Raw genomic sequence first — 59,796 nt, 5'->3', positions numbered from 1 at the left:
TATGGTTAGCGTCTTCAAGAATTTTTGTATGGGCTAAGGCCATGGGCAGTATAGGCCACCTGACCTTGAATCCATGCATGCTATTGTGTTGATAATTGATAATAAATGACATCACAACAATAACAAGCTGCAAGTTTAAATTGGTTTCAAAGTAAAATGGATTCTGCTTATAAATAAAAATGATTCCACAACCTTATCCTCTCCAGTCTGTGATATGGATGGGGATTTGTCATCTATCAACCTCACCCAGTCTCTGGCCAATAATGAACATGCTTTGGAATCGGGGCAGAGAGATTTATTATCAGTTATTTTAATGTGGTTCATGATCAATCTTAATGAGGTTAAAGTTCAAGGACCTATATATTATGAGATGCCAGGGAATTTAAGGCCCAGGAAAAGAAGGGTATTTCCAGTTCATAACAATTTAGGATTTTCTTTTTAAACGTCATATGAAAGGGGTTTTAAAATGACTATATGCTATTATAATTTACAGTAAATCTAGGATGTTGAATCCACATTGAAACATCTGAACTTTTACTCATAGGTCACCAGTTAGAGTATATATATATATATATATATATATATATATATATATATATATATATATATATATATTTTTTAAATGTGACTGGTTGAACCAGTCATGGGAAACCTTCATCCCTCCAGCTGTTGCACAACTACAACGTTAGCTTTGGCAAGGGGTAGGCAGGGTAAGTGTCCACCTAGGGTGCTGGCATTTACCCAGTCCAGGGGGGCACACTTGCTTATAATCACTAGCATTGGGAATCCTAAGAACTTGCTCTTAAACCCCTGTGCTAGCAGGCGCTACTTGCAGGCCCATCGTCCTCTTGAGTGTTTACAGTTTTTTTTACTCTACAGCCATTGCCAAAAGTTTTGAGAATGACACAAATATTATATTTTCACATGATCTGCTGCCCTCTGGTTTTTATGTGTGTTTGTCAGATATTTTTATCATATACAGAAATATAATTGCAATCATATTATGAGTAATAAAAGCTTATATTGACAGTTAGAATTAGTTAATGCAGCAAGTCAATACTTGCAGTGTTGACCCTTCTTTTTCAGGATCTCTGCAATTCTCCCTGGCATACTCTCAATCAACTTCTGGACCAAATCCTGACTGTTAGCAGTCCATTCTTGCACAATCAATGCTTGCATTTTGTCAGAATTTGATGGTTTTTGTTTGTCCACCCGTCTCTTGATTATTGACCACAAGTTCTCAATGGGATTAAGATCTGGGGAGTTTCCAGGCCATGGACCCAAAATCTCTATGTTTTGTTCCCTGAGCCATTTAGTTATCACCTTTGCTTTATGGCAAGGTGCTCCATCATGCTGGAAAAGGCATTGTTGATCGCCAAACTGCTCTTGGACGGTTGGGAGAAGTTGCTTTTGAAGGACATTCGGGTACCAGTCTTTATTCATGGCTGTGTTTTTAGGCAAGACTGTGAGAGAGCCGATTCCCTTGGCTGAGAAGCAACCCCACACATGAATGGTTTCAGGATGCTTTACAGTTGGCATGAGACAAGACTGGTGGAAGAGCTCACCTCGTCTTCTCCGAATAAGCTGTTTTCCAGATGTCCCAAACAATCGGAAAGGGGATTCATCAGAGAAAATGACTTTCCTCCAGTCCTTAGCAGTCCACTCCCTGTACCTTTTGCAGAATATCAGTCTGTTCCTGATGTTTTTTCTGGAGAGAAGTGGCTTCTTTGCTGCCCTCCTTGAGACCAGGCCTTGCTCCAAGAGTCTCCGCCTCACAATGCGTGCAAATGCACTCACACCTGCCTGCTGCCATTCCTGAGCAAGCTCTGCACTGCTGGTAGCCCGATCCCGCAGCTGAAACACTTTTAAGAGACGGTCCTGGCGCTTGCTGGTCTTTCTTGGACACCCTGGAGCCTTTTTGGCAACAATGGAACCTCTCTCCTTGAAGTTCTTGATGATGCAATAGATTGTTGACTGTGGTGCAATCTTTCTAGCTGCGATACTCTTCCCTGTTACGCCATTTTTGTGCAGTGCAATGATGACTGCATGTGTTTCTTTAGAGATAACCATGGTTAACAGAAGAGAAACAATGATGCCAAGCACCAGCCTCATTTTAAAGTGTCCGGTGGTGTCATTCTTACTTAATCATGACAGATTGATCTCCAGCCCTGTCCTTATCAACACCCACACCTGTGTTAATGGAGCAATCACTGAAACGATGTTAGCTGGTCATTTTAGGGCAGGGCTGCAATGATGTTAAAATGTGTTTTGGGGGATAAAGTTCATTTTCTAGGCAAATATTGACTTTGCAAGTAATTGCTGTTAAACTGATCACTATTTATAACATTCTGGAGTATATGCAAATTGCCATTTTAAAAACTGAAGCAGTAGACTGTAAAAATTAATATTTGTATCATTCTCAAAACTTTTGGCCATGACTGTACAATTTACCTGGTGACAAAATGAAATATTCCTTTTTAGCTACTAAAAGACATTTTAAACTTGTTAAAGGGTAACTATCATTTAGAGACAGCGCATGGCCCCAAGTGCCGTGTACTTTCACTTCCACTCTGCTAAGCTAAAGCCAATGTTTTATGAAGTTGCCCATAGACTTGTATTGAAAAGCTGTGTAATGTTCTGAAATGATAGTTGCCCTTTAAAAAAATGTTACTAAATGTACCCATAGACGATGTGTTCTTACCATCATCTGACCCTTAGGGCATAGTTATGTCCTAATAAATCTAGAAAATAAAAAGTATCTCTGGATTGCCTTGGTAAATTCTGCTAAATGAAATGCTACCAATGTCAAGCTCTTCCCTAATACTTGGGATTCTAACCAAGACTTCTTCTGTGTAAATGGACCCCTTCACTATACCATCAATGGCCTAATCTGGTTGGATTGGAGGAGGACAGGATCAAGAGATTGAATGAGCCAAGGGACGAGCAGCAGTATGAGACAACCACTCACTATGTGAACTATAAGGGGGAAATGGCATAAACACGAGTTCCATGGACCCCTCATTGTGCAGTGGTTAAACCTTCAATAATAATCGATGATCTATAATAAGAACAGCCCACCAGAGTAAGTACCGTAATTCCATACTTCAGAATAAGACACTAAATTCTGTCATGCAGTTGTAAAAATCAAAGAATCCATATGTTTTACATGTGACCTGCTGTCCAATTTGGGATGGAGAATACATTGGGAAAAAAATATTTCAACTCCACTGCAAACATTTTAGTTTCTGGAATTTAATTTGTGCATGCTTGCAGAGAAAAAAAAATGCAAAAAAGACAATTTTAGCAGATTTGCCTAGGGATAGCTTTTATGGACTATTGAATTCTGTATCCAACCACAATAAGGTATAGTATTAGGTTACTGGGATGAAAAGACATCTTCTGTAAATGAGGGTGTGATGAGGCACAATCACAACCTGATACTTGTCCATCTTGGGTCAGTCCTTTAAATTATATCAATCAATAGGTACAATGTTATTATAGTGCTTGAAAAAGCACTATATTGTAATCCATATTCTTCTTCTTCTACCGCTTCTTCTTCCAGCTATTCTTCTGCGATTAATACAGCCCAAACCGCTTTGAAAACAGACTCCATTCAAATTGCGCTTCGAAACCCTCGGTGGCTGGTGTGCTAAGTATTTTTGGTTTAGATCAGATTTGTCATTTTTAAGCAATTCATGTTTAACCCCTTAAGGACCGAGCCAATTTCGTAATTGGAGAGCTTTTGCTTGTTGGTGGAGCAACCGGATGACATGAGGAAATATGAGGAAAGCATTTTCAGTGCACGTGAAAGGAGTGTTAGACTAATTTATTAGAAATCAATTTAATGCAGTAAGCAAATCAGGGACTTACCTGATATGCAAAGCTGTCCACCATCTAAATGGTTTAACCCCTTAAGGACCGGGCCAATTTCGTTTTTGCGTTTTCGTTTTGTCCTCCTTGTGTTTAAAAGGCCATAGCACTTGCAATTTTTCACCTACAAACCCACGTGAGCCCTTATTTTTTGCGCCACTAATTGTACTTTGCAATGACAGGCTGAATTTTTTTATAAAGTACACTGTAAAAGCAGGAAAAAATTCAATGTGTGGTGAAATTGAAAAATAAAATGCATTTTGTTTATTTGGGGGGTATTTGTTTTTACGCCATTCGCCCTGGGGTACAACTGACTTGTTATATATGTCCGTCAAGTTGTTACGATTACAACGATATGTAACATGTATAACTTGTGTTTTTTCTTGTATGTGATGGCTTGTAAAAAATTCAAACCATTGTTTACAAAAATATATTCCTTAACCCCTTCCCCCAATATGACGTCCAGGGACGTCATGAAAAGCAGTGGCAGAACGCATCATGACATCCCTGGACGTCATGGCTTCCCTGCCTGCCCCCGCTTACCCTATCTAAGATCGAGCAGCAAGAGGAGGCTGTGTGACAGAGCCTCCTCCTGCTGCCTCTGCCTGGAGGGGAGCCGCGCTCCCCCCGGGCAGTTAACCCCATAAACGCTGCGGTCAATGCGACCGCAGCGTCTATGGGGAGATTCCCTGTCCTCCCGCCGATCGTGTGGCGGGGGGAGGCTGCAGAACGTTGCCTCCCCCCACCGCCACTAACAGTGTGTCCCCCGGCCCCCTCCCCTTATCCTCCGATATCGGCGGATCGCCGCTATTACTGTTATAGCGGCGATCCGCCAGTACCGGGCATTACCGGCGCCGCCTTACATCTCCCCCCACCGTGAAAATGTATCCCCCAGACCCCAAATCAGTCCCCCCTAGTGGGCGATCACTATCCCTCCCCTCCCCGGGCGGCCATCACATCCAAGATGGCCGCCCCCATCCCTGCGAACAAACAATGTTTGTTCGCAGGGATGGAAATGAATAAATGATCAAAGCCCCATGCTCTCCGCCACCGGAGGTAGCGGAGAGCATGGGGCAGTGATCGGGGACCCCCCCGTGTGGTCCCGGAGCAGGCGATCAGCGGTATATACTATATACCGCTGATCACCTGTTCCCAGTGCAAAAAAGCACTTTTTATCCTCTGTCACCATAAATCATTGGTGACAGGGGATAAAAAATGATACAGTGTTGCCCCCCACCCCCCCTTCCCCATATACGTTACCTGATCCTGGAGCTCCGTCCTCCTCGGCGTCCAGGCTGATTCTGAAGTGCGCATGCGCTCCAGAATCAGTTATCTCGGAAAATTTTAAGTGACAGAGACCGATTTGGTCTCTGTCATTGAACTATGATTACTGTGATAGAAAATATCACAGTTATCATAGTAATATAGTGAAAATGAATGTATACACAAGTGAAAAACATACAAAAAAATAAAACACACACTTTTTACTATAGTAATAATTGCAGTTTACTCCCAAATTACCCCTAACCCCCCCACAGGTTGCCCGTAACCACCGCAGGTTGCCCGTATCTGCCCCAGGTTGCCCGTAATCACGCCAGATCGCACGTAATCACCGCACGCTGCCCATAACCACCGCACGCTGCCCATAACCACCGCACGCTGCCCATAACCACCGCACGCTGCCCATAACCACCGCACATTGCCTGTAACCACCGCACGTTACCTGTAACCACCACATGTTGACCGTAACCACCCCGAATTGCCAGTGACCCCCTCCAGATGGTCTGTAATCAGCCCCGATTGCCCGTAACCCCCCAGATTGCATGTGACCACCGCACGTTGCCTCTGACCACCGCACGTTGCCTCTAACCACCGCACGTTGCCTCTAACCACCGCACGTTGCCCGTAACCACACCAGATTGCCGTTACCACCCAAAATTACATGTACCCACCCCTGATTACCTATAAGCACTTCAGTTTATCCGTAACCACTGCAGATTGTCTGTAACCCCCCCCAGGTTGCCCCTAATCACACGTAATTCCCCCCAGATTGCCTCTGACCACCGCAGGTTGCCCCCGACCACCGCACGTTGCCTCCGACCACCCCAAATTGCCAGTGACCCTCTCCAGATTGCCCGTAACCATGCCAGATGGCCTGTAACCCCCCCCCAAATGACAGGTACCCATCCCAGATTACCTATAAGCACTTTAGTTTATCCGTAACCACCCCACGTGGCCCGTTACCACCCCACGTTGCCCGTAACCACCCCAGATGGTCTGTAACCACCCCAGGTTGCCCGTAACCACCCCAGGTTGCCCGTGACCACCCCACATTACCTGTAATCTCATTTTTTTATTGTATTTTAGTAACTGCGCTATTCTAATAACCATTACTAGCTGCGGTTTTGCTCCAGCAAATTGGCGCTCCCTTCCTTCTGAGCCCTGCTGTGTGCCCATACAGTGGTTTATGCCCACGTATGGGGTACCGTTTTACTCAGAAGAAGCTGCGTTACAGATTTTGGGGTACGTTTTTTCTCCCATTCCTCGTGAAATTGAGAAATTTTAAACTAAACGAACATATTCTGCTGACACTACAGGGGCGCTGCAAACGCACCTGGCGCTCAGAAACTTCTTCGGAAAAATCTGCACTAAAAATGCTAATTGGCGCTCCTTCCCTTCTGAGCCCGGATGTGTGCCCATACAGTGGTTTATGCCCACATATGGGGTACCGTTCTACTCAGGAGAACCTGCGTTACAGATTTTGGTATGCAGCTTCTCCCCTGTTCCTAGTGAAATTGAGAAATTTCAAACTAAACGAACATATTATTGGAAAAATTCGAGTTTTTCAATTTTACTGTCTTATTTTGAATACTTTCCTCTAATACCTGTTGGGTCAAAATGGTCACCACACTCCAAGATGAATTCTTTGAGGGGTGTACTTTCCAAAATGGGGTGACTTTAGGGGGGTTTCTATTCTGCGGACACTACAGGGGTTCTGCAAACGCACCTGGCGCTCAGAAACTACTTCAGCAAAATCTGAACTGAAAATGCTAATTAGCGCTCCCTTCCTTCTGAGCCCTACTGTGTGCCCATACAGTGGTTTATGCCCACATATGGGGTACCGTTGTACTTAGGAGAACCTGCGTTACAAATTTTGGGGTGCGGATTCTCTCATGTTCCTTGTGAAATTGAGAAATTTCAAACTAAACGAACATATTATTGGAAAAATTAGAGTTTTTCATTTTTACTGTCTTTTTACTGGGGGACTTCTAGTATAAGCACACTGATCTCTCATTGAGATCTAGTATAAGCACACTGATCTCTCATTGAGATCTATGCTGCATAGATATACAGCATAGATCAATGAGATAGGCACTCGATTCCAGCCGGAAGCAACCGAGTGCCAAACTGGGATCAGCGCTAATACGGCGCAGACCCCGGCTGGGTTTAGACACGGGGATCGCTCCTCCGGGACAACATCCCGGACCCCACGGCCCCGCTCTGAACTCCCTTAATGACCGCAGGGCGTAAATATACACCCGCGGTTGTTAAGGGGTTAAAGACCCCTAATTTCCTATAGGAAATAATGGCCACACAGTATTACTGTGTTCTTAATCTACTCCTGGTTTTGGTTGCAAAATACTGAGCAAAAATACTGTGTGAATATAGTCTTAAAAATGATACAATAAGGGCTCGTTCACACTGAGCCAAAGCAGCTGAATTTCTGCGCTGAATCAGCGCTGAAATTTCAGACGTTAAAATAGGTGCAAAGCTAATTTCCATTGTGTTGAATGGAAATTCTGCTCTGCAGTTCACACGGTGGAATTTCCGCACCGAACGTTCCGCGGCTAATCCGCTGTCCGCCAGAAGAATGAACATGTTCATTCTTCCGCTAGCGGAAGCCTATACAAACCAATGGGGCTCTGATTTTCAGTTTCAGCGCGGAATGCGTGCGTATTCAGTGCGGAATACAAGCGTAATACAAGCGGAAATTACGTGCTAAATCAGCGTGGAAATGGGGAAAAAAGGGGAGGGGAGGAGGATTCTAGTATACTGTATATTGGTATAGTCTAGTTTACTTGCCAAATACTCGCTGAATTTCAGAGCTGAATGCATGCGGATTCAGCGCGGATTCCTCGAGTATTCCGCGCTGAATTTGTCAAGAGCTGATTACGAGCTGAACACTTTCCTAGCAGAATATGCAGGGATTCTTCTTATATTCTGCTTATATTCTGCTCGGAATTCAGCGTCAGTTGATTTCAGGCGGAAATATTTCCTCGTGTAATCCGCCCCTTTTGCTCTGTGTGAACATAGCCTAATGAGAAAAAAAAAGCCATCTATTTTATTTCCATCAGAGGATTCGAACCAGAGAATGAACTTCTGGCAGGTCTCTAGACAGGTGAGTTATTAGGGATGGTCCGAACCTGCCGAGGTTCGGGTTCGTACGAACCTGCACTCTCGGCAATGATTCCCGGTGTCTGCCCGCTCCATGGAGAGGGTAGATACAGCCGGAGGACCGCCTGGAAAACTGGGATACAGCCATAACCATAGGCTGTATCCCAGTTTTCCAGGCAGTCCTCCGGCTGTATCCACTCTCTCCATGGAGGTGGAAGACAGCGGGAATCATTGCCGAGAGTTCAGGTTCGTACGAACCCGAACCTCTGCAGGTTTGGACCATCCCTATGAGTTACCCCTAGACCACAACTCCAACACCTTAGGGAGAAGAGATTCAATTATGCTGTGTTATGCTGTGTTTACATGGAACGATTATCGTTCAAATTTGCACAATAACGATCAAATTCGAACGATAATCGTACTTGTAAACGCAGCGAACAATCAAACGACGAGCGACAAATCGTTCATTTTAATCTTACAACATGTTCTTAAATCGTTCGTAAAAAATTTGCAGATCGTTCTGTGTAAACAGTCGTTCACCGATTTAACCTATGTGCGAGATAGGCTTAAGCGATTGCAAAATGATTGCAAAAATTTTTCCGTACAATATATCGTTCCGTCTAAATACTGATCGTTATATAAAAAAAAATTGTTACTTTGAAATCGTTCATTGTACGATCTAGCGAATTATCGCTACGTGTAAACCCAGTATTTCTTTCAGACATAAACTGCCTACAGAGGACTGATCTGCAATCTGACAGCTGAGTGAGCAGGAGGCCGGGCAGCATTGATTATTCATGAAGAGGGAGGAGGATGCATGACAAGTGTGGCACAAACAACTGCTCTGTGACTCTTTAGTGCAGTAGGAGACATAAGATTGTACATAATCCGCTGCACGGAAAATTACCAAAAAGGCACCATGCTTACTGGGGACTGCCAGCTACAGCACACTGTCAGCACCTTAGGTAGGGCCCAGGAGCTGACAGATCCCCTTTAAAAGGCAATCACAACGTGACCATTTCTACTGCTTTTTATGATCACAATACACACGCACAGCTATGTGCTATACAAACACAAATGCTTCACGAGGTATGAGGAAGGACATACTTAGCCCAGAGCTGGGTTGTGTTTTCACTTGACACTAACATACCACAATGCTCCATAGTTACACACAGACATACAGAAGAAAGTGTATATCTATCCCATTGTTCTAAACCAGGACAATCATGTTTCTCATGAGTCTAAATGGAAACTGATCTTCATCAGGAATCCCTGGAAGAAGGACACTCAGTTTCACCCTACTGGTTATTGGCGAAAGTACAATTGGGTTTGTCCCGCTAGTAACTGGTGGCCCAGTAGATGGACCAGACAGTCATCCCAGATACCAGCATGTAATTACAAGAGATGTGTCTCCAAAGAGTGGCATCAAAAGTGATAGGCTGAAGAGTATTCCCCATACACTTTATCCTTTTTACGGTATAATACATATGGGGCTGTCCCAACCATCCAACGACAGATGATGTCACTGGAGTTAGGGGTCGTGCGTAATGGAAAATAACTGTCTGACCCCTTTGTTTTGGGAAAGATACCCCCCCCCCCCCTCCTATAGATTACACAGGAACGCTCGGCCATGCTGAAAATTCAAGTGTATTGGGAGGACGGGGGCCAGGCGGGAGAGATACCTGATGGCTGAGCGATCGTTTGGCCATCAGTTAGAGCCCCATTATACAGAGACTGATTATTATCGCTCAACTGTTTTCATGTTGGAACCTTTTTGGCTGTTGACCAGTATTATCGCTGCGCATTGCTGGGTGTAATAGCAATGCGCAACTGACAGCTGATGAATGTGTAAAGAAAATAATAAAGTTTATACATACCCGTTCATGTTCCCCGCCGCTTCTAAGCGCTCCACAGTGTCTTCCTGGCTTCTGCCCACTGCTCACTGGAACTTCAGAGCCGGCCCCAATCACTGGCGGAGACAGCAGAGCGTTGCGGCCAGTGATTGGCTGACCGGCCTGTCACTTCAGAGACCGGCTCTGATGCTCTCACGGCGGCTGCGGGCAGCTAGCAGAAGTCAGGAAGACCCCAGGGTACTGGGCAGAAGCATCAGGTAGCTTGGAGAGGTATGTATAAACGTTACTATTTTACGCTAAAGCAAGGTCTGCACGGAGATCGCTAACAATATACATATACAGCATGAAGTTAGCTCAAAGGATGCGATTAATGACATACAAATTATTTTACGTTTGTCGTTTGATCGTTGCCGCATTAACAAAAGAAGATTATTGATTAAATTTGAATGATTTCATGATTTTTTTGCACAATATTTGGCCTGTGTAAAGGGGTATTCCAGGAAATATTGACTTTTCCCCTATCCACAGGATAAGACAAAAGTACAAGATCACGGGGGAAGGGGGTTCGACTCAGCTCTTTCCGTCACTCCATAGGAATGAATAGAGTTGCGGGTCACATGTTGTACCCACAGCTCTATTCATAACAGAGCCAGCAGGGCCCAATACGGAGATCTTCAGGGGGTACAGAGGTGGATAGGGGAAAAGTCAGTTTTTCCTGGAATACCCCTTTATGGTCAGGACTGGCAGAGTCAACCAACGTGGGATCAACTGGAATCAAACCAAGTAGCAAAAACAAGCAAGTTTACAGAAACGTAAAAAACTCAAGAAACTTGTTCTATAGGCAATAAAGAGGTATCTAAGAAAGGTTAGAATAATGATCATTTATGTACAATATGTCATGCTCCACCATGATATGGTTATATACAGTAAATCATATACCACTATGATATGGTTATATACAGTAAATCATGCTCCACTATGATATGGTTATATACAATATGTCATGCTCCACCATGATATGGTTATATACAGTAAGTCATGCTCCACTATGATATGGTTATATACAGTAAATCATGCTCCATTGTGATATGGTTATATACAGTAAATCATGCTCCACTATGATATGGTTATATACAATATGACATACTCCACTATGATATGGTTATATACAGTAAATCATGTACCACTATGATATGGTTATATACAGTAAATAATGTACTTCTATTATATGGTTATATACAGTAGATCATGTACCACTATCATATGGTTATATACAGTAAATAATGTACTACTATTATATGGCTATATACAGTAGATCATGTACCACTATGATATGGTTATATAAATTGATAATGTACTGCTATTATATGGTTATATACAGTAGATCATGTACCACTATCATATGGTTATATACAGTAGATCATGTACCACTATCATATGGTTATATACAGTAGATCATGTACCACTATCATATGGTTATATACAGTAGATCACGTACCACTATCATATGGTTATATACAGTAGATCACGTACCACTATCATATGGTTATATACAGTAGATCATGTACCACTATCATATGGTTATATACAGTAAATCATGTACCACTATCATATGGTTATATACAGTAAATAATGTACTGCTATCATATGGTTATATACAGTAAATAATGTACTGCTATCATATGGTTATATACAGTAAATAATGTACTGCTATTATATGGCTATATACAGTAGATCATGTACCACTATCATATGGTTATATACAGTAAATCATGTACTGCTATTATATGGTTATATACAGTAAATAATGTACTGCTATTATATGGCTATATACAGTAGATCATGTGCCACTATGATATGGTTATATACAGTAAATAATGTACTGCTATTATATGGTTATATACAGTAGATCATGTGCCATTGGCGTGAGAATGCTGGTAAGGGGAGCAGCCAATGTTCCTTTATAGTCACAGTCACGTTCAATCCAAATCTTATCTCTGTGATTGTTCTTGGTCAAGGTTCACTACATTCTTAGGGAAACAAAATCTGAATTCCTGCCTCATAACGTGACTGGATAAGTATTGCCAGGAGGAACTATTTCAGCTATCATTTATAAGCAGAGACGTGTAGATGCTGGAAAACGAAAGCAAAACTGCATTGATGGCTATTTACTCAGGTGTGATGACAGATAAAGCCGCTCGTGTGGTTACCGGCCTATCACAAATAAAAAAAAAATATTGTGTAAACTCATGTGATAAATAATAATAATAAAATAATATTTATTTGTATAGCGCCAACAGATTCCGCAGCGCTTTTTTTTTTTCTTTAAACTAAGTAAAGAGGTTACAATTACATATTATAAAATTAAATTAGAATAAATAAAATACAGTGATGCCTTGGATTACGAGCATAATTGGTTCCGGGATCGCGCTTGTAATCTAAATCCACTCTTAAACCAAAGCAAATTTTCCCATAAGAAATCATAGAAATGCAGACAATTGGTTCCACACCCCAAATATAATGATTTATTATTCTAAATAACATATAAAACAGATGAAACAAACATTCAAAAACAGCAGAATATGTGATATTATAAGTTACTGTACAGTAATGGAGAGGATGGGAAACACAAGGGCGGACAGAGAATGCAGGGAGCAGGAAGGAATGAGCAGGACAGATCCAGCACTCTCTGTCCGAGGAGAAAGGGGTTACAGCTATGGAGAGATTACCCCCACCACAGTCCTGTCCTCGGATGCAAGCCCCAGCCTGAAGTGGATCTGCTATGATTTGGAAGGAGAGGCAGACTTCCTGGGTCAGAGTACAGGGGTGTAGACCCCACTATGCAGACCATGCCCCTCCTCCACTCACCCTCCCACCCAGTACAGGGAACTCTTAAACCAAAGAAATGCTCTTAAACCATTTTACAATTTTGAAAAACTGTGAGCTCTTAAACCAAAACACTCTCAATCCAAGTTATTCTTAAACCAAGGTACCACTGTACATCATAAATACGAGACCTGCTCGCGAGCGTGTACAGACTACAAACTGGGGGTGACACGAGGCACAAGTGCTTTATTTATAAGTGCCCTAAGCCCTATTACACGGGGCGAATATCGTGCGAAAATTCGAATTTAAACGATAATCGTTCGGAGTAATTGCAGGCAACGATCGAAAAATCGCTTGTATGTCGTTAATCGTTCATTTAGATCTAAACCTAAAATTATCGTTAATCGTTCGCTAATTGCTCACTGTAATTCCTAATTCGTTCGCTGAAGTTTGTCTATTATTTTTTTGCTGGGATCAGAAGGAACAAATGATCATAGTAAGGATCGCAATAACAATCGTATTAACAATTGTAATGCTGCGTTTACATGGAGCGATAATTTTCCGGATCGTACGAGTAACGATTTCGAAGTAACAATTTTTTTTATAACAATCAGCGTTTAGATGGAACGATATATCGTACGGAAAAATCATTTTGCGATCGCTTAAGCCTATCTCGCACATAGGTTAAATCGGTGAACAACTGTTTACACGGAACGATCTGCAAATTTTGTGCGAACGACCAACGACGATTTGAGAACATGTTCAAAGATCACACTGCCTTTATCACAGGCTGGAAGCTCACAGCTGCAGCCCCGCAGTCCTTCCCTCCCGCTCGGCAGCAACGCACGTCATCACGCCGAACAGGAGAGAAGCTCGTGCACTGCGGGGCTGCAGCAGTGAGCTTCCGGCCTGTGATAAAGGCAGTGCCCGCCAGAAGCTCACCGGACCCAAAGCTGCATTGGGGGCGGACCTGCCCGGCCTAGCTCACCTGTCTCTGATCCCCGGCCGCTTCCTCTTCCCCCAGCCTCTACTCCTGCACCCCCCCAGCCTCTTCCCCCCCATTGGAAGAACACTTTTTTTTAATGTAATTTTGAGTCATTTCTAACAGGTTTCACTGTAGTTCATTATTATAGGAAAAAAATAGATTTTTATCCCTTATCCCCAGAAAGAAATGCATAATTACACTTTATAAGAGAAAGACACCTACGATGGATGTTTTGACATTTCACAGAGATATATTAAATCACATTGTCTGTCATTTAGAGTAACTGAAATGTCTTTAGTGGTTCTGGAGAAGTTTGACAGCTTTAAGAAGAAGAAACTTGAAGCTCCATGTTCCAGCCCATGCGCCATTTATATTAATGGTGTATTCTTATGTGACCCAATAGTGCTTGGGCTCACTATGGTCCTGGGTGCAGCTGCCCCCCATGTCCAAGCATGTGTGTCATGTCAGAAGATCTATTTCTGATTAATATCCCCTTTATATTTCTATTTAAAATACAGCTTAGAGCAGCCGCACATAATATAATATTTCAGTAAGAGATAGAGCAGGTTGACCAGGATATCATGTATCCGAAGCCAACTTACTTAAACCAAAGCCTCTTTTACAAAGCTTATAATGGACGCTTTGAATGTAAGGCTTTCAGCTTGAATCAGCAGGTACTCTGTTCAGTGTCTTAAAATGGATACTCTGCTACTACCAATGGCTGTGTCGGAAACTGCAGGGCTGCTCAAGCCCTGTTCCTGGCACAGTTACATGTTACATAATGCTAATGCTGTTGCAAGCAGAGTTAATGATACTGAGCTTCCCCATATGTCTATTCTAATGCATGTTAGTATAAGAAAAGAAATTAAAGTTGGGGAAGCAGCCTTTGTCACTGGCACAACAGATGTGGAAGCTGTGATTGACCGTTAACCAAACCAGGTCTACTACACTGTTTCACAGCTGCAGCACTAGTGACACACAACTTCACTAATTGTAATGTCTTTACTAATGCCAACATGTACTAGAATACACAGTGGGGAGACCCAGCATGCAGCACTAGCAATGTGTAACTGTGGCGGGACCAGGGCTTGAGCAACCCTGCAGTTACCGACAGAGCCATTGGTGGCAGCATAGGGGCTGGGTCATTCCTCACTGCTGCCACTCAATATAAATATGTATTAAAAAAAAAAAAAAAAAAAAAATTAAATGGTTACATAGGTGGTGATAAAAAACGACATGGGCTGGACTTGCCTGGACTTTACCATTCTGGGAAATGCCCCCTTGGCAATAGAGCCTGATTTACATACAAACAAAAAGGCTATCTCTATGGAACAAAAAATTATCTCTATGGAAATAAAAAAGGGGAAGGAGTATATATCCAAAATTGTCATGAGAATCCCTATCTAGCAATGGGCTTATTACTGACACTTCTGTTTTCCTGCTGAAAGGTCCAGTTCAAGTTCAGTTGAAGATATGCTGTGTTTATACATGGTCGATCTACCACATGCCACACCCCGATTGGGTTCACTTGGAAGCCCTTACAATGGCCTGTTTTTTGGGCATTATTATTTTTATTTTTATTGCTGCACTTATATTATTGCTAAGCTAATGTCTCAATATGCCCATATTAACCCCTGATGAACCGCGTTGAGTTGCGTAGAAACACGTTGGGTGTTTTTTGTTTTCTCTGAGTAATTTGAGCAGTATTCTAAAATACAGTGTTATCTGTCTGTAACCTATAAATGGTTGAATAACATTGGTGATTTTTTAAAAATAAAACTATTATCTATTACAATGTTTAGCCCTTGCACTTTGTCTAATGACTGGACTGCACTCTATTCCACTTACACCCAGTCAGGTATATGTAGAGACTGTAATTATATTTGTTTTATCAATAAGGATAATTATAGGTTAAAGAGTAGGCTTATGTTGTCATAAACTAGTGACAGAGAAGCTGAACAGAATGATGTATCACTTACATTGTTCTGTGCAGCTGATCTGGAGATCTCCTCCTGAATAACATGGACAATAAATAGTTCTTCTTATTACGTGCATGAGCCCAGTGGTCCCCAATATTCATGAGAAGCAGAAAACTCCGCCCACCAGTTGCTGATTGGCAGTTATCTATCCATGCTGTGTATAGGCAGTCACCTGTCAATCAGCAGCTGGAGGGCGGGGGAGGGGTACGGCATGAATCCTATTCCCCTACTTATTAGGAGAGCGGCTGAACAGAATGATGTAAGTAATACACAATTATTCTCTCTCAAGTATTCTTATCTCTCTACCTCATCCTCCAACATACCGGCAGAGCACATTACTCTTACGACATCCTCCTCTCTGCTCCTCTCATTCTTCTACGTAGTCTCAACACGCCACCAAGTCAGCATGACTGCACTCTTCACTATACTCCTATTACAGATCTGAATCCTGGCCTCCATGACTGGGGTTGGTTGCTAGGGCCCTGAGGGACAGCTCAGGGGGGTAGGGGTTAATGGCTAGACGGGGGTGGGGAGTAAAGTGGGGAGACCAGGTCAGGAGTTAATTGATTGGTGGGGGTGGGGGGTGGGATAGGCAAGGGGGGTTGGGGTATATAACCTGAGGGAGAGGGGGGCTGGTACCTTTTGCCTGTCTGACAGCAGAGGAATATACCGCCCACCCGCCCTTGTTTTTTTTTTTGTTGTTCGTCTGGGGAGGCGTGGGCTGGGGGTGGGGCATGTTTTCGTCATGGCAGCTTGGCAGTGGAGGGTCCTCGGAGTCGGGTGGCAGTTACAGTTTTTTCCAGAGGAAGGGGGGGAATCAAATCTGGACCCCCTTGGTTAATGGTGGATTAAGGATGGATCAAGGTTCAGTGGACTGGCATTACAGAAACATATACCCTCGCGGAAGGATAAGGGACGGAGTAGTGGTGAAATAGCGAGGGGAGGTTGCACACACCTATTTAATGTTTGGTGCCCGTGAGCCAAGTGGTAGTCGGCTGGGGGTTAAACGGGTGTGTGATAACAGGGATCGCCAGTATTAAAACATTTCAGGCTTCGAGGACCTTTCCACCTGGGGATGTTGAAGTTGTGTTTTATTTACACTGATATGTTAAAGTTAATAAAAGGCTGCTGTGGCCATTTCATCCGAATAATGGTGTTGTGTCTTCATTGGGATGGAGGGAAAGAAAACTGGGGGGGGTGTGGTCATAGTAAGCCCAAGGTCAATAATACACCCAGTCAAGTACTTTCAGCGTAAACAAGAGATTGTTTATGGTAAAAAGACTCTGTGATTCATCGCCCCACAACAACACAGTGTAGACACCCTCCTTGGGACATTTCCCCTTTCTGTGGGTGGCAGTGCCAACAGTCCAGGAGGGTCTTACACCACTCCGGCCCACCGTGATGACAGCCCACGGGACCGCTCAGCAACCCGGCAGGTCACTGTCCACAGGGAAACAAGGTGTATCCGACCCTCCAAAACAAAAGCAGGTGTGCCACCATACCTGTGTGCCCAATCGGCACTGGCATCATGACACAACACCAAAGGGTCCGGCTACATCTCGGTCAACCACCACTGGAGTGGCGTCACACTCCACCATCTGGCAAGTGACCGGCCGTACCTCCGCCATAGCACCGCGGACATTCTTCTCTAGTGAGTAGTATATAGCAGGCATCACCTGCAAAACTATCTGTAATTGTATGTAAAATAGCACGTTGGGGTTTCCATCCTTTTGTTCAATTTTTTTTAACCAAAAATCGCTAAATTCTTGCAGAAACGGTTCTGACCAAAATCTCAAAACATCTCCCCAAAACATCCTAGCCTCATTCCCCTGATGACCCCCATCACAACTAAACATGTCTGAGAAAATAATTTATAATTATAATTTATTTAATTTATTTAGTATGGCGGTCAATAATGTGCTGTGCAATCTGATTTAGACAGACTGCTGCTAATGATAAGGATCATTTATTACCAGTACAGTTCAACAGGTTGATCAGTTAGTAACTAAGGGCACATTGCCTATGTACAATACACATGTAATAGCACACTATGATATTAGGTTTCTAACTTGTATAAAGTTTATGCTCCATAGTATTATTATTATTATTATTATTATTATTATTATTATTAATAATAATAATAATAATAATAATTTCCAGTAATTATCAGCTGCTGGATGTCCTGCAAGAAGTGGTGTATTCTTCCCAGTCTGACACAGTGCTCTCTGCTGCCACCTCTGTCCTTGTCAGCAACTGTCCAGAGCAGGAGAGGTTTTCTATGGGGATTTGCTACCACTCTGGACAGTTCCGGACATGGACAGAGGTGGCAGCAGAGAGCACTGTGTTAGACTGGAAAGAATACACCACTTCCTGCAGGACATACAGCAGCTGATAAGTACTGGAATACCTAAGATTTTTTTTTTAATAGAAGTAATTTACAAGTCTGTAGTGTTAATATAAATGAGGTTTACAGAATAAAAGAAAACTGCAATGTGCAATGTGATTGTGTTAATTGTAGACTATATTGTTCTATGGCATACAATGTGGTATGTGAATCAGAAATGTGATTATGTTCCATATCTTGAGTAATTCATTGATATTAATACATAATCAGAGTCACCCACATGTTCTTTGAAGCTCAGGCATACACTGGAGCCAAAACAATAACCCAGAGAAGTCAGGCGGTCTACGAGAACTCAGTTTGCCGTTAGATATCAGGAGTTCAGTCTATGACTATGAGATTATTTGCAGTATATCATTTACTTTCTCTTGGCCACTTTCACACGGTAGTACTGGGTCAGTATTTTATATCAGTACTTGTTAGCTTAAAGGGTTTTTTTGTAATGTAAACTTCAGAACCAGATAAATAAACACCTATCTCCTAACAGATCAAAAGCTCAAAAAGAAACTGTGCCGCATTTCACACAGACATGTCTTTTTACAGCATAATGAGGCTTCAAACACATTTGCCGAAAACAAAAGAAAAATTCTTTCAGTTCAACAAGTGTCAGAAAGTTATATAGATTTGTAATTAAATTATATTTTAAAATCTCAAGTTTTTTAGTACTTATCAGCTGCTGTATGTCCTGCAGGAAGTGGTGTATTCTTTCCAGTCTGAAACAGTGATCTCTGCTGCCACCTCTGTTTATGTCAGGAACTGTCCAGAGTGGTAGCAAATCTCCATATAAAACATCACCTGCTTTGGAAAGTTCCAGACATAGACAGAGGTGGCAGCAAAGAGCACTGTGTCAGACTGGAAAGAATACACCACTTCCTGCAGAACATACAGCAGCTGACAAGTACTGGAAGACAAATTTACAAAACTTTTTGATGGGTTTCTCTGTTGCATCCCAGCAAGTATGTACAAGGTCCTGGGCTAGTTACCATGTATGAGGGATGTTTTTTCTTTGCTATATATGGCGGATTTGGTAAAAATATTTATCAGCAGGTAACAACAATAAGACAATGCCTTATATATTTTTTTTCTCAAAAACAGGCATTATGGAGGAGATTTATCACACTGGTGTAAAGCAGAGTTGTCTTAGTTGCCCCTAGCAACCAATCAGATTCCACCTTTAATTTTTCAAAGAGTCTGCAAAGAAAGTGGAATCTGATTGGTTGCTAGGGGCAACTAAGACAACTCTGCTTTACACCAGTGTGATAAATCTCCTCCTATATCTTCTTTTCAGGGGATGTTTTTATTTCCCACCCCACCCCCTCCCTGGACCTCCCCGGAATACTCACCCCGGGACCAAGAGCGCATCAGCGTCGGGACGTGTGGGTCAGGCATGTGGAGGGATGTGCATCAAGCGTGCGTTGGGACGTGCAGAGGACGTGCAGAGGACGTGGACCAAGCTGTCTGTGGCGCCGGCTTTGGAGATCCACAAGGGGATTATGTGAGTCCTTGGTGGTGGCAGTGGGTGCCAATGGCCGGCCTTACTTTCGTGGGGTGCCCTAGTTAAGAGTAGGGGGTACCTTATATCGGGGGGATGCCTTACATTAGGATAGAGAGTAGTTGGGATGTCTTATTTTAGGAGGGTGTTTTATTTTCGAGGATATACAGTATGACAGAACCCCTCAGTTATAATTCAAGGGGGTCCATCAGGCACCATGTGTGTCTCTTATGCCTTAGATCCAGCAGAACCATGTGGTATTCATTATAAATAGAAGCCACAAGGCAGATGTGAACAGAGCCAAAAAAAAAACAACAACAAAAATACACAAAAAAATGAAAATAAGCTATTCTTAAGCAGAGGACAAATACATTTATAATCCATGAATATAGGACTGAATTCTAGAAGCCGAGATGCATTCAGGCTTACAAAACACATAAAAGAATTCTGTAGCTATGTAATTAGAGAAAACACTTGCCTTCATAGCGCCATCGAAAACAAAAGTCTTCCATTGTTTTTGGTTTAACCTGTATTTAGCTAATGACTGGAAAACACGCCGATGAATTGTTTTCTGTAACAGAGAGTTTAAATGTCTCCAATAATAATCGTACCCTCGAAATACCTCCAAGTAACACTTCAAGTCACTCTCCACCTATGAACACTGTGACAGTGTTAGGTCCAATATTCTCTACCAATTGTTGTATTATTAGATTGTTTGGACTGACTGAACTTGGGCTATTTTTACTAATGGAAACGTTACTGCATAATCTGTTCATACTGAGTCTAATGTGTGAACAGTTTGCGTTAAAAGGGGTTATCCAGGCTTAAAAAAAACATGGACGCTTTCTTCCAGGAAAAGCACCTCTCCAGTCCTTGGTTTGGGTTTTATTAAAGTGAATGGAGTTGAATTGTAATACCACAAATAACCTGGAACAGGGGTGGCGCTGTTTTTTGTAATGCTGGATAACCCCATTAAGGCTATGTTCAAACACAGTATTTTTGCTCAGTTTTTTGGTCAGTATTTTTCAACCAATACCAGAAGTGGATTGAAAATACAGATAGACTAAGTTCACACATTGTTAAAATTGAGTGGACGGCCGCCATTTAACTGCAAATTGTTTTAAAATAACGGCAATTATTTGCCATTAAATGGCAGCCATCCACTTAATACTGTGTCCCCGTCCACCTCCGGTCCAATCCACCCGCTAACATACGACTGCCGCCTATTAACCCCCTGCAACATGCCACCTGCTCCACGCTCTGCTCCCCTGTCTGCCTCCGCCGCCAAGCCTGTTGGGAGTTCCGGTGCCATCCTGGTCCTCCTCCTCCATGTCCGCCTGCTGCTGCTGTGGTGCCTGCTGGGGAGGTGACAGGATACGCCTCCTGCTCCTGCTGCTGTAGATGTATAGAGATACAGTGTAAATATACTGTATATCAAATATAAAAAAATATGTATACTATAGTTATCTATACAGCAGCCAGATCAGTGCTTTTAGAGCAGAGTGGTGGTCGGTAACCTAGACAATGAGCTGTTGACAATGGGAAGGAAAGAGCAGCATATCGGGTTTGCGAAATGACTGTATTTGCAAAAATATTTAACTTGAAGAGTCTTAAAGTGTAACTATATTAGCTGAGATGGGAATATCCATTTAAGCCTCTAAGGTTTTCCAGTAGTATCTGCAAGCAGGATAAAAAATAATAATTTATTCATAATCTCTGTTCAGCTGCTACAAAGATATATTTGGAAATTATATAACAGAATGTTAGACTTATTTAGATTAAAAAAATATTGTCCAAGTAGAGAAATTCCCTTTAAATGTGATAATTGTGCTCAGCAGGCTGCCGTGCAGCAGTGCTAGATCATAGCAGGAGATCGGGAACTACAGGGTATAGATAGCCCCGCAGTTCCTGACACAAACATTGGTGGCAGCAGAGGGGGCTGTGTCGCCCCTTACTGCTGCCACTTAATGGAAATGTATATAGATATTAAAAAATACTATACATTATACTATTATTTTAATACAGGTATAATACAAAGTAATATAACTTTATTAAAGCAATGTATTATCCACCATTTTTTCTCCTAAGTACCCCTTTAATTCTTCTGCTCCAAATGAGACAAAATGTGACATTCGCATTCGCCATTAATGAAATAAGAAGTTTCAGTAGAAAAAGTCACCAATAGGTGGCGCTGTAGAAATAATGGTTATTTACATAAGATGATGCTTTTACAGATGCACAGGTGATTGGTTGTTATTACCCAACAATATGGCGTCTTTGTTCACCTTATTTCATATGGTGTGACATCCGGTTATGAGGTTTGATAAAGGACCAAGTCTACCATGACAGTTGTCAGATCTGGACGGCATTCAACAGCATGTTGTAGCAAGTAAGGCTGACTTGCTGCCAGCAAATGGCAAATGCATCATCTAAAGTGTCCATAGTCTGTTTTTTTTTGTTTTGTTTTTTTTTACTTATTTGTGGCAGAAGAGCACCCCTCCCACCCCCCGAGCCCTCTGAGTTAGGATTTAATTTTAGTTACCCAACCCTGTACTTACCTTCCTCACTCCCCCACCAGCAATGTTCTAAATCAGTCTGGTCCTCCTGCACAGCACCTACTCCAGACACTGATTGGCTGAGGCAGGACACAGATACAGTTACTGATTGGCTGAGCAGGACACCGCTGCACACACTGATTGGCTGAGCAGGACACCTCTGCAGACACTGATTGGCTGAGCAGGACACTGCTGAAGATACTGATTGGCTGAGCAGGACACCACTGCAGTCACTGATTGGCTGGGAAGGACACTGCTGCAGATACTGATTGGCTGAGCAGGACACCGTTGCAGATACTGATTGGCTGAGCAGAACACCGCTGTAGATACTGATTGGATGAGCAGGACACCACTGCTGTCACTGATTGGCTGGGCAGGTCACCGCTGCAGACACTGATTGGCTGAGCAGGCAGTTCTACATGCTGACTTTGGAGGCCTTGTGCAGCGGGACAGAGATCATTCACAATGGCCACGGGGGGTTTAGCTGTTGGGAGATAAATATATATTTTAATTTCCCCTGGGCACAGTTACCTATAGAAATTCACCAGAAAACACCTATAAGCTAGAAGCATTGTTTCCCAACTGGGAATTATCATCAACAAGCTTTTAAGACCACAGTGTTAATAGACATGTAATTTGGTGCACGTTATGCATATTATTACATGTGGGCTCATAATTGACATACATACAGTATATAAAACCATAATAATGCACACCTTATAAAAAATGTATGTTGCAATGTTGTTATACCATTATGCCATATTACGATATATAGGTGTATGTATATATATTGATATGTAGAGACATGTCCGATGGGGTATGGCTCCTGGCTGATTTAGGCGCTTACAGTTTTGATAATGTTTTATTGTGTTTAATTATAGTGTTGTTTGATGTATCTCATACACTGAAAATGCACAGGTACTAATATTCACACACCCACTATATCACAAAGGAAGACCATATCTACAATACCTCTACAATAAAGAAAACCATGAACACTATGAAATACTAATCTGCAATAAAGAAATGCATACATGTTATCACAATGTTTCCTCCATTCTGATCAGCAGGGGTAATGTAACAAACAACTAAAACAACTCAGGCTAGGTGGGTGTCTATGATTCTTCAAAATGAAAAAAAAAAAAAAAAACACAAAAAACTGCATGAGTTTATTAAAGTAGCCCTGAAAGGGAATTATTAGTCTCTCTCCGTTAGAATAGAGCAGGGAAGGGGAACCTGCGGCCCTCCAGCTGTTGCAAAACTACAGCCTGTTTAGGTATGATGGGAATTGTAGTTTTTCAACAGTTGAGTGATTCACTAATTCACCATCTCTGACCAGCCCCTCCAGCGTACACCTGAGCAGGCAAGGAGTGAAAAAAGCAGCTGCTGCAACTTCACTTTTACTGCAACTTCACTTTCATTGCAGTACATCAGCATCTTCACCAAAATGATGCAGTAACACAATTACATGATGCTAAACGGCAGAGAGGATCAGAGTCAGCACTGCCAATCCAACCTGGACAAAGAACGAGACATAAACAGTATATCCCATGTAAGATAATATCGGATAAAGTCCTTATTGTGGGGCTCAACTTCAAAGATAAAAGATGCTTGATCATAATATGTGCATGGAGATGAGAAGAAAAAAAATTAAATTAAAATTAAAAATTATTACAATATAGGCATTACAGGTAGAGAATACAGTGTGCTGTGTGGTGTTACAGGTAGAGAATACAGTGTGCTGTGTGGTGTTACAGGTAGAGAATACAGCGTGCTGTGTGGTGTTACAGGTAGAGAATACAGCGTGCTGTGTGGTGTTACAGGTAGAGAATACAGCGTGCTGTGTGGTGTTACAGGTAGAGAATACAGTGTGCTGTGTGGTGTTACAGGTAGAGAATACAGCGTGCTGTGTGGTGTTACAGGTAGAGAATACAGCGTGCTGTGTGGTGTTACAGGTAGAGAATACAGTGTGCTGTGTGGTGTTACAGGTAGAGAATACAGTGTGCTGTGTGGTGTTACAGGTAGAGAATACAGCGTGCTGTGTGGTGTTATAGGTAGAGAACAGTGTGCTGTGTGGTGTTACAGGTAGAGAATACAGTGTGCTGTGTGGTGCTAGAGGTAGAGAATACAGTATGCTGTGTGGTGTTACAGGTAGAGAATACAGCGTGCTGTGTGGTGTTACAGGTAGAGAATACAGCGTGCTGTGTGGTGTTACAGGTAGAGAATACAGTGTGCTGTGTGGGTGGGACCACAATCACATGATATAGTACTGCAAATAATTCAGTAACACAATGAAACAGCAATGTGTGAACAAAGCCCAGATGTTCTGCAATAGTTTGGGGCATGGAATGGGCAGGGTGGAGGACTGTGATGAACAGCTGAGGGAAAGCATTGCATTCTGGAACCTGTAGGACTGTGTACAACTACCCAACTAGGAAGTACAGCCACAAAATACAGAACTAGGACCCCAAACAAAAAAATTTTTGGTACTTTCAGAACTGGGTCAGACATGCAAGTAATGCTAAATGTTTCTGGAGCAGATTTTTGTATTTTTTTACCTCTGTTAGGAGTACCCCTTTAAGGACCAAAGCCCATTTAAAAAATTCTCTGTCTCACATTATGTGGTTATAGTTCTAGCATGCTTTAACAACTTATTCTAACGATTCTTGTGAGGCAAACAGGCGCTTAGCATGGGTGCCCAGAGACTGCGAACGGTTTGGCGCTGCGCATAGTTAGCAGAATGCTGGGTAGGGTTGGTTGCTCCCATTATCTGTTATACCCCCCTGTTCTAGTAGAATGGTTACACCAGGTCAGCCCCTTCCTTTAACACATGATTACAGTCAGCCAATAGCAGCAGGATAGTGTGGTTAATATACCCTCTCACAGCTTACCTCACAGCTTACCTCTTCCTCTTGATGATCCGGTGGCAAGCAGGATACATCTCCTTGTTGTCCCTCCCTCCCTCCCTCCCTATATATAAAAAAAAAAAAAAAAAAAAAAAAAAATTTGGTTGATGGCACTTTGCGTGATGGCACTGTACATGCCATTGCTATTTTGTTTCATGTGGTTTCATGTTTGTAATGCTCCTTTCTTTAAGTCACAGCAGGCGGTTCCGAGGTTAAAAGTTGTGATAAGCGAGCCTGGAAGTTCGATGTGCCCGCTGGGAGTCCCGCACTCCGCGTCCAGCCTGGTTATGAGTTCTCCACGTTGGAGAGAGAGTTAAAGTTACGGGAAAACATTTCATAATTAATAAATGCTGTGGCCGACCCTCGTCCAGCAAAAGTTGAATGGTGTCGCGTTTTTATTTAGTTAAAGGAGCCAGCAGTCTGCTGGTGGTTTTTCAGGTATGTTACCTGTTGGCAGTCTGAGATTGTATTCTTGTGACATATTTTACTGTAGCTTAGTGGTAAATTTTGGCTGATATCCTTATGATGTTCTTGTGAAAAATGCCCCCATATCTACTCTTAAACCAAAGCAAATTTTCCCGTAAGAAATCATTGAAATGCAGACAATTTGTTCCACAAATAACGATTTTTTTATTCTGAATAACATGTAAAACAGATAAAACAAACATTCAGAAGCAGCTGAATATGAGATATTATAAGCTACTGTACAGTATAGCAATCAGCATGTGGTGTATAATGTATAGTAAGGGCATAAACCTGATAACACAGCCGCAGTTTGTAGATACAGGATGGAACTGTAGATCCTCATAATGCAGAAGTGTAGTACAACAAGCTAGAATACAGAAGCAGGGCTGCTGTCAGAGGTCTGTGCGGTCACATGACAGCAATGGGGAAGGTAGATGTGTGCAGCATGGACCAATCAGGAAGTGAGAATCACAGAGCTGTGCAGGAGGACAGTGACAGAAACTTTCCTATACAGCAGTGTGAATGGCTGAGTGTAAGTGCAGGCACATTATAGCAGCAGTGTGTATAGCTGAGTGTGAGTGCAGGCACATTATAGCAGCAGTCTGTATAGCTGAGTGTAATTGCAGGCAGATTATAGAAGCAGTGTGTATAGCTGAGTGCGAGTGTAGGCAGATTATAGCAGGAATGGAAAGCATGGGAAACACAAGGCCTGACAGAGACTGCAGAGTGCATAAAGGAATTAGCAGGACATATGTGAGCACAGTATAGCAGCACTCCTTGTCCGGGGAGAGAGAGGTTACAGCTATGAAGAGATTATCTCCACAGTCCTGTCCCCTGATACAAGCCCCAGCCTGAAGTGCATCTGCTATGATTTGGAAGGTAAGGGAGACCTGGGTCAGAGTACAGTGCTGTAGACCCCGCTATGCAGGCCATGCCCCTCCCCACTCCCCCTCCCACCCAGTACAGGGAGCTTTTAAACCAAGTTACAATTTTGAAAATCTGTGGGCTCTTCTTGCAAAATGCTCTCAATCCAAGTTACTCTTAAACCAAGGTACTACTGTATATTTATTTTATGGGGACTTCGCTATATAATTACCTGATCAGAGGCATAACACATTGTAGTGCTCATCTGCATTGCATTGTATTGTGCCTGGTATAAGCATAGCTGCCTGATCAGACATGATCAGCTTCCGTAGCTATGACACTGGAGGCCTCAGGGCACAGCCAGCCCCACACAGCTCCCTCTGTTCTACCCTATAGATGCTGCCATTGCTCTATAGGGTTAATTGCCGGGATCAGAGAGCATCTCAGGCCCCGGCAGTTGAATGTTGGGCACCGCTGCGCTGTGTATGGCACGGGCAAAGACTCTGTGCCGTTTCATCTGCAGATAAACTGTACATCCATGACAAAAAAGGACGTACAGTTTTGTCCTGTTCCTGAACAGGTTAATATAATTTTCAATTATACAACTAACATACAAACAGGTGTCTACCTACAAATACTGCACTAAAAAATACAAACTCCTAGAAAACTGGTAAATACTCCAAATGAGTCATGTTATTTCTCCGAATCCAGTGATTTCACAGAAAGACTTTTAGTTTCATTTTTTTGTGTATTTTGTGTCATGTAACTCACACCGTCTCGCCTGAAAGATGATATAGGAAAGACAAAGCAAGAGATAAGTAGCAGACATCCCAGCTCTGTGTCACCAAACAATCCTCTTTATCAGAGAGAAGCTTCCTTCCACTGTTGGGAAACCCCCATAACAAGTGTATAAGGCTGGATAGTCTGATGAGAGGGGGCAGGAAATATGCTGGAAATGATTAAAATCTCCCTGTAGCAAGTGTAATACCGAGAACAAAGCCGTGTCTTGTGATGGCTATTCAGCATTTGTTTTTAATACACCCTTTAGATTTATAGGCTACACACAGGCTTAAAGTGTCACTGTCGTTTAATTTTTTTTATTTTTTTGTAGATATCAATAGAATGGGAGATTTTAAGAAACTTTGTAATTGGGTTTATTAGCCGAAAAATGAATTTTTATCATGAAAAAGCAGTTTGAAGCTCTCCCCCCATCTTCATTGTTCTCTGTGGAGAGGGGAGGGGATGAGGGAGATGAGGCACCAAAACTGGACAACAAAGAGTTAACTTACAGCTAGATCACTGGGCTATCTCCTCTGTGGTCAGCACTGACCTTTCTGACCACTGAGTAAGGCTTTTCCACAGTTCCCGCTGTGTAATCCTTTGTTCTCTGCTGCCGACTAATCTCCCTCCTCCCTCTTCCCCCTCCCCTCTCCATAGAACAGACAGGGCCCGACTGATGTAAAGGTGTCGAGATTTCCTGATAATGAGCAGTGCATGAGAGAGAGGAGGAGGGGGGGACCTGGGGAAAGGCTTTTTGAATGCAGATAATGGCATATTTGCCTAATAAACCCAATTACAAAGTTTCTATAAAAAGACCTGGACTATTGATTTCTGCAAAAAAAAATAAATAAAAATGAAACGACAGTGACACTTTAAGGCTATGTTCACACTATGTATAAACAACGGCCACTGTTTGACATGTTCCTGCGGCCGCGTGAACATTTGGATGTGCCTTCTCTCCAATTACCCATTGAAGTCTATGCAATGTACGGCCGTCAGAACAGCTATACATTGTGTAAACAAGGCAGGAACAACGGCCATTGTCCGCACTCTTGTGGCAGGAAATAATTGAAATGTCAATTATTTCCACGGCTGTATTGAACAAGAATACAGTGTGTGTGAACAACGGCTGTTGTTTCCCATAGATTTCAATGCAGTGCGTTATTTTAAGGCGAGAATAGCCCTTGTTTTAATGGCCAACAACGGCCATGCTTGTCTTTTTTTTTTTTGGTAAATCAATATTTATTAGGTTTTCCAAGTTATTGAACATCAAAAAGAGTAAACAAGCACATTGACTTACAAAAGTATCAGCATCACAACGGGTTGTAGCATAATAACGGTTATCAGTCTAAAGTAACTCCATAAGTGAGGTGTCCCTAAACCAACAAGAGTCACGTGTCTCTCCCAGCAAAAAGAAACTAATACAATGAGAGCTCATTACATAGCTCCATTCCCTCTCTCGACCTCTCATCCCAAGTGATGTACTTACAGGGAGGCGTGTGGCTGTCGTGAAATCTTTACAAACTATGGGACACCCCTCAGATGAATAACATCCATATATCCAGACACTGATGAACAACAATGAACATAAAACACACAGGACAACAGTAGAAAGAAAAAGCCTAAGAGACGAACAAAGAGAAAGAGGGCAAGGAAGGACAGGGGGAAGCTCCAAAAGCTCCCTGGGGGCACAGTCACGACGGTCGCGACATCCCATAGGACCATCGTGTCAACGGGAGGCCTCTCAGACCCTATTGTAACCACTGAGCAAAAAGGGGACCCTCTTTAAAGGACGTCCATGCCAGCCACAGGCGGTCCACCCCAGTGCCCCGTGAGTGTTCCTCTGCTGTCAAAATCTCCATGCGATGCAGCAAGTCCATCTCAGTGACCCATTCTGCCACGGAGGGCGGGGTGGGCGACTTCCAGTGCCGCGGTATTATCATGCGGGCGGCTGTCAAGAAGTGGCGCAAGAGCCCTTTTTTAACAGCAGAGGAAGGTCCCGGGATTAAAGACAACAGGGCCAGACCAGGCGACGGGGCCACCGATTTCCCAGTCACCTGGGTAAAAATCTCAAAGATGGCGTCCCAAAACGGTTTCAGGACTGGGCAGCTCCACCAGATGTGTACCATCGAACCAACGTCTCTCTCACATCTCCAGCATTGGTCGGAAACCCCAGGGTAACATTGGTGCAGGAGTCGGGGGCACCTGTACCACCGGGTAAGGAGTTTGAAATTTTTCTCCTGGGCTAGACAAGCCACCGGCATTTTATGGGTCAGCATAAATATTTTTTGCTTGTCCGAGCTCGAGAGGGACACCCCCAAATCCGCCTCCCATGCCGCTATATATGAAGGCTCGGGGTCCGCATCAGCCGAGAGAAGTATCTGATACAATTGGGAGAGTGTCCTCCCCGGTGGGGAGGACTCCAAAAGGAGCGCCTCCAAGTTCGTGGGCGTGGATATTAGGAGGCCATGTGGAAAGGCAGCCCTCAAGAAGGCCTGTAACTGTACGTATTCCAACCATGACAATGGTCTCTCCGGGCAGGCCCCTTGAAGCGTAGAGAGTGGCGGGAGAGTCGCGCCCGATCCCAGGACCTGCTGTATCCTGGCATCCTCGGATTCCAACCAACCCAGAAACTGCTCCCTTCCACACGCTGGTGGAAAGGCCGGGTTGTCAAATAGTGGGCTCATAATTCCAACCCGGTGGGAAACCGAGAGAGAGAGTAGTGCTTTATCCCACGTTTGTAAAAAACACCTGGTCAGGTATGGGAAGGCGTCAAGCCGTGGGCGATGTATTGGGAGGACCCAAGGTAGGGAGCGCAGCCGAATAGGCGAGAGTTCCCGCTCTATCGTCACCCATTGCTTGTTAGTAGCGTTATGGAACCAGTCCACTACTCTCAAGAGGATGGCAGCTTTATGGTACATAGAGAAGTCTGGGAGGCCCGCCCCGCCGTTGAGTTTGTGCCTAGTGAGTGTCTTGAGTTTAATGCGCGGCCGGACCGGGCCCCAAACAAACCTCCTCAATGTGCTCTTTAATTGTTTGAAAAATGTGGCTGGGACTGTGAGGGGAAGCGCTTGGAAGATGTATAAGTACCTAGGCAGCACGTCCATTTTGATGGCGTTGATCCTCCCAAACCAAGATAATTGGGTTTTGTCATAGTTGGCAAGGTCAGACTTGGTGCGAGCTAAGAGGGGCAGGTAATTCAGTGAAAATAGAGTACCCAAGTCCATGGGCACCCAGACCCCTAGATATTTAATCGCCTGTGTTTGCCAGCGGAAGGGGAAGCAGCTCTGCAAATGAGCTGTCAGCGTGTCAGGTAGGGATATGTTGAGAACCTCTGTTTTAGTGTAATTAACTTTGAAGTTACTGACTTGACCAAATCGGTCAAATTCTTTAAGAATGGCAGGGAACGAGATAAGCGGTTGCGTCACATACATTAGCAGGTCGTCTGCGTAGAGGGCCAATTTATGATGAGAGCGTGAGGTTTTGATCCCAGAGATGGCAGATGACGCTCTAAGAGCCACTGCCAGATGCTCCATTACTAGCACGTAGAGCATCGGGGATAGTGGGCACCCCTGGCGCGTCCCGTTCGCGATGGTGAATGGAAGGGAGAATACTCCATTGACCTTTACTCTGGCCGTAGGGTTATGGTATAGGGCAGCGATTTTGTTCTGCAGCTCTTGCCCCAGCCCCACTTGTCTCAGAGAGGCTTGTAGAAAGGTCCAGTGTACTCTGTCGAAAGCTTTTTCAGCGTCAACCGAGACTAAGCAGGCAGGTACACCGGACCTTCTAGCATGGGACACTAGTAAAAGTGTCTTGTTCAGGTTATCCCGCGCTTCCCTACGGGGAACGAATCCCACCTGGTCGGTGTGTATGACCCCAGGCAAATGGGGGCCCAATCTGTTGGCAATTATCTTAGAGAACAATTTGATGTCGACATTGATCAACGATATGGGTCTATAGTTAGCGCAGGTGGATAGGTCCTTACCCGGCTTAGGTATAACCACTATCGTGGCCATAAGAGATTGGGCGGGAAAGGGGCAGGCTGGAGATACAGAGTTAAAGGCTTTAGTCATAAAGGGCGCTAGCAGCGTTGCAAAGAGCTTGTAGAATTGTGCCGTGAACCCGTCCGGGCCAGGGCTTTTGCCAGTAGGAGTCTGCTTAATAACCTGAGTAAGTTCAGTGACAGTGAATGGCGTCTCCAGGTCTGAAACCACTTCCGCCGGCAAAGTTGGCAGGGGTGTGGAACGCACATAGTGGTCCACTTTGGTCTTAAAGGTGTCCTCAGGCATATCTGCCAGGGGGCCCTTCAGGTTGTAGAGGGAGTGGTAAAACTGCTTAAAGGTGTCCACAATTTCCATCGGGGCATGGCGTGTCCCATGTTGTGATGAGGTAATGGATGGCACATAAGTTTGGGACAATTTTGGATGTAGCAGTCGCGCCAGGGGAGCCCCGCACTTGTTGGAAAACTCATAAAAGAATCTTCTAGTCCTTTCCCTAAACCTCGCGTGTTTCTGGTCGACCAGTCGCTGTAGCTGACCCCTAAGGTCTATAAGTGTCGCTAGGTCTTGTGGGAGTTGCGTCTGTTTGTGGGATAGTTCAATCGCTTGTATTTTGGAGAGAAGCTCCGTCATTTTGGCCAGATACGCCTTTTTCAAGCGTGCCCCGTTCTGTATCAGGACCCCTCTAAGCACACATTTAAGTGTCTCCCACTGTACCGGGAGGGGGGTGTCATCATTAGCGTGGACACTGAGGAAGTCTGTTATCGCCTTCTTAATGTCAGCTTGGCAGGCTACATCCTTCAGGAGATTGGGGTTGAGTCTCCAGTTCCACTCCCTAGGGGTAGGATCCGGGAGAGTCAACACCAATGTGATCGGAGCATGATCTGCCCACGTCATGGGATCTATAGTGGTCCGAGGATGCCAGGACAGCAGATGGTGGCTGACCAGGAACATGTCAATCCTGCTGTAGGTGTTGTGAACCGGGGAGTAAAAAGTATAGTCTCTTACCCCAGGGTGGAGGACCCTCCAGACATCCACAAGTTTGTGGTCGAACAGGAGTCTCCGCAAAGAACGAGATTGGGAAGACGACAACGTGGACCTGCCTGAAGAGGAATCCACCGCCCTGTCCAGGACTAGGTTGAAGTCCCCAGCGGTGATGACTAGGCCCTCTGCGAACTTCCCCAGAGCCTTCAGATACAGCGTTCCCACCCGCACCTGGTTTTGGTTAGGAAGATAAACGTTAGCGACAGTATATATTTTAGAAGCAAGTTGCAGTTTGAGAAACACATATCTGCCATTAGGGTCAATCAGAGTGTCCAGCACTTTAGCAGGTAGGGACTTGTGGATTGCCACGCTCACCCCTTTTGTTTTAGCGTCCGGATTGGTACTATGGTACCAGTGGGGGTAATATCGTGTGGACATAACTGGGATGTGTCCCGTCTTGAAGTGTGTCTCCTGTAGCAGCACTATGTGTGTGCGTTGTTTGTGAAGATGGTACAGAAGCTGGGAGCGCCGTTCGGGCTTGTTAAAGCCCCTAATGTTAAGAGAGGTTAGCTTTAGGGAGGTCATTGCACGTTAGTCCCCCAGGGTCAAGGGGAGGATGGTCTGGAAGGGAAAAGAATGACAGAAAGGAGGGGGTGAGAAAAAAGCAGAAAGGAGCCGTAGGACTGCTACAGAGCAAAGAACAAAGAAACACTAGACAAGGGTACATACAAAACAAACAGACTAAGAGCACCCAAACAACACAAATAGGACAGGTCTAAAGAAGAGCCGTCCGCCTCAGTCCACTAAGGACAGAGGAAAAAACTAACCGTAGTTATCGTGTAACAATTTACACGTCTTAAATCCACTAGGTAGGAGGTGACTGGAAATATGTGACAAGTAAACAACAAAACCAAACAGCTGGGTGTCCCCAGCCCTACATCCTTACAAATTAACATTCCAGTAGATATGGCAAGAGTGATAAAACCAAAAGAACCAGGAGCTTGAGAAGGCACTGACCGGCACAGGGCTACTCCCGTACACAAATGAGTGCAAAATGTTGCCGCGCTCTACTTATGCAGCTCTGACGAACCACATGCCAAGCATAGCCCTGGGCCGGCGCAGGCCACTTAGTAAACTCGGAACATAAGCCAGTGCCCACCACCCCCGGTCTGTCTCCCCCCCTCCCCATTGGCTTTCACAGCTCTCTTTGGCTCTGGAGGGGATGCCCCTCAGCGCTTTGTGGTGCATCCATTAACGTCCAAGCATTGTGGTCAGGGGAGGTGACCACGTCCTATCCCTATGGGTCACGGTTTCCCGCGGTTGACGGGAGCATGGCGGGTCAGTGGACGTAAGCGGGAAAGGTCCCAATGGGGAGGTAAGTAAGGCAATGGTGGTTAGGCATCGTGGAGAAAAGCATAGAGGATCCCTCATGGGTCAGGCTGCTGGCATCATTCCTCTGCCCGCGTGGGTGGTGGTGATCTTTGTCGACGTCTGGAACTCCGCGACCTTGGGGCCCGCGGCCTGGGGGCACGAGGCGCTGCTCTGGTATTCCTTTGCAACGGTGGAGGCAGAGATGGCCAATCCGCAATGGAAATGGAAGGCAAATGGAGCGCCTCAAGTAACTCTGGTAGGTCAGCTGGGGTGCGGAGGCAGTGACTGCGGTTGTCGTGTCGCACCTGCAATTGGAACGGGTAGCCCCAGGAGTAAAGAATGTTCCTTTCTCGAAGGATAGTTAGCAATGGCCGCAGCGCCCTTCTCTTAGCCAAGGTAGTCCGCGACAGGTCCGTCAGCAGCTGAATTTGAGCCCCGTCAAAGTCTATAGTGCCCCTATCTCTGGCCCGTCTCATTATGTCCTCTTTAACGGTGAAAAAGTGAACCCTGCACACCACGTCCCTGGGACGGTTCGGGTCGGTGCTCGGTGGCCCCAGTGTCCTGTGTGCCCGGTCCAACTCAATTGGCTCAGTGGGCGGTCTGTTCAGGAGGGTGTTGAATAAGCCTTGCAAAGTTGACATGAGGTCTGTTGGTGGCACTGACTCAGGGATGCCTCTAACACGTACATTGTTCCGGCGGTTCCGGTTTTCAGCATCATCCACCATGTCATACAGTTGCTGTATCTGCTGTGAGTGAAGATCTAGCTGTTGTTGCTGGGACCTTTGGTCCTCCTGCAGCTGGGTGGATGTTTGCTCTAATGTGTGCACAGATGAGGTTAGGGCTACCAGGTCTGAGCGCAGGGACCGAATTTCAGTCTTACACACAGCCTCCATTCTGCTTATGTATCCCTCCATGTCCTGCTTAGTGGGGATTGTCGCCATGTGCTCTCTAAGTGCCGCCATGTCAGCGCCAGACAAAGACACAGAGTCACTTACTGTCCCTGGGAGAGGAGCCGTTCCCGATGTGGAGGGGGGGGACGGGGAGCCCGGATCTCTGAAGATAGCAGGAAGCTCCTGTGAGAGCGCAGCGGGCAGGGGCTGTGCACGCTGTGTTGGAGCAGGGCGGGCGGCCATCTTGGGTGCTACAGCGCGCTTGCTGGCTGCAGAGGCCGGTGTAAAGAATCTCCGGATGCCGCTTCTGGTTCTCCCCGGGAGGGCGTCGGAAGGTAGCGGAGGTCTCCGGCTTGCCCTGTGAGGCATGAAAATCGCTGGGACAGGCTTTAAGACGCTCTTTTAGTAAGGAGAGGGCCGGCGTGGACACGGAGCTCTCACACTGTGCTGCCGCTCGGCGCCATAACCAGGCCACGCCCCCGCCATGCTTGTCTTAAATACACTGTGTGAACATGGCTGCAGTCGATAGGAAGCTGGTATATGGGGGGCCTTCCGACTATTTACACTGTCTAAGGAGTTTTTTTTGGCAGGGGTATTCTCTGGGGAAAATATACGGTATGCAGTTAGGGACAAATTGCCTAGTTAGGCTAGGTTTACATGCCATTGAAATAAATGGGGCCCTCAGTAGTATGCCATAGTATATGTTGACATCCATTTTTTGGAAGGATATTGACGGATACATAGAAGATTGTCAGCAGAAGAAGCCCACCTGGCCCATCTAGTCTGCCCTTATATTATTTCCTTCCTTATTATCTTAGGATAGATATATGTTTATCCCAGGCAGGTTTACATTCACTTACTGTACATTTACCAACCACATCTGCTGGAAGTCTGTTCCAAGCATCTACTACTCCTTCATTTAATATTATTTTCTCATGCTGCTTCTGATCCTTCCCCGCAATGAATCTCAGATTGTGTCCCCTTGTTCTTAATAAAAATACTTCCCTCCTGAACCATGACATAGTGTACTGCTATCCTGCAGTGTGAACCTATCCTAGCATGGCACAGGGAATTCAAGTGAATCATGTCCTATGTGATTGTGCTGTCACAGTGGGAAAACTATGGCTGTCATTGTTATGGGGGCACTGTTATGGGTCACTACAGTTAGCAAATGAATGTTTTATAGTTGCACCTAAAACCTTTGCATGTGGTCATATTTTCAGAAAGCAATACCACAAGTCTGTCCAATAGCTGGCACATTGGACTTTTCTCCACATTTATTATGAGTATTAGACATTTCAGACAACCCTTTCTGGCGGATCCGAAAAAATGCACCATTGTCAGGTGTCACATCCTCACTTTTGAATTATAGCAATGCCCACATCCTCATTTATGAGTGTGGGTTATCTATATATAGTTGCATTGGTGGCATTGTGTCTGTTTTTGTTACGCAACATGCTCTTTCTTCAGTTTAGCATAAGAAATCATTTTAAATTTTAAAGCTTAGCAGTATGGACAGTTCCTTGATATATCTAACTGTGCCTGAGATATGTGGGGTCAAAGTTTATCTGACTATTAAAGCAACACTGTGTTCACCAACCCACCTACCCAAACCGCTGGTAGCATCCATTTTTTGACAGTAAGACCTTCCAGACTTAAAATATGCCCGGTGCCTTGATTCAGGTAAAAAATGATCTTTTAATCTGCAGCAGCCGAGTCAATGTGGCGTGGCCTAGAGTGTTTGTGCCCTAGGCCTGTGACACCTCTCCTTTCTTCCTCCCCACCCTCCTTGTAATTAGGAATGCCCCTGGGCAGGATTTCTCCTATTAATCAGGGGTCTAAACAGTGCCACGCCTCAATTGACTCTGGGGTACACAGGGTACATTTTAGAAGACACAACCGGGAAGGATTTATTTTAATCATATGGACAGTACCAGTGGGGGTGACTACAGTATCGCTTTAATAGTCAGATGGGCCCAAACCACTATTAGGGCATGCGCATAATGTAAAATTCAGTTTTGCACACAGAAACACCTTGAATTTCTGCATTCAAACCACTATTAGTATATAGACATAGGGTCCTTTTACACATACACAAATTTTTGAAGCCAAAGCCAAGAATGGATTTGAAAAGAGTATAGATCTCAGTCTTTCCTTTATGACCTGTTCCCTGTTTATAGTCTGTTCCTGGCATTGGCTTCAAAAAATAAAAATGGCCCTTAAATCTTATCCCCTAGCCCAATACAGCCAAACTATCTATAGGCAGGCTCAGCTTGCTGTTCTTGTTGGTCATTAGCATTGGACAGTTACATTTAGCCTCTAGTACTTGTTTCTCCACTCTGTCTCTGCCTATAGGTATAGTGAACATTCATGGCCTATTAGCAATCATCTGTCATCTGGTGGTCATTGGTAGAATCAGAATGTGTTATTTTATGGTCAGTAGAACATTCAGTGTCTGGTGTATGGTAGTCTGTGCCTTGATATCTCATGAGTATAATGCCTAATGGTAAAGTCATAGTCATGTCTACATCCATATATACTAACGGTAAATGGAACATTACAGCTCTGAGATTGGTTATCTAGTCATACAGCCCTCAGCCCTTCCTGAGCTTGGAAAAGCCTCTTTGCGCTGCACTGTATTCTGGAAGTACAGACAGATATATATAAGGTACAATGTGTCTTATTGTCCTAACAGCTAGCTTGGGACCTGAATTTTAGCTGACAGATTTATTATAAAGTTACCTTATCACTACTGAACCTTCTTGTGCATTTGTGCCTCTACCATGTGCAATGAGTGTCTGGAATGTTAGGTATGCAGTTCTCCACTAAGAAGCAATGCGGAGACTCATAAGCCTTATTTGCAGCCTCTCCTTGGCCTTCACACACAATCTCTAATAGGGCCCCTTATCCTACCATGTATCATTTACTACTGGCATCTTCTTATTTGGCAGAGAAGCCTTTGCGCCCATCAAGCACCAAAGCCCAGGTGCCCCTGCTACCTCAGCACCTCTTATAGCTACATGCCTGTATATTTTTATCCCCTATTTGAAGACTGTTTAGTGTGCTTAAATTGTCACGGTGATATATTTCTGACTCCACTACACTAAAGGGCTTATTGCATGGCCTGATTTTTGGGAGCAAGCCAGTGCCGACCTGTCAGGTCAATGTTCGCTTGCTCCTCGTTCCATGCTCGCTGCTGGCACTATTACTCCGACAGTGAACGGGTAAGAGCTGTGGCCGATCATTGCTTGGTGTAATAGCTAGTGTTAAAAGGCAACCATCAGACGACATTAACGATGTCGGCTGATTGTTGTCTTTCAACACGTTGAATGCAAACAATGCCAATAGCGGCAGGATCACTCTCCTGTAGGGTCACCAGGGCAGCCCCCCTGGATCAAATCCTGCGAACCCCAGAGGCACCAAGGGGCACAGGTTTCCTCATACAAAGGGGTTGCAGTACTAATCTGAGGATGAAATACTATGTAAGTTTCTGCCATGAGCATGGCTAAGCCCAAAATAAAAAAAGCACATAGAGCATACCTCTAAATATAAATAATACCACAGATTCTAGTTATTAACTTATCACATTTTTTCCATGTGGCCCAGACTGGCATGAACACTTCTTCCAGCTATGGTGCCGTCATAGAGAATTTGCCACACATCATCTTTGGCTTGTTTCCTTTAGGCCTTATTCACCCGTCCCAGAAAGTTGTTCATGATTGCGGATTCACAATCACGGATCAACTTATTGCCTATTGATTTCTATTGGGCTATTCACACAGTCCATTCTATTGCGGATCTGCAATCTGTACAGTAAAAAAATCTGACATGTCCTAGTTCAGATTGTGATTGCGGTACAGATTACCAATAAAAGTCTATAGAATCTGTGATTTGTGAACCAGTGAGAGCTCTTCCTTTTTTCCACCTATCTCTATCCTCTTCTTTTTCTACAATCTCTTCTCCACCACTCACAGGAGTTATTACATACCCTGTAGGAAGCTGTCACATGGGGAGAGGAAGTGCACACCCACACTTAGTCTTATCTAAGTCTCGGTAGAAAGCAAGACAAGACGGTCCCTTGTCAGGGGCAAGAGAATAAGTCCAGTATAGTCTAGTCTGGGGTGTGATAGTGGACGGACACACATGGGAGATGCAAAGACTCTTTCCTTAAAAGTTACAACTATTTCAACTATGCGGTGCTAAACCACTCAAGAGAGGACAAGTCAGTGATCACCCCAACCGATGCCGTTGAACATCTCTTAAGGTGCAGGACAGTATCCTAAAGCTAGAGGAATTGATCCGGATAGAGCAAAGTTGCTCAAAGCCTACGTACTCTATGTCGCAGTGCAGGTGTAACCAGGTAATTTTGGCCACCTTGCTCAACTCGGGTACAAAAGACTGGGGCTTGTGTCACCTGGTTAAGATGGGTCACCCGACACTGCAGGGCAATAGGTGATATCATGACAGAGGTCGAAACACGGGCAAAAGTATTCTTCTACTCTCAAGTACTCTCAAGTATCCTACTTCTTCTTCTTCTAAAGTTCTGGCAGAGCACATTTCAAAACTGGGTTGGGACTATCGAGACAAACTCCTCTCCTCTACTCTGAAATGACTCTACTTCTCAGCATGCAACCAAGTAAGCACTGCTATTCTACCTCTAAAGCTCTCAGTGCAGATCTTGTCTAGTCAAGTCAGAATTCTATTTTCAGTTGGTGTACGAAAGTGTTCCTTCAGTAAAGAAGAGTTTATTTATGATAACAGGACAAGTTATTACTCAAGCACCTACACAGCAGTTACACCGTCCTTGGGTCATCTCCCCTTTCTGTGGGTGGCGGTACCGATAGTCTGGGTGGGTCATAACTCCACTCCGGACCACCACCGTGATAAGTACCCAAGGGACCCCCTCACAGCCCGGCAGGTCACCGACCATCCTAAACCGACCGGCCATCCTAAACTAAAAGCAATTGTGCCTCCTTACCTGTGTGCCCAAACGGCACTGGCATCACAACAACCTACCATCCAGCTGAGCTACACTCTGACCAACCACCACAATAGTGGCGTCACACAGCACCATCTGGCAAGTGACCGGTTGAGCACACACCACAGAGGCCTTACACCTCATACCTCCCATGCCAGCCACAAACCCCATGCTAGCCAAATTGTCTCCATGAAAATCATTATTTTTTTAAAGAAACCCTTAATCCCCCCTTCTTCATAGCCCTTGTTTCATAGTGTGGTCTGTATTTCTAAGACAATACCAGGAGCTGGTCCATTATAGTTTTCTCTGTGTTTTGGATGTAATAACAGTGACACAATCCTTATTGCTTCCCTACTAGCTATCAATGATATCTGTGTCCTTAGGATGCAGAAAAATTTGTGGGCACAAGGCTAAAGACCTGAGGCATGTACCCTCATGGTCCTTATTTTGCTGGGGCAATACCAGGGAAGGGGGTATGTGGGACTAAAAGGGCCTTGAAATGCTGAAGTTTAGCAGCAAACAAGTCCTAGAAGCTGGTGAACTGCTGGTGAGCCTGGTCACTGAGGAACTGCTAGTAAGCTATTGAAGTGACTGCTACTACTAATGCCCATGTTTTAGGAATGAGATGCCCAAGTAGTTCTTATTTAGTATGTATGATGATGATGAGGTGTCCACATACTTTTGGCTATAATGTAGATAGATGTCAAAATTACAACCATTTTGCAAAACAGGAGAGAAGACTTAACCCCCACCACCCATCCTACCCAACTAAAGATGTCTATATTTGGGAGCCAAGACCAGCTCTGTACATGTGTGTACGAGGGGCTGCTGATAAGTCTTTGGTTTTGTGTTCTTTTTTTGTTTCTATGGTAATGAATGTTACATCACATGAAAGCCTTAGGTGTCTATTATATGATTTCCAAATTTTGTGTATGTAGCTTATGGCAACAGTGATCTAGGCGCGCGGAAAAACAAAATGGCGGAGTCTATGGGGATATTCACAGCAAATAAGAACAGAGGAATGATACAATTCTTGTTTCTGCAAGGAAAGTCCACACAGGATATTCATGGTGATATGTCGCAGACATTGGGGGATCAATGCCCTTCCTATTCTACAGTTAAGAGCTGAGTTGCCAAATTTAAAACGGGACGATTCAGCACCAGTGATGAGGAACGTCCTAGAAGACCGAGAGTGTTTGTTGTTCCGGACATCATCGATGCTGTGCCTAACCTCATACTGGAGAATCAGCGAATTTCAGCTAAAAGAATAGCAGACATTGTGTGGATTTCTTGTAAACGCGTTTGTGTCATTATTATTGAAGAGCGAGTACTAAAATGCTCGGGTGCTCGTTACTCGAGACGAATATCTCCCGATACTCGAGTGCTCGTTTCCAGTAACGAACCCCATTGAAGTCAATGGCAAACAAGCATTTTTGCAGGGGACCCAAGTTCGGTAGAGTAAAAGTCGTGTGAAAACCTGTCAACTTCAGAAAATGATGGAAACACCACGGAAATGGACAGGAAACAGCAGGAGCAGCATGTATGGATGCCTCTGACGCTGCCTAATCGCACCATTATGCCAAATTCTGGGCAACAGCTGTGTGATACAATCTGTTGGTGGCTGCACCTATACACACTCTGTGACACCCCCTTAACACTGAACAAGCAGTAGTGAACTTAGATATGCCTTGTGTAAGAAATGCAGAAATCAGAAAATATAGTAGAGGGCCCACTAGTTTTTAGGGGGCTGTGAGATACAATCTGTTGGTGGCTGCGCCTATACACACTCTGTGACACCCCTTTACACTGAGCAAGCAGTAGTGAACTTAGATATGCCTTGTGTAAGAAATACAGAAATCAGAAAATATAGTAGAGGGCCCAATAAAATAGGACTGAGCACTTCTTAGGAGTCTGTATGCAACACCTAATGTCCCCTTTCTGCCAGCTGCCGATCACCACAGTGTGCTGCTGAAATCGTGGTAGCCAGCAGTCTGTAGTACTACAATTTAAAAACAATTTGAAGCCCTTACAAGGGCTGTTTGTTTGTTTCGCTAGTATTCCCTGCCTACTGGAACGCTAATTCCCTCCCTAAAGCTCTCCCTGACCAGCAGCAGCTCTGTCCCTAATCTCTTCCAGCATGCATGTGAGCCGAGCCTCGTCGGCCGAGATTTTTATATGGCAGGGTCATCTGATCAATCGCTGATCAATCGCTGCTATCCACATGGGTCCCACGTGATCGCAGGATGTACCAAAGAGTCTCCTCCATGTTTATTGGCTGAGAAAAAGCGCCAAAACTTACAGGAAACGGATGATGAGATTTTCTCGAGTATCGCGAGATGCTCGTCCGAGTAATGAGTGCCATCGAGTACCAAGCTCGGACGAGCATGTTCGCTCATTACTTATCATTATCCATGATCATTTGAACATGGAGAAACTATCTGCAAAGTGGGTGCCCAAATGTTTGACAACACCATTTGTCAGCGTTTCCGGACTGATAAGAACTTCCTGGATCGACTGGTCATTATGCATGAGACCTGGATTTATTTGTAAGACCCTGAAACCAAGGAGCAACCAAAGGAGTAGAGACAATGGTTCTCCTGGTCCAAAGAAGTTCAGGGTGCGAAAATTAGCCTCCAAGGTGATAGTGTCTGTGTTCTGGGATAAGGAGGGTATGCTGCTGGTGGACTACCTTCAAAATGGTTCCACCATCAATGCAAGGTATTACATTGAAGTTTTGAACCAATTGAAGGCAGCTCTGAAGGCCAAAAGGCACGGCAAGTTGTCCAAAAGGAATCTAGTTTCTGCAAGACAACACCTCCCGCTCACACTGCACTAGTGACCACAGCAAAACTGGTGGAGCTAGGCTTCCAGCTGGTTGACCACCCACCTTAGGGCCCTATTCCACCGGACGATTATCAAACGACCGCTATTGCGAAAGACCTGAAAACGTTCACTCATTTCCATGGAACGATAATAGTTACTTATGATCGTATTTGCGATCGTTTTTTCTTCCCTATTTCTTCGCTATTGCGTTCGTATCTACTGCGAATGATGTCTTATTCAATGCGAACGTTTTGCGAACGAGCAACAATAATAGGTCCGATTTCTTGTTCGGTCGTTAATCGTTAACTGCATTTCAACCGAACGATTATCGTTTAGATTCAAACGATTTAACGATAATCTGAACGATAATCGTCCGGTGGAATAGGGCCCTTATTCACCAGGTCTAGCTCCCTCAGACTATCATCTGTTTCCAAACCTGAAGAAACACTTCAAGGGTGACTGGTTTGGGGCACAACCAAAATCCTTCTTTTTTCAAGGCTTACAGAACTTGGAGTACTGATGTAAGAAGTGTGGTGACATCAGTGGAGAGTATGTGGAATAAATATAAAGTTTCATCTTCCTACCTCCTTTCTTTCTGGGTAAAGCCAAAAACTTATCAGCACCCCCTCGTATATACCCTGTTTCCTCAAAAATAAGGCACTGCTTCCCAAAGATGCACTAGGTCTTATTTTCAGGGGATGTCTTATTTTTTCATGAAGAAGAATTCACATTTATTAATGAACAAAAAAAAATTAACATTTATTATATACTGTACAGTCTGGAGACTATATTGGTCTACCACAGAGGTTCCTGGACCACTTGTACAGCATAGATGGTATTGCAGCTCTTAGCCACCAGGGGGAGCTCACCAAAGCACACTTGTACAGCACAGCCGCAACAGCGTACAGTATGGCGGCAGGCGACGGGATAACAGCAGACTGTGTGCAGCTCTTGATCTGGCGGTAGGGGACAAGGAAGATGGCAGTAGGCGACAGGCCTCTTCATACCTTACCTGCAGGGTTAGCAGCAGGTGACGGTTTTTATGTCCTGCGTGCAGCTGCTGTGCAACGTAGGGGACAACAGTGGTGGGCTGAATAGAATCACCGCTGCATCAACTGTTCGACATGAATGCTTCCAAACAAAAACTTTGCTAGGTCCTACTTTCGCAGGAGGCCTTATATTTAGCAATTCAGCAAAACCTCTACTAGGTCTTATTTTCGAGGAAACAGGAAACAAGTATTCCAGAGCATTATACTGCTAATCTAGACAGGTTTGAGCAGTTTTTTTCAGAAGGCGGTAGAGAAGAATGAAAAAAGGAGCCTGATAAGTGAGAAAAGAGGCATTTTTCTCTTTTATATTGCAATTTTTCGCATTCGCATGTACGATAAATAATATATCTCTAAGTGTGTTTAAAGGTTGGAGTCCATTTACAAGGTTATAGGGTACGTGCACACTACTGAATTGCGAAGGAAACAGGTTCATTTTTTTGACAGACAGCAGAATCTGCCCGTGCATAGAATGGAGTCTATGGCACGGACGTAGACAAACCCTGCCGCCAGAGTCAGCGTGTGTGTGCGAGCTACGGAATCCACGACAGGTTTTCCTTCGCAATTCCGTAGTGTGCAAGTACCCATAAGGTGTGGCCTTCCATGGATTGGACTTGTTTCTCCAGCACATGCCATAGAAGATCGATCAAATGGAGATCTGGGGAATTGGAGGCCAGGTCATCACCTTGAACTCTCTGTCACGTTCTTCAAATCAGTTTGCAGTTTGACAGGACAATTATGCTGCTGAAAGGGAATGCCAGTGCCATGGAAGAATTTACATATGCGATGTGTGCCAAAGTTTCCCAGTGTTTTCCAGCCAAACACTGCCTAGGTCATCAAACTGCCTCCACTTGCTGGCCTTCTTCCCAAAATCCATTTCTCCCTAGGTAAGTGATGGACACACAATGAGAAAGAGAATTTGATTAATCAGACAAAGCTGCCTACATTGTAATACCGAGCACAGCCTATGGATAGGGTGGCACTGTTTTTTCAAGAAAGTTGCTGAGCTTTCTTAATCCTGGATAAAAACCCTTTAAGTTTAGATACGATTAGATAAGATAGATTCAATATATTTTTAAGACTTTTGAGGAATTTTTTATTAAAAATTTTACAATCTATATTTTCATAATCTTGCGTTTTTCAGTCTGGCCACTAAGCCGAAGGGCGGGTTCAGACTATGGAATTCACGCAGATAAAATCCGTTGGATTCTGTTGCTCGTACGCGCTGCGCGCCTTTCCACCGGCTCCATAGACACCATTTTATGGGCCGTCCGATTCCGCTATCTGCAGAAAGAATTGACATGTCAATTCTTTTGGTGGAATGCAAAATCCACCCGTGCATAGAATGGTGTCTATGGCACGGGCGGAGAGGCACGCAGGTGTGAGCGCGTACAGGCAACGGAATCCGCCGGATTTTGCTCTATCCGGGTCAGTTCCTCTGCCTTAGGATACCGCCCTGCACTTTTAAGAGAGGTTCACGGCGTGGGCTGGGGTGATCGCTGACTTTTCCTTATTTAATGGTTTAACACTGCATAGTGTCTGTAGTCAAAAGCTTAGGAAGAAGAGTCTGTGGGTTCTCCATACACGTGTGTCTCTAACCACTAACACAGCTGGTCTGTCCCAGACTCCGCTGATAATCAGAAGGAAACTGACTGACTGGCTGTCGCTACACTTCCTCTCTTCATGTGACTACTTCCTACAGGGTGTGTAAGGGTCCCTGTGAGTGGTGGACAAGAGAGTGTGCAAAGAAAAAAGAATAGGGATAGGTAGAGAAAAAGAAAGAAGCATCTCCACTGGTCCACAGAATCACATAACAAAAACAGTAACCCTATAATGACTACAGCTATGCAATACATACAAATACATACATAGAACACTGACATCTGGTGGCGAAACTCACATACAACCTCATCACCACCTTAAATTTGAGTACTAGGCTTTTGCGACAGGTGCAAGATAAGGAACACCTGTAGTGGGATACCACATAAGCACCAAGCTTTTAGTGCCTCTTATGAGTAATGCCTGCCTGAGATAAACTTTAAATGGAACCTGTCACCAAGACAACACTATCTAATCTATCACTATAATGTTATAGAGCAGGAAGAACTGAGCAGATTGATCTATATCTTTGTAGAAAAAGATTCAGTAACATGTTGACTGAAATCCCTTCTCATCTTGTGTTAAGGAGTCCAGTGGGCGGAGTCACTCAATGGACTGGACTCCTTAGCATGCAAACATCAGAAATTTCATCAATAACTTACAAGTTATATTGAATCTTTTCCAATAAAGATATATATCAATCCACTCAGCTCCTCCTCCTATGTTACATGATGCCAATAGCTTAAGTAGCATTTTCATGGTGATGGGTTCCCTTTAAGGACCATGATTGTGAAGTTATTGTTAGGCTACCTGACTGCTAGGCCCCTTATAGCAACAACAGCCAGCAGGGCTCAACCACTGACCTTCCTGTTTGGCTCCTCTTACCAGCAGCCTGTGCAGCTACTATGGGGCCCCTGGAGAAGAGATCAGTTACCGGTTAGTTTTGTTCGCATTTTAAAAGGTTTATCCAGAAAAACATAGCTGCCAAAAACAGCGACACCCCTGTCCTAAGGTTTTATATGGTATAACAACTTAATGCCATTTACTTCAATGAAACTGAGCTGCAACAAATGCAAACTGAGTATAAGAGTGGCGCTGTTTCTGAAGGAAAGCAGCTATGTTTCTCTATTCCCAATTATTATAAGGAGCCAAGGATGTAATCTCCACAGGTGCTGCAATTTGTGTAGACATGGAAGTGAAATATGCACTTGTCTCATAAAATAAGGAGGTGGAGGAAGCTAGATATTCTGCTACTAGTCTGAAACGGCATCTAAAAAGTTGTACAGAAATTCATGTGACCACAAATAAATTGCATAAAAATTACCACCGCAATAAACACATACTAGAAATATATGCACTGGTCTAAAAAAGAACATCCAAAATGTATCACCAGCTGTAGGACTGCATCAACCCAGCGTGTCACTAATAATAATAAGAGCTCTGCAGTACTATCATATAGCATCCTGCAGAAGGAGGCTTGTTATCCTGCAGGTTGGTGTATGATTTAATAGTCATAGTGCCGCAGACATCTTTAATCTTACTCTATTATTTAGTAGGGATGTGCTGTGCTGATGCAGTTCTAGTCTCTTGGGGCTTGTAATACTTTTCACTACTATCCAGGCAGTATTTCTAGTTTGGACTGAACAGCATCTGAAAGATGTCTAGTTTTTAATCTTTGCTATGTCCCCTTATAGGTATAAGAATATATTAGATAGATAGATAGATAGATAGATAGATAGATGATAGATACATAAATAAAAAAGATAGATAGAAGATAGGAAGATAGATAGATAGATAGATAGATAGATAGATGATAAATATGATAAAAAGATAATAAGTAAATAATAGATACATAGATGATAGATAAAACATAAATAGATAAATAAATGGGAGATAGTTACATAATAAATAAATAAGTACAAATATAGATAGATGATAAATAAATAAATAAATAAATAAATAAATAGACAATGGATAAATAATATATATAGATAGGAGATAGATAGATAGATGACAAAAAAAGATGATAGATAGATAAATAAATAGATAGGAGATAGATGGATAGTATATATAGATATCCCACAGCACGACCAGGTCCAGTGAAGGAGCAGTGATTTATTTAATGTTAAAAAACATGACAAGGTGCAGTACAGCAAATAGATGCAATGTTTCAGAGGAGGAGTCCGCTGAAACATTGCATCTATTTGCTGTGCTGCACTTTGTTGTTTTTTAACATGAAATAAATCACTGCTCCTTCACTGGACCTGGTCGTGCTGTGGGATATCCTTTTACTTATCAAGTTGGGGTCATGGTCAAAATCGCTCCTGCGGGCACCCGATAACTGCACCTTGGCATTGTGCTGCTAACTACTCTGTTGACTAGATAATAGATAGATAAATAGTAGATAGATAGATAGATACAGGAGAAAGCCGCACGTCCAAAACCTCATGAAGCGGGTGCTGTACAAAGTCAGTGCCCCGGCTTGGGGATCCCCAATAGTATGCACAGATATTCCGCAGCACACCAGCATACCGACGTTTCGACCCTCTCACAGGGTCATTATCAAGCATGCTTGATAATAACCCTGTGAGAGGGTCGAAACGTCGCATCTCTGTATTTTTTACATCCTTTGTAATAAATATTTCACCTTTTTCACGTATGCTGGCGTGCTGCGGAATATCTGTGCATAGATAGATAGATAGATAGATAGGAGATATGGTGCGTTTACACAGAGAGATTTATCTGACCAATTTTGGAAGCCAAAGCCAGGAATGGATTTAAAAAGAGGAGAAATCTCAGTCTTTCCTTTATGGCCTGCTCACTGTTTATAGTCTGTTCCTGGTTTTGGCTTAAAAAATCTGTCAAATAAATCTGTCTGTGTAAACGCACCAATAGATAGATAGATATAATAAATAGGAGATAGATAGATAGATAGATAGATAGATAACACCCTCAAAAATACATGCATATATAAAGTATACGGTTCTATGGTCACACTTGTGCTTTTATCCCTAAATCCTTCTGTATTTTTCCTCTCCCTGTAGTTTCCACCATGCCGTTTATTGACAATCATCTCGCAGGTCACATGAACATTCTTTCTCCATTGTTATTAATGAGTTTTTTTTTCTTGCATCTTTATTTCCTCATTAGGGACTTTCCGACAAAATGAGAAAAGAAAAGAGAAAGAGAGGAGGGTGTGCCTATGTGTCAGGGAATGTCCCGGCCCTAAACCGTCCCACAAGGCTGGATATAAACACACCGCACACATGTGTCTGTGGAGTCACATTGCTGTAAATCATGGGACTAACCTGCAGCTCTGCAACTCAAGGTGAGTGTTACCGAGTCTGGTTACATTGTTCTGGAGATTGTAATTCAGCCGCCATAGAAGCAGAAATAAATACTGATACCTCGTCATCATAAATAAAAGGTTTTTTTTAGATTTACAAAGCTTGTCCTGTGGTTGACATCAAAAGTTTGTTCCTATTTTGAAAACTTTCTTGTTCTTCTTTAAGTTTTACATAGTCTTAATACTTTTACATATTGCATCCATAAAGGAACAGACTTGTTGCATTAGGCATCGACATCCTCAAGATTGGGGGCATTTATTATATGTTGAATGTTTCTGCACTGGGGAGCAGTTAGCGCTGTAAATGCTGGAAAGGGGATATCCGGGATTAAAAACAGCAGTTTTTTCCCCCAAAAAATAGCACCCTCCCTGTCCTCAGGTTTTGTGTGGTATGACAACTTGGCTCCATGTACTTCAATGGAAGTGAACTGCAATACCACATACAAACTGAGGACAGGAGTGGTGCTGTTCATTTTTTAGACACCAGCTAATTTTTTTTTTCAAATGGATAGCCCCTTTAAGATATCCCCTATCAATAGTATAGGTAGTAAGTGTATGATCATAAAGAATCGGACTGTTGATGGGGTATCCCATTGCCATAGAGCAACAGTTGCACTTGCAATGGTCGTTAATGGTCGTTTTACCTGCCGATATGCATAGGTAAATCAATAGTGGATTACAGGACCATGCATGTGGATGGCACTATACAAATCTCAACATTCTGTGGATATTTCCTCTTGCAATTGCCCTTTTTTGAATGATTTGGATATATTGCCAATCTGCACCAATATCCGCAAAACGTGCAGAATGCTATAGACATTTTATGCAGCAAATGCATTCCTTAAAGGGAAAGTCCAGCCACATGAATGCCTATAGGCATTTCTTAATGTCAGGGTATTCCCTCTCAGGAACTCCTTCTAACAAACAAACCCACCCTCCCTACAAGGTGGTTACAAATTGGAAACCCCTGAGAAGAAAAAACCCTGGTCCAATGGCCAGAGGGCTATGGTTACATGTATAAATAGCGAGCAATGTGTGTGGGTGGGGGGGGGGGGGGTAGACAGGTCTATCCTCTTACATTATTTAATAAATGTACTAAATGGATGTTTCAATAAGTGTTTTATTAGATTTGTGTCCATCCCCGATATAATAGCCGGAAAAATTAGCATTTATCATTCCATTTCCCTTAGGATCCCTCTGACCATGGGGGATTCCATCAGCAAGACTCCCAGCTTTCCTCCAGGCAACATGGCTTGTTAAAACCAGGCAAGAACTCCAAAGTTTTTAAAGGGGAACTATCAGCAGGTTAGACGAATCCGACCTGCTGATAGTCCCCTATAGCATCGGGGACGCTGAGGAGGAAGGTATGTGTGTTACCTTCCTCCTCGGCGCTGGTTCCGTGATGTTAGTCGGGGTAAACTCCGCTCCTGAGCACCCTTAGGAGCACTGCCGTGTCATCCTGCCCATCCTCTACATTGATTAACATTAGAAGGAGCAGGCCGCACAGCAGTGCTCATAACGGTGCTCCGAAGGGAAGATTACTCCAGGACCGACACAGACCTGCAGGATTACTGCAGGACCGACACAGATAAAACACATACCTTTCTCCTCAGCATCCCCACTGCTATTGGGGGTTTTCAGCAGGTTATATCCATCTAACCTGCTGATAGTTCCCCTTTAAGTTTACTTATATAAGATGTTAAAAGGGTTATCCAGTATTCGAAAAAAAAATTACAGCTACTTTCTTTCCAAAACAGCATCACCCACAATTCAGCTCCATTCACTTCAATAGACCTGAGTTGCAAAACCCCCACACCCAAACTGAGGACAGGAGAGGTGCTGTTCCTGGAAGAAAGTGGCCATGTTTTAAGATTTTAAGACAAAATTTTGAGACGCTGATGTGTTTCTTTAGATAGATCATTTTTTTGTTTTTTTTTCCCCACTGTCAAGGGGGGGGGGGGGATAAGGAGACTAGTGAAAATTGTTTGTTTATATGGCGGCTTGAATGGTCTTAAATTTTGAGTGTAAGTCCTGTTATTGGTTTTATACTGAAATAAAGAAGTAGTTAAATATAACAGATAAACTGTAACCAAAGACAAGGACTATAACCTTAGACGCCTAGTTACACCTTAAGGATTTAGGATGTCCGATGATCTCTTCAATAATTTACTAAAAGGACGGCCGTCACTGATCATAGGGTCCCATCGACTCATGGGGTCATCAGTTCATCGGTAGCCCCTTTTAGGCTATATTTCTTGAACTGCAATCATAAAACTACAGATACCGAATCAATGGGGTAATAAATATATTTAATAAAACCATCTAAATTTGTGATTAGGATTTATTAGGCTGGAGGAGATTACATGGTATAATCTCAAAACTATAAAGCACAGCCATAGTAACTAACAGTCAATATTGCACAATGGCGCACAGTCTAAGAATAGTGACTTTTGTTTAGGGAAAAAAGGGGAACTAAGAAAAACTGCTGAGGTCGAGGTTTTCTTTCTCATTTCCCAATACTGCCCACTGTAATTCTCCTGCCGTCTGGCAGTGGAAGACATGGTTAATATTTAACGCCAATTGTCACTTTATTGCTCAGATAAGTAGCACCTGCTTAGTAGTACTCATAGTGGAATTACAAAGAAAAATTATTATTTAAAAAAAAATAAATAAAATATATATATATATATATATATATATATATACAGTATATATATATATATGGATTTATTGCTGGATCAGAAAGTGAAGGGAATGCCAACAAGTAAGAATGTGGACACGACAGAGGCTGGCACGGGTGCCAACGTTTTTCTTTCTTGTTCCGCAGTGAATGGTGCAGGTTGTAGTGAGGAATGTAATGGAGCGACTAGTCACATGGTTGCACACAGCTTCATTCAGCTTCACACTTATGACTTCCTTTTGTGGTTTCCTATTCATGCAGTGTCTGGCAGTGAACCTAGTGCCAATAACTATCTGCAGTTTCCAGGGATACTGTGAATGCTCATATCCGTCATTTAGTGCAAGGTCGTGTTTGGGGTGTCAATCCTGGACACTATAGCTGTAGGGAAACAACAAGGACCGTGCACAACAATAGGTCAGGTGCTGCAGACTGCGAGAATGCAATATGGCTTCTGGGAATTCCACATACCTACTGGCATTGTGTGCATTGTGGATACTGTGTCGGTGCACATATCAGATACATACAATACTGGTTTCATTTGAAATGACATTGAGTTATTTTAGCCCTTGGACAGATAATACATTGTTGACATGAAGATGAAATACAAGTATACATGGGGATTCTTATACAAACCTGATGTAAAGGGCAATGCCTTTCCTTCCAATATAATCAACAGGATAACAGACAGTTCTTGAAAATTCCATAAAAAGAACAGAATTTTCATTTTTCATATCATTCTCTTGTGTTCTATAAAGACAGTTACTGTATATTCTTTGCAGACACTGGCCAATATAGTTGCTCATAGTGATGAGCGAATTTACAGTACTAGCGAATCGCTTTGTTAGCTGTCCAATCTGCTTATCAGCCGGCTGCCCTCAAAGTCCATGCCGCTCTGCCCTGGGTGCCTGGAAAAGCTGAATCCAGTTCTGGGAGATGTTTTCCGAGCAGAACAGATTGCAGAGCTAACAAAGTGATACGCTTCATTATTACTATACATTCGCTCATCTCTAGTCGCTAACATGAACCGTCTGGTGGATATGGCCGTAATACAGTGCAATTACACTATATAGATAAAGCTACCTCCCAATATGTCCTGACCATTGTCATAATAAATACTGTACAATTATTTGGTAGTCTACACATATGTAAGACACTACACATCCCAGCATGACCATTGTATATTATAATAAAATAATTACACGTACAATTAATACATTGATCACTATATTCCCCAATATGCTATGACCACTGGATATGCTTTTTGTGCAATTCTAATATACTCTATAGCTTTAGAAAATGCACAAACACGGATTGACATGTCATTTCTCACTGGTTCTTCATTAGTGGGCCCCAGATACCCTAGTTCTCCTATCTATCTATCTATCTATCTATGTTTCTCATATCTATCATGCACCGGATATATAAGCCTTCTCTCAGTTGACAATGACATGCACATAGTACAGAAAAAGACGCGGCCTTTGCCTCCTATATCATGGTACAATTCCATAGTACTCACTACAGTTCTTAGAAGTTACAGTACCTTTACTTATATATTACATGGACAAAGCTCAAGGTCTAGGCTTTCCTTTACTCAGACTAACGTAATATGTTAAGTTAGAGGATTTTTTGTGGGAGTATTATACCACTCTAGCATTGGTTATATATTACCAGTCATGGCGTGGGCTGCCGGTGAGGTTGAAGTATTTGCACTTGGGTGTATCTATTATAGTGTGATATCATAAAGTCGTGATTCTGAGCTCATTTTAACCTATTGCCTCCTGACAATGCGAATTTCATTGACCGCATGTAATTCAGCTCCACTTACTGACCACAGCAATTAGGGTTTGGGATATTGGAGAGTAATACACATGTTTAGGATATATTAGTAGTTTTACGTTTTTTGACTTGTGTTCCTGTTTACTTCTTCAGGTCTCACTTTTCACCCTTATTCTAAGGGCTGTAATATCCAGCTCAGCAGTTGCCTCCATCAGGCCAAGCGACGCCACAGCTTCCATGATGGGATTATCTTCTCCAATCGCTCTCTTCTCCCTAGAGAGAAAGTCTGGATAAGGATTCTGGAGGTAGAACGGCGATGGCATGGAGCTCTACGGATTGGCTTTACCTCTATGGACCCCATTAACTTTGAGTCTACCGTTTTACCACCATTTGCCTGTCCTAACCTTACCGATTCTCCCGATTTCTGGGCTATGGGGATTCCAGAGGAACTGTGCACGGAGGGCGAGGAAATTTGTTTCTGGGTGAACAACAAAGGACAAGTACTTTTTAGGAAAAAGGGAAATTTTAAGTCAAAGGTGTTGTTTTCTGGGATACCAAGGAAGATGCCCCTCTGGGTCATGATAGATGTATATGGACAAACAAAGGCTTTACAGCTCCTGGGTGAGTCATCTATATTGTTAGTCTGCAAAATAACATTTAATAGTAAGAGATTTTACATTTCAACTAAACTTTTGAAAAATTTATAATTTCAGATACAAAAACAAGGCGGCTATTCGCTCCGTGTTGTCGTGATGATAAAGGTGAGTTCACTTTAATGGATGTAAATAGGAGAAATCTGTCACAACTCTCGATAAATCTTCTCCGTCCTGTCCGGTATCACACCCTCTTCCTGTTCTGTAACTCACAAGCCAGCTGCTCCATCCTGTCAGTGGAAGCCAGCCTCCGGCTATACTGTATGATAGGCCTTTCTATATAATCAGGACACTGAATAAATTACCTCTATAATAACCATCATTCATGGTTTTCACTGGAGCGGTTATACCGGTCCAGCAGGAGTTTGATAATAATTTATTATATTAGATGTGTCACACGTACTTAATGCAAACAATCCCCGCCTTGCTATCTAGTAAAATGATATTACAGGCCTGTTCTCTAGTATTATGAACTTTGCTAACAGATCCTGTTTCTGTGCCCTGCTATGAGGTCCAGACAAGGAATACAAATTATAGCTGGCACACCAATAACATGTATGTAGTAAGTGCATACACGCTTATTATACACGCTTATTTGCTACTTACATGCCATAACTACATAAAAGGGCATATACATTCTCTCTACATACTATACATAGCATTCAAAGCAAACTTACTACTTGCACGCACACCCACACACACACACAGTCTCTACATACTTGTCCGTACACTTAAAGGGAACCTGTGACATTGTGCATGTAGGCTGATCTACCAACCTCAAGTTATAGGGAAGAAGGAGCAATCAATGACACATACATAATCAGCTCCCGATTCAAGTATTGCAGATCATCCTTTGGCCGGGTTCTGCAGTAATAACCGAATAAACTTTAATTCTTTTTAATTGGAATGTGGGTGCATTTGGGTGTGCCCACATTTCAATTACCAATATCAGACAATGTAAAGTGCCGCCATAGCCGCACTTCACGTTGTCTGCACTGTCAGTTTTGTGTGGCCGCTATATAACGAATATCGAGCGCACAAAACTTACATGTATACTATGTGTATACACTCCGGCTGGGATTCCATAGCAATTAATATTCATTAAATAAAGTCTGTGGTTGCAAAACTGCAACTACGGCCATTGTTTAATGAACTTATACGTTGTGTGAACTTAGCATTTGGCTCACAGTCTCTGTTCATTTTGCATATGAGGTTGTAGCGACAATGCAGTATCACATGCACAATAGGTGCAGCTTCAATGCGACAAAGGAGATGAGTAATTTTTTTGTTTGTTTGCACCAGTACCAGATTGTATGACAAATTTGTAAAATGTATGGAAAACCCCTAGTAGTTGGCCAGAGATGATATTATCAGTGTATGGTAACTGTACTGTATATGTTGGCAACTAGAGATGAGCGTACCTGGAGCATGCTCGAGTCGATCTGAACCCAAACTTTCGGCATTTGATTAGTGGTGGCTGCTGAACTTGGATAAAGCCGTAAGGCTATGTGGAAAACATGGATATAGTCATTGGCTGTATCCATGTTTTCCAGACAACCTTAGAGCTTAATCCAAGTTCAGCAGCCACCGCTAATCAAATGCCGATCATTCGGGTTCGGATCGACTCGAACCCGGTTCGCTCATCTCGAGTGAACATCGAAAAAATGTCTGGGTTAAGCCGCATGGCCGAACACAAACACCTTCTAGGAAAACATGGATATGACCTATGGGTGTATCCATGTTTTCCAGGACTCCCTCCAGCGGCATCCAGTTTCTTCAAATGCCAGGAGTTGAATGGCGAGTGTTTGTGTTTGGCCACCCTTTCCTATGTCCGCTTATCACTAGTGGCAACCTGACCTGTTAGCAGCCATGTGTAATGGGATTATATGACATATTGCTATTGTAGCACTGAACACGTCAGTAAGAATACAGTAGCTGAAAGGCGGCTAGGTGTAAGCTAAGGGTCACCATCAGCTGTCATATATACTGTACCCTTGTAGTTGTCTTGTACAGTAAAAATATATGGCCCTCATATTCTCTTCTCTTTCTTCCATAGAGCCTCCAAATTTGGTTTTGCGTCACCCTGGAACAACAGTGAAAAAGAACAAAACTTTGCAGCCTCCTCACTCTAAGCAAAGGATGGATAAGCCCACAGCACTGGATCTACGACCAGGAACGGTGTACACAGAAGAGGAGCCCTACTGTGTGGTCTGTCAGGACAAAATGGCCGACACTTTGCTCTTACCCTGTAGACACTGCTCATTCTGCCAACAGTGTGTCCTAAAAATCCGGGGACAGAACAATATCTGCCCGCTGTGTCGGCAAAGTATCTTTATAACCCAAAGCGTTACGGAAGGACACCTCACAGCCAACCATTGTAGCTGACCTCTGTTGCAGCCTTATGGGACATGAGCGATATCCTATGCAATGTTATAACATCTATTTGCTTACCCTCCTTGCCACATTACAGGAACGGGCTTATATAATATAGGAGCCAATGTAATGGTGGCAACCATATGTACTGGATGTTATAAGGCACTTTAATACATATTCTATTATTATTCAGGAAACAGTACAAAATGAAAGGATGTAAGGTTCCCAAGTATGCCTAAGGCTCTGTTCACACTTTATATGAGCCTTCCATTGGAGGTCTACTGTATATTGGGAGTATTTCCAGACATATACTTCTGAGAGAAGGCTGTAACATATACCACTGTATATGCTGTCCATTGAATTCAAGTAAGAAAAAACCTATACCACATACTATATAGTATGGTTATGTTAATGTATACTAGACTGGAGTATATAAAGAATAGTATATGGGTGAATGAGGCACATAGTTCACCATAGCTGCGATCTGCATCACATGGATCTAGACCAGGGGTAGGGAACCTTGGCTTGGCTCCGGCGGTTGCAAAACTACAACTCCCATCATGCCTGGACAGCCAATGCTAAAGCTTTGGCTGTCCAGGTATAATGGGAGTTGTAGTTTTGCAACAGATGGAGAGCCAAGGTTCCCTATCCCCGATCCAGACTACATGGCGGCAGTGAGGATCAATGAGGCATCAATGTGACCTCTCTAAGAACTAGACATGTTCTGTATTGTGAATTATATTATAGGTCAATAGCAATGCGGCCTAACCAAGGGTAAGAAGTGGATATAAGTGATGGAAAATTGTATGTGACATGTAAGGAAACAGAATGTAAAATGTGACTAAAGTGGTAACATTTGCCTCCAGGCGCCACTCATACTTAGATGCAGTGAACATCGGTATCTTTCCTATATCTCATTGTCAAATTATGGGTTAACATGTACATACAGGTGGAATGACTCAGGAGGTGAAAGAGAATTAGATGACTGGTAAAGATGTGATACGTAGAAAGCGATGGAGAAGAAACTGGAAGGCTAAGAAGGAAATTCTGATATGCAATGGGACGGTCGGAGAAAGGGAGCTAGACATAACAGGAAGGCGGCTATATGGGTGATATAAAGTAGGTCAGAGAGATGGTAAATTGTATGAAAGGCATTGCTTTTAACTCCAGTGCTGACCTGTAACAGGGTCTCTTACCTACATTGTGTTATTTATAATGCCGATATGGCAGGGAGGCCTTAAGGCCGCCTATGGCATCAGGGCCCAGGGGTGACTGGTGCTTCTGCACCAGTAAAAATAGTCATGCCCCTTGAGACCTTAAGATATGAGTACAGTACAAGCAGGCATGTAGATGATCGAAAGAAAAGGAGTCAATGAAGGTGAATGAAGAAAGTTGCAGAACAGACAAAGGCATGTAATAAGAATAGGAACAGTATGTACAATGGGAGGAAGAATGCGGAAATAATGGCTGGGAATACAGGACCAATACTGGAGGGGAATGTACAAACTCTAGGCCCCCTATGGCATCAGGACCAGGATGTGTTAGTTCTTCACCCTTCATACTGGGTGTACCCCTGGACGTAAGGGAAAGAAGGTCAGGTTATAGTGACGGAGATATTAGGATGAGAGAACAGTAAAGTAGGAATGAAGATGGGAGCAAGGTCTGATAGTTAAGACTATGAATAGATAGGCATGTTATTAGAATGGCATCATTATATACAATGGGAGGAATAGTATGGATATAGACGCTGTGAATACGTGTCCTATATTGTGTGAAAACTTTAAATGTCCAAAATGTGATTTTTTAAAAAATTTTTTTTTACTAACTTTATACTGAGAATAAAATCTCACATTACCTAATATTGTATTATGAAGAACTAATGTTAATAAATATTCATGGTATTAGACGTATGATTTACTATAAGTCTAATAAAGATTTTTTTTATAAAACATTTTTTTTTTAATTGTGATCTTTTGATTAATATTGTTCATTGTACCATTGTATTACTGATTTTACTGATACTGATCAAAAACCTCCATCCCAGTTATTTTAAGGAAAATTAACATCTTTTGAGCAAAAGATGCTACAAAAGAAAACATCTTTTTAATTTGTTTTTGCTGGCAAAAAGAAAGGACCAAAAAATGTATGACCTAAATATAAGATATAGCTCAGGTAACCGTTCTTAAATGTATACCTCCAACATAGGCCTATGTAAGATGCCACTTACATTGGATCCCACTCTATGGAAAAGCACAAATGTCTACGCTATTCCATCAAGCAAATAAACTTGACCCTTGTAAACCAACTGTACAGAAGCCAAATAACACTTGATTTACTATGGCTGATGCTGTAATGTCAACCTACCCTATCTTTAGTGTGTAGTTACTGTATGTATAAGTGGTGTGTTAAATAATAAGTCCTCCTAAAGATTTTTTCCTGTCATTCTTATTGGCAAAAAACACAGTGTCCTTACACAACCGTAAGCGCTTTGGAGACTGAAAAAAAGCTGATCTGCAAAAAAAGAAGTGTGTTTAAAGGGGAAGTCTAGTTAAGAAAGATTTAACCCTGTTCAATCTCCACCCCCAATCTAAACTTGTGTAACGCCTGGAGTCGTGGATCCACTGAACCGTCACTAGCGGTGGCAGTAACCGCACCAGGGAGCGGAGTCTAAGGGGCCGCTGGTTTTCACCAGAGCCCGCCACAAGGCGGGATGGACTTGCTGAGGCAGGCGACCCCCAGGTCGCTACCCCTGGCTTGGTTGCTAGTGACAGCAGGCGAGGCGTGGCAGGAGCAGTAGGCAGAAGATAGTGCAGGCAGAGGTCTGTAGGCGTAACCGCAGGTGGAAGGCAGTACTCAGGAACAATGGGTAAGCAGCGGACAGGGGCTAGGGACCGGGACAGCAGACAGGAACTAGGAACAAGGACTGAGGTCAGGAACAACAGGGAGCTGGGCCAAACGCTATGGGAAGCATGTAGAGGCTCTAACACCTTTGGTGGGGCAGGGCTGGAATTTATAGGAGAGTGTGTGAGCAGGAACCAGTTAGGGACGGACTGCCCCTTTAACTCTGGGACACCCGCGCGCGTGCGCGCCCTAGAAGGGGCCGAAGTGGCAGCAGCGCCGGGTCCCTGCATGTGGACACCGGCGGCTGCAGGACAAGGTGAGGGGGTGCGGCGGCGGTCCGGAGCACAGAACGCCGCCGCAGCCCTGACAACTTGTAATCAGTTTCTATTACATGAATTGGGCCATTTGTCTGCATCACATCCTGACTCAAAAAATACTTACTTACCGGTCCACTCTGTCTCCATTCTTCTGTCCTCCGCCTCCTTTCTGAGACAGAAATCACATGATCTCTGTTTCTTTTGTTGCCAGCCAAGCTGTAACACCTCATCTGTAACCCCGCCCACCACTGACATCCCACTGTTATCACCTAGCAAAGGGCAGAGACACAACAGCCTTTCCTGAGTATTATAGGGGAAAGAAGACACTGTTGTTTTATCTCTCTCTTTTCTATCTGTGTAGAGGAATAAGATTGTTAGATATTGTGTTTACGTTGCGAAGCAGAAGCAGATAAAGCCGTTGGTGGGCAAATACTACAAGACAGGGGCAGGTACACAGCAGTTGGTTCTGAGGTGCAATACATGCTTGGAGATGTAGTATCTCGACCGGTGCCATGATGTAAAACCTGGTGTCATTTATAAAAGTGTGACGTTGGGGCTGGGGCAGTATAAACAAGTGGAAAAGGTGTCCAACAATCTGTGGTGGATCAGTGAGTGCACCTATATGAGTTCCCTGAAGCTCCTCTTTAAAGATGGAACGCTTGAAATAATATCACAATGACCAGCATATGAGAGAGCATATGAATAGAACCTGTATGTCATCCGCATTTTTTACACTCCCATTGACTTCTA

The 59,796-nt window shown here is 43.4% G+C and overlaps 1 protein-coding gene across 1 annotated transcript; it reads left to right on the top strand.

The window, feature by feature from the left end:
- The first annotated feature begins 19,739 nt into the window (after positions 1 to 19,739).
- On the top strand, positions 19,740 to 57,794 carry NEURL3 (neuralized E3 ubiquitin protein ligase 3). The gene is made up of 5 exons (XM_069958707.1): positions 19,740 to 19,804; positions 48,211 to 48,388; positions 53,016 to 53,483; positions 53,576 to 53,623; positions 55,572 to 57,794. The coding sequence occupies exons 2-5, from the start codon at positions 48,358 to 48,360 to the stop codon at positions 55,898 to 55,900; spliced, it is 876 nt and encodes a 291-aa protein (XP_069814808.1). The 5' UTR covers positions 19,740 to 19,804; positions 48,211 to 48,357; the 3' UTR covers positions 55,901 to 57,794.
- Positions 57,795 to 59,796: the final 2,002 nt, after the last annotated feature.

The sequence above is a fragment of the Dendropsophus ebraccatus genome, chromosome 1, assembly GCF_027789765.1.
Source record: "Dendropsophus ebraccatus isolate aDenEbr1 chromosome 1, aDenEbr1.pat, whole genome shotgun sequence".
NCBI lineage: Eukaryota > Metazoa > Chordata > Amphibia > Anura > Hylidae > Dendropsophus > Dendropsophus ebraccatus.
This window is presented reverse-complemented; position numbering and strand designations above follow the sequence as displayed.

Bases quoted from the DNA above. Each gene is read 5' to 3' on its own strand.
- NEURL3 (XM_069958707.1), top strand. From the start codon at position 48,358: ATGGGACTAACCTGCAGCTCTGCAACTCAAG. The intron at 53,484-53,575 runs GTGAGTCATCTA...TTATAATTTCAG, and splicing joins AAAGGCTTTACAGCTCCTGG to ATACAAAAACAAGGCGGCTA. The intron at 53,624-55,571 runs GTGAGTTCACTT...TTTCTTCCATAG, and splicing joins GTGTTGTCGTGATGATAAAG to AGCCTCCAAATTTGGTTTTG.